Source organism: Myzus persicae, unplaced genomic scaffold (genome assembly GCF_001856785.1).
Source record: "Myzus persicae strain clone G006 unplaced genomic scaffold, MPER_G0061.0, whole genome shotgun sequence".
Lineage (NCBI taxonomy): Eukaryota > Metazoa > Arthropoda > Insecta > Hemiptera > Aphididae > Myzus > Myzus persicae.
The window spans coordinates 153,365-225,453 of record NW_019102947.1 but is presented as its reverse complement, the minus strand read 5'-3'; the positions used below and the strand labels follow the sequence as shown (position 1 = coordinate 225,453).

The 72,089-nt window shown below is 31.1% G+C and overlaps 2 protein-coding genes across 9 annotated transcripts in view; both read left to right on the top strand.

Annotated features, from left to right (window-relative positions):
• LOC111033476 overlaps window positions 1-583 on the top strand; it is a 6,355-nt gene extending 5,772 nt beyond the window's left edge. The window contains exon 6 of one of the 2 annotated variants that reach the window (XM_022314230.1): window positions 70-583. In XM_022314230.1, coding sequence (XP_022169922.1) covers window positions 70-161 — 92 coding nt within the window. In that variant the 3' untranslated portion in view covers window positions 162-583. The remainder of the gene's footprint in view (window positions 1-69) is intronic. The other variant, XM_022314229.1, reaches the window with a different exon arrangement.
• A 19,166-nt stretch (window positions 584-19,749) lies between these two features.
• On the top strand, window positions 19,750-67,106 carry LOC111033468 (elongation of very long chain fatty acids protein AAEL008004). 7 transcript variants are annotated; one of them, XM_022314211.1, is made up of 8 exons: window positions 19,750-20,095; window positions 58,919-59,008; window positions 60,026-60,216; window positions 62,812-62,895; window positions 63,138-63,194; window positions 63,289-63,394; window positions 64,031-64,329; window positions 65,766-67,106. In XM_022314211.1, exons 2-8 carry the CDS (start codon window positions 58,963-58,965, stop codon window positions 65,904-65,906), a joined length of 924 nt encoding a protein of 307 aa, XP_022169903.1. In that variant the 5' UTR covers window positions 19,750-20,095; window positions 58,919-58,962; the 3' UTR covers window positions 65,907-67,106. The 7 variants fall into 7 exon arrangements, with proteins under 7 accessions (XP_022169903.1, XP_022169900.1, XP_022169902.1 ...); XM_022314208.1 differs by lacking the exon at window positions 19,750-20,095 and adding an exon at window positions 45,034-45,683; XM_022314210.1 differs by lacking the exon at window positions 19,750-20,095 and adding an exon at window positions 53,315-53,432.
• The last annotated feature ends 4,983 nt before the right edge of the window (window positions 67,107-72,089 follow it).

Genomic DNA, 72,089 nt, shown 5'->3' with positions numbered 1-72,089 from the left:
ATTTAAATTTATTTTCCAAAGATGAATTTAAATCTAATGATGTTTTTCCTTAACTTAGCTAATAATCAGACCTTATTACAGCATCCAAGGATCGGACAGTGGGAGTGCTACGTCTGGGTGCTCCTAGTCATGGATGGACAGACTATGGTGAACTAACGTGATAATTTAAGCAATATTTAAACGAAATACAAAATAAATATAATTACGATATATATTATGTAAATTTGTATACTTAAGAATATGTTATAAGGGATTTTTAAAAAATGTAATGCCAACCGATGCACCAAATTAAAGTGTGATATTTAATGTAAAACAAAAATTATACCATTTTGGACAAATTTTATTAAAGAAAAAAAGAAAAAGTATATTTATAGTTAATTTTTTATTAACAATTATAATTATATTTTATTATTTTTTCAATTTAACTATTAAGTAGAATTTAAAATCAAGGTTTTCAATTACCTTAAACATCTTTTTAAACCCTTTGGATAAATATTTACCTACTGTTATTTTTATAAATTTTAATTTCTTTAGTCATTACTCATTTGAGAGTGCTTAATAAATTCTTTAATGTACTAACATATATTAATTTTTTTAACTTTTTAATTTTCATAAGTTATTCAACAATCATCTTCAGTGACATGTATTATAGGTACATAAGTTTTTATGTTCGCAATTTCACATGTTTAAAGGTGATAGTTACTTGACCTTCAATTCAATTATTTAAAAAAAATGATTGTATCATAAAATTAACAAACAGGCTTATAACAAACATTTATTCACATTTCGCATATTTCCATTAATTATAATATAATCGTGTGTTATTAATTATTGTTATTATTTTTTTATTTTTTACATTTAATGATTCATTTATTTTATACCAAACCTTAAAAACTAAATTTAATTTTTTATTATTGATCTCTGTTATAAATGTTTTTCTTTCTCTCAATTTTGCTTTCATTTATTGCTTTTAGTTATTATTTTTCGAAACTCCCTGGTCAATCACTTTTTTTTTCAAAGTTCAAGTTTGGTATTTTAAAAATGTAACATTTATATATTCCTACATCTGATTTAAATTTTAATTACCCAACTGTTAAATGGATTTTTGTATTAATTCGTATTTAATTCATTTAGTTCGGATTATTGTTAAAAGTTGCAAAAGCTTTTAACACCAAACTTTTTGTGAAACTTGTATAAATGCTTGTTTTTAAAAACTTATTAATTTATGTATCATAAAATACAACAACAACCTTTAACATATTGTACATAGGTATATTTTATAAAATTAAGACATGAGCAATAACACGAACATTTTTAAGTATAGGCAATGTATAATATGTGTATAACTAGTTACTGGCTAGGTTAAACAACTGTGGAAAACAAAAATTAAAAAAAAATGAGTGTTGGCCAATTGCCAGAACATTTTTTTAGACAGCCATTGTGTGTTTTCAGCACTTAAAAAAATGTTGCCCTGAAGCAAATGTACCAAATGCCATCATCATAAAATAACTTATTTCGTAAAGCGTGAAATTTTATACTCCCGAGTATTCGTTTTTTTATTTGACAAATTACAATGTGTGCCGTTTATTACCATTTAAAATATTGTATTTTATTCGTTCATTGTACGAATTTGTAAAAAAAGTTCATTATTTAATACTTTAGTAGTATAGCGTCAATAACGGTTGCGTCACATATTTACATCCCCTATTTAATATTTAACTTAATGTGTGGTATTGTGGTAGTGTATATAATATGTTGAGGGCAACTGGTGCATTTTGCTCTCGATACATTGGGAAGGGAAGAATTGGTATAAAAAAAAAGACAATATTGAGGTCGACTCGTATATCGGGTAGCCGTGGCCGGTAGGTATATGCTCAAAATATACATGACAATTTAAACATTATCTTCTTCCTATTTTAAGTGTATAGCAGTTTATACCCTTTAATTTAATGGGACGGCGTGGGCCAAAGGGCATAAGTGAAAATCACTACTTTGAGGGAAATTAAAAAAATGTCTAATTTCTGTACACTTTATTGACATTTAACCGTAAACGTAAAGAATTATATGGATTTTTAATTTTTCAGAGATAATATGAGATAAAAAAAATGGAGAAGTGGATACCGTAACTTGGCGGTCAGTAAGTTACATGTGAGTCACTATGATGACGGATGGCGTTAAATTTGAATTTAAATTAAACAGAATTACCGCAGAAGTGTTAATTAACGCAAGTCACAAAAACTAAATTTTGCAGGAGAGACAAAACAAAACAAAATAATATAATATAGTTTTCGTCTCGAATGGACTTACGATTGTTTACTTCAATAATATTATTTTGTATTAGTATTCTAACTAGGAAGAAAATTATAACGTTCTAGGTACATACGTTCCATTATACTTCCAATATAGTTTGGAACTTATGTCTGAATACCTCTCACTATCTATGCATTTTATGTCAGTAAGTTGGACTTAAGTATTAATACCTTTAAAAAGATCACAAAAAGGATATTCTGATTATAAAATTAACTCAATATTTAAAAAAATGGACTTGCATGATGGGACTTCTGTGACCCAGTAAAATTATATAATAATATCATTGTATACGAATAACAATTCTGAGCTGAGACAGCCTTTCAGTCTGCCTGTTTAATAATAATATGACACCGATAATGGTTATTACATAATTAATCGGCGGTCAATAGGATTAGTCCATGGTTGGATGGTCCATAGGTATTAGTTAGGTATAGTTTCTCCAACTGCAGTGCGGCTTGCGTAAATCGTCGAAAGTGCTTTAAGTAATGTTTAATATATATATGTTATAAATTTGTAACACTGCAGCTGCAATTCAATTTTAAGATACAATATACAAAGTTGAATTACAAATTACAATTATTGTATGGTTAAACAGCGACATGTGCCTACGTATATTCCTCCCAGGACGTTTTATACATGTATAATGAGTGTGAGTCGGAATGGAAATTGCCGTTATTGTTAGTATGTACCTAAAGGTAGGTAGAAGGTACCTGTTTAAAATTTGACCTATATAATATCCATTTAATGATAATACGAAATGTCTACATTATTCAATGTATATCTAAGATGTAAATTACTCGCCTCATGAACCTGCCTATATTCATATATAGGTATATATATATATATAATATTATGTACATTGAACTAAAGTTATTCGCCATACCGTTGACTCGTAAAGGCATACTGTATAGGAACTTGCTCAAGTATATTATTATTTATTATATATTACAGTATTAGATGATACAAATGTGAAAACGTAATAAAGTCCACTGGGTCCGCCGATTAAAACGCCCCAGCCCCCCGAGCTATGTATAGCTATATATTATCATCGACTTATAAAATTGATCTATTTTAGCGAATTGCGACAAGACGGAGAAAATTATAATAAATAGGAACATAGTTTAATATAATATAGCGAGCAACAGTTGAACAGTGCAACTGTTGTATACATATATCTATTATCTACCTAATAGGTTGTACGTAATGGTCATGAAGCTTTCGTAAGCATGCCACTTATACAGATTATAGGTATTAAATAATGACATGCTGTGGATAGAATTTTTTTTGAAATTAGAAGTCCATCATTTTGCATAGACAAATGATGGTTCTTTTTCATCGGTCGTGCTTTCAGTGGTTAAATTATGTAAGTACAATTTTTTTTCAACATAATTTATTCACGCCATACAACATGAACAATATAAGTTTAATTGATTAAGTAATAAGTATATGAGTTAATTTACCTACCCATAACCATAAATTATACGTCTGTGAAGTTGCCCCTTCAACTTCATTAAAACCTTTCGCAAATCATGTCTAGAACTAGACAGCTAATAATTTTCTATAATTTGCAAGTGCAAATTATGCCAGGTAGGTACATGATTTAATGCTGGCCCAAAAAATCTGTACAGGCCTCAAAACATTCCCTATATGATGTATAGTTGCAGCTAGAGTTTTGCGACTTACATGTCCAATCCCCGAATTCACAAGTGTGCAGTTGTATACCTAGGTATAACTTTATTGGAGGGCTTCATGGGTTATGGGTATAAAACGTTGAAAGATCGTCCGGATTATTAACACTTAGTAAATTCTGGGATTGGACTTGCAAATTATTGCCAATTATACCTATCGTCTATTGAGAATGTTGTGAGATTTGTTTGGACTTTCTAGGTAAACATATTGGAAGGCTGCTTGAATTTGTCCCTGGTATGCAAAAATCTTCAATATTTCGAGTCAAAATTTGTACTTTCAAATTCTAAATGTCAAATCTAAAAAATAGGGCTATTGGATAACGCTCTGTGCCTCTGTTGTACAGTCGGTGCCAAAAGGAGTCACTGTCATCCTATGTTAAATTTGAATTCAGTGATATAAAATTATTGTATACGAAAAACGATTCTGAGCAAAGACGGTGTGCTTATGGGGAATCTTGTATTAAATTTTCAAGTTTTTTAATCGAGCTAAAATTTTTTAACGACAATAATTTTAAAAAAACTAGTAAAAATAAAAATTTTCTTTTGCCCTTACGGATAGGTACCTAAAAAAAAATGGTATAATGAAAATGATTCATCGTCCTTCATCATGGTTATTTTATCGTTGGAAAATGCTATTATAAACATTCGGTGAAAATGTCATGTATTTATGATTATTTTTAGTAGAGCTACACCCAAAATCAAATTCGAATTAGTCAACAAATCCCCGTTTTTCTTAATTTATTGTTTATTTTACTTGACGCCTTTGAAAAGTATTGGAAACTTTTGAATTTGACCTCTTGGATGCACCCAACTAGAATCATTTGCTCACCAGAAAAGATACTGAAGTTGAAAATCGAAATCTTATTTGGATTTAATTGTTGTGAACACAGACAAAGAAACAGACTTCATTGCAAAATGATATTTATCGCTCTGCTCAGAATCTAAAATGTTTAATACCTATGTGCATATTGATGGAACTCATCAAGTCTTTTGTTGCATAACAGTTTTTTTTAGGGAAATACAAACTGTCAATTACTTTAAATGGAAGTCAAGGTACAAAAGTGTTTTGTTTAAGGAAAAAATATGAATCAAACAGGTGTGAAAACGTCAAGAAATCCAGAGTGCTATTTAAAGAATTTAAAACAAACCTTGAATTTGATCACACTGTTTATAGTCGGTTTTTATTAAAACATCAAATCGTTATAATATTTTATTATATATTATGGTTAAAACGATTGAATAATATACAAATTCAATAATAGTATACCTACTTGTCTTACCTTATTATAAATTAAAACCCTTAAAATGATTAGGTATTATTTTAGGCTCTGAGTGGAGCGATGTATATACATACAAATGTATTATAATATCATATAGGTACATTGTGCATAATTTTATGTCCGAGTGACTGAGTTAAACGTTCGGTATATAGTTCTAAATAATATAGTATACGCGTACCCACCTGTTATAATATTATGACAATATTAGTCACGAAATAAAAATATTGGCAATGGGTGTAATATTGACTTGTCCGTCAAAATTCCTGCAAAGTGTGTAATGTTTTCGTAATTTTTATGACAGTTATATTTTTCATGAAATACATTATAAGTGGTTTTTCTTTTAGGAAATCTTTCATTTGCGCGTAATTTTAGGTTCAGCTCCTCTGAGGTTGTGTATAGGTACGCCCATCGCCCATATCTATTACCTATAATGAGAATAATATTATTGTAATGCTAAGCTATGCAAGGTATATTTATCCCATAATCGAGTGTTGGCAGCTATTGCACATCGTACTTTCCGAATAATACCTACAATAATTTAATATTATACATTCTCGACCGATGCCCCTTTGGTTTAGGGGTGGAGGGGGCATACACATAATTATGTACAAAGAACTATGCAGAAATACACACAACAATATTTAGGTAATATTATTATGTTGATTCTTGTTTATTATAACTATATAAGTACATACATAACTTGACGTGTGCCGGCTGTTTATGTGTAAAAACGCGTATTATTATACGCCGGCCGAGTGATTTAAAATATACATTAAATTTACGTTGGGTAAGAAAAATGCAACCGCAGTATCCACTGCGAGAACCGCATAAATATGATAAAATTGTGCTATACATACTATTAGAACATTGTAACTCGTCGATAGACAACATATTTAGGTTATTCCGTGATACGCGTATGTATATGGCATTATATGAGTCGTATAATTACATACGTAACCTAATATTTAGAATAAGTAGACAATATACTATATGTGATCGATTGGTAAACCCAGTGACCCATATTGCTGAGGGTCTTTTATTAATAAAAAAAATATGTATGTAAGTACCACTTTTAGCTGATCAAGTGCAACTCGTTGCCCGTTAAAAACACCAACTCTATAATATGATTCAAAATGTGTATTCAATTTGTCATTTAATGTAGGTACCCGGAGTAGTGACGTTCAAGACTTTCAGTGAAAAATTCCAGTGGATTTAGAGGGAGATCTTAATCCGGTCAAATATCACTGCAATCAAATCAATTTTATATTATTTACTGGACAGTTGGCGGCACTATTGTATTCTTACAACCCCTTATTTTCCACTTTAGGGGTTGAATTTTGCAAGACCCATTCTCGGCGGATTTCTCTTAGATATACCTATCAAATTTCAATTTCGTTGGCCAAATAGTTTTAGAGATTTCGCGTTCAACAATCGAGAATACCACTCTCTTTTATAAATAGATCAGATATAGGTACGTGGCTGTTGTACAGTACGGACTATACAAAAATAAAACGTTGACCTAACTAGAGATCATAAATGCTTAACAATGCGTCTAAAAGGACTATTGTCTATTAGGGAGGAGATTTTTGCGAGGGGCGTAGGTTGCAGCAGATGATGCAACTCGTCGATGACCACGGATTCCGTGTCGATGCGATAATACTCGGCGACGGTGGAGTATTTAATTATATACAATGTGTGTGCAACTGCCCAAGCCAAATCCCACAATGACCAATCATACAACGGCGACGACTCTGATTTGCCGAAACAATATCTTAAGACTTAAAGTTCGTCAAATTCTGAGAGTGAGTGCGTGACCTTCATATATAGGTGACATCATTTAATGATAATATTATGTTACATTTTGATCTTATTAAATAGTACGGATACGGCGGATCTGACACAAAATACCTGTGGCGACGGGATGATTCACCGACATTTCGCTTTATAAAACTGCTGTGGTTCGTTAGGAGAGGGTGTGTGTGTGTTGCGTGATAAGATCTTTCGCAACCAGCTTCACCAGTTTATTATGTAACGCGAAATTTGGTCTATTCTGCACTATATATTTCTATATAGCTATTAAAAATGTATTTTATGATTATTTAAAAAAACTGAACTACATACGATATACGATATACCAAACACATGCCTACTAATACCTAAGTATAATAGGTATATGAGATAAACATGCACGGTCTTGATCTGGCTTTACCTTAGATCATAAACTATAGCATGATTTATGATCTAAGGGCTCTGCTAAAATTTTTTGTCCGCAAACATTTTATTAAAACCAAAATAAAGTATTTACTATTTACCTATATTATTTACCATGGCAAACAACGGAATCCACGTACCTGGTGTGCAATATGCAAGCACTCGGAGAAGTTGGAGCTGCAGAAATCGGTAGTGTACGATTGGTTAAAAGTTTTTATAAGTCTGCGCTCACTGCTCATAACTAGGTGCTGACTATGTAGACATGTATAATATAATAGATTTAACAGTTTATTATTTAGTCTATGGTAATATATACATTTTAATATTCCAAGTGACGAAGTCATAAAAACTGTCGAGTATATAGACACGCACCGTACCTACCTGTTGATGTGAATTTCTAGTACGGAACCGTGATTTGCGACAGATTTTTCGAGGGGACTGCCAGAAATCGCAAATTCTCAACACGCATTTGAGTAATATTCAAATCCGCACGATGACCCCCTCCCCCCATCCGACAAGCGTAAGTATACTAGTTTCGGACCGCATCAGTGTACAGTATACCCACGCGGTATATTATTATATACATCATGATATACTTGGTACATTTATACCTGTATAATAATATATACGGTTTTACCAGTTATCGCGAGCCCTGACCACGTAGTAAATAACGTCACAAAATATACGTCCAATACTTTACACATATATACGATAAGTTGATATACCGTTCAGGTCCGGTATCCGGGAAATCCCGAGTACACCGTTACATTTATTATGTATATTATTATAAGGAAAATAAATTGTGGTGTGTACAAGTTTGCACTTCACTAAATCACTTTTGTACAAAACTTAATAATAATAATAATTATTATTATTGTAATCATAATTATTATTATTTTGATAATGACGCTCTGCCAATATAATACAATATTCACGATCAGTCGGTATACGTTTGTGATTTGTATCTATGTACATTTTGTATACAATATATAATACATTATGATATACACTACTAAAAAGTGCGTAATAATTACTGTAATAATATTATTGATTACACGAGGCATTCGATGTTTAAGGAACGCATTAAGTCCCACATTAGCAGAGTTTCAGCGATTTAAATGTATTCGATATTTCATGCGAGAATATTAGTGACATCGATATTTTATTACATAGACATTTTTTAATTTAGACGGAATTGGTTCACAAATAAAACCACAATATCGTTTTATTCTTATTACAATTGTTTTTCAATTTGTGTGTGGATATATATTTGTAACTCGGAAATGTCAATTGTAGCTTCGTTTGAAAAATGTAACCCTATTTAATCATATTTTATTTTTCAGAATTTAGCACAATAGCACGTAATGCCAAGTATGTAATTCGTGTATTAATTATTACTTGAACAAATTTTTACCGGTTAAATATGTAGGTGTTACAATAAATTAAATGTTGCTGTAACTTAGTTAATTTTTGGACTTAATGAGTTGGTTAAATCCCTAAAATATATGTAAAAATAATTTATATTACTAATATGGGCGGGGGGTGGAGGAGTTTGCGATTTAAGAAAAAAGAGTAGTATTGCGGATGTGTATATTTGATAAACAGTAAAAAAAAATGGATTGAAATGTGTATTACTAAGTACAATTGTACTGCAGCCTTAACTAAAAAATTCAAATTCAAACTGTATAACTCTGCGTAAAAGTGTTGAGTACTTGAGTGCCTTCAAATTGTAATCGGAATTATACAGTCTAAAATTTAAGAAACGAATACCGATGTCACGACTTACTGGGGTTAGGTAAATTGGGTCTAAGATAATTTGTGTTCCTTCATTTTGAAAGCTGTAAGTTGAGTCCCAGGTATAGAAAGGTTCAAAGGTTATTGCTGGTAAGTTGGGTTCCGGCATAATATACTGTATGTTAATACGATGGCCAGATTTAAGTTTGTTATCATTTAAGTTTTTACTGAGAGTATAATGTTATAGAATTTACAGTTATTTTAATTGAATTATAATAATAGAAATTTAATTTATTTTTTAATTAATACAATTTATACCTAGAGGACGAGAACATAATATTTTTAATTTATTTAGATCATAGTATTATAAAAAACAAGTATTTTAATTTATACCATTTATAAAATTTATACCGAGAACATAATATTTTTAATTTATTTATAGCATATATTTATTTAGAACATAATATTATAAAAACATATTATATATTAATTTATTCCATAATAATACAATTTGACTTCTTATAAAGATGATTATTCACTAAAAAAATGTGATCAACTACTAACATTTATTTTCGGGACCCAATTTACCTATTGCCTTTATTTTCCATTATCCAATTTACCAAGTTAAGGTCATTTGGGACCAATCATATGGCCTATAATTCGTATCATAGAAAATTAGTTTTTTCGACGTCGTTGGTTTTAAACCAGGAAAAAAAAGGTACGTTATGGTATTTTACACATTTTTTAGATTCTAATTTCTTCACACAGTAAACCAAAATTTACAGGTATGGGCTGTACTGGCCCATGAGCGGGGCGAGTGGGGCCAAGTATACGGTCTATTACGAATTATAAATATCACTTATTTATTTATAGATAACCATAATATTGTCGCAATAGCACCTGTGTGGCCGTGTGATTTTCTGGGCGATTGTAAACTCTCCCGATGGTAAACTCTCCCGATGGTAAACTCTCCCGGGTCTACTCCAGTACTACCTGACGAAAACGTGTAAACTCTCCCGGGTCTAGTTTAGTACTACCTGTAGAGAACATGTAAACTCTCCCGGGTCTAGTAAAAATCATAAAATAAATTTAACATACATTTAAGTTGCGTTTAAAAATAGTCAATCATATATAATAATAATAATAATAATAATAATAATAATAACAATATAAATTAATGTCTTTAGCTGCTATGAACATGATATTATAGTCAAAATACAATAAAAAATAAAATTTCAAAAAATTTTCTTAGGAAACACGTTATAATAGATTTAAAATAAATAAATATATATGTATGGGGCCCCTCAAAATTCTGCACTTTGCCTCAAAATCTATTGAGGTACGACTGTATGAGCTAACGTTTTCTATAAACCTCGCTGTCGAATATCGATTTTTTATTTCATTTAATAACAATTATTATATAGGTAAGTTAAATATTATATTGTTCCCAAACTTTTTTGAACAACCTAAGTTATTGTTACAAGTAATTAAAATACCAAGAATATCAACTAAAATAAAAAAAAAATAATGAAAAATCGTGATGATCATAATTCATAACAATGCAAACAACAATGTGAAACGAGAATATGTCCACTGAGCCCTTATGTAGGATCATTGGAGTACAGTTTGAGAACCACTGGATTAGACCTTCACTCATATGTGTGTGGTATCAAATACGATATTTCATCCTCCATTGTCTTTATATGTATATAATACTATAAAATATAACCAATATTATCGATACATCATTCATGTACCATGTACAACGTGTAATGATACTCTAAATCGGCTCGGATTCGAAGGTAATTAATATTATAGTAGGTAACTAATTAAAACTGGTCTTGTAGCAATACTTAAATAACGTATCACCTACACACGGGCAGTGCCCAAATCTAAATTGTAAACTTATTTTATATTACGTATAGTTCTTATATACATTCAATCCTCTCTTGTCTTATTGTCTTATAATACATTTTTCTTTAATAGTAATACAAATATAATAGTATAATGTATAAGGTTAACTTACTTTTATTTCAATTTATTCTATGTAGTATACAACTTTATATTATCACCTTTNAAAATTATTCAAAACTAGTAGTTGTTTGCCTTTTTCACTCAACATGAATGATACATTCTCGCTCATTGTGAATTTGTATAACTGTATATGATTGGTATAAACGGATATGTACGGACACTCAGATGTTTCGAACAATACTAACAAAACTTTTAAGAGAAATAACTACATGTACATTTTACTGTGTATAGTTATAAGACTTATAACTAATTTTAAGATTATCAAATCAAAATCAAGTTCTGTATCATTTTTATCGATGATGAAAAGTCATAAATATTTTGTATGTCAAAAATATAGATAATAAGATATTTTATCTTTTTCCTTACGTCGAGTCGGTATAGGGGATAATATTATCAGCTTGTAGCTTGTCGTATTTTCCAGTGATTTCGTATATTATACATTTATAAGTATTATTTATAAGTATATTTGAATGTAGTTACCTATACTAAATAGCTAACCAGCGTATAAAGTTTCAATAAAAAATCTAATTATTATATGCTTATTTGTGAAAATGTGTTATGCGATTTGTATTATATAATATATAATCATCATATATTTATTCGTATATACATATTTACACATATATACACATATAGGTACACTTACATATGTACCTTTTTCCGCCGTGTAGGAACTAACATAGGTACCTGGTTTTTACCGTGTAGGAACTTACATACGTACCTTTTTCCGCCGTGTAGGAACTAACATAGGTACCTGGTTTTTACCCTGTAGGAACTTACATATGCCCGTGTAGGAACTAACATAATATGTAATTGTTTACCTGCTACTCTCGTGTAGGAACTTACTATTCCCCTTCTAGTCTTCTCCACATAAAGGTATAAAAAAATATATGCAAAATTAGTTAGTTAGTTAATTTAATTAAAATATAATAAGAACAATATTGACATGCCAAATTGTTTAATACTAAATACTGCATATTCGTCTCAAATTAAAGTCATTGTTAAGAAACCAAAATATGTAAACTCGATACAGATGAAAATATTATTAGCCTTGTCCTAGCGTTGCTATTATTTTAAAATTCGTTATATTGATGATTAAGACGTAGTTTAAAATGTTCTTTCAAGGAAATATGCTAAAAAAAAAATTTTAATACACAAAAAAGTATTAGAATATTGTCCTTTATATTATGATGTATAATTGTATATATGTATAATTAGCCCAATATCCAAGTCAAACGAATCGCCTTGTGTATAGATGTTTCAGAATCTACGAATATTACCGTGGGAATCGGGAATACGATAATTATATATTTATGTCAAAATTTAGTTTTGATAACTTGCACTGTATAGGTAGTTTCCTACATTATGTGTACGGGCCACAATTGGGATAGGTGAAAAGGTAAAAAGGTTACTTTGGGCCGCAATTGGGCGGCACTCTTCCAAATTGTATAAGACTGAATGGTGTGTATCGTTTCATATATTGCACAAGTTTGTTGAGTATACAACCTATAGATGGCGCGTATAAACCTTTCAGTTGCGTACATACAACGACGATCGAAACTTCTAGTCTATGAATCGCAACGTCGTTTCAACATCGATACTAAAATAAACGATTCAGGTTAAAATTTTAACTTTTGTACTATATGATGCCATTGGTACACAGGAAAACACTATTCAATTGTGAATGACTCGTCGGTTGTTATCCGCCTCCACACGTCACACACGAAAAGGCTTCTATATAGGTTTCTGTTTGACGTTTATGAGACATCGCTTCTCGGCCTAATGGCTAAGATCAAAAGTGTAGTATCTGTTCTTATCAGCTTAACATCTGATAAACCACTTATNTTGTATGTAACTTAATCGATGTATGTTTATAGTATTTATACCAAATCAATTATTAAGATAGTGGGCAATCAAACAAAGGGTAAGCAAACTAATATATGTTTTACTGTAGCCATTTTATTAATTGTTCATGAAAGTCATTATCCTGGAGTTGAGAACAACAACCACGTTAAAACACTTCAAATCAAAATCATGCAGTTTTGATCTCTTATATGATGTTTGATTGTGAGAGGAAACATAGGTACGACTACAAAAAAATAGATTTTCAAAATTTGGTGGTAATATTTTATTTTTAACCTCAAAAATCAATAAAATATAATTTACCGACCAAATTTATTATAATTTACCTATACATAATAGCTGGTGTAACGAACACGTCGGTTAGTGGTCGACTACTGGCGGGAACGTGTAGCTTATTGTAGATTCCAAAAAATATGATGGCCATCGACGATCTTTAATGCCATTAATCATCATTAATCATTATAGGGCCTATGCACAAAAGGCTATTTTGGGGTGAACTCAAAAAAGCGCCATAACTTTTATTTTGCAGAATTGTGTTGGACTCGTGGGCCAAAGAGCTCGTTTCTACGCAGACTGCTAGATTGCTGCCACGCGAGAGTGGTAAGAATATAGTCGCAAAACTATGTACAATATACCGCGGCGGACGCCTTGAAAACGATATTTTCGATCATCTATCATGGTGATATCATGATTATGTTGTAAAAGCACAATAACGCGCGACCGGGAAGCGTGTACATAGGTATATAGTGTGCCGTGTGCGGTACAGAGAAAAAAAGTAGGTAATCGTTCACACGTGATATAAATTATAATATACGCTAGTATAATAATGCTCCTAACCTGAGTGTGTATATAGTACATAATATAACATTCTAATAAAAAAATATCGGCTCTCACGGACGACCGCTATTTATTATTATTATTTTCCTCTCGAGACCTGCAGTTGCTATACGTATTATATATATTATACACTCCGAGTAAAAATAACGTAACGACCCAGGCAGAGCGCTTTGGAATAAAATTCGTGACTATATTATACATACCATCTAATATCAGTGAGCAGTATTACGCGGGTAGTAAATACTAAATTATATTACATTTTGTACATACCACACGTCATATTGTACGTGTGCACGTCATGAGGCATATACATATAATAATATTTAATATACATGTGACGGTGGACCAGGAGACGCACTTGCAAGGTAGATATACCTAAACCTAAGGGGTCAAGTGCACGCACTGCATAACATATTATAGTATAATATTCTGGTCGTCCGCCGGGACCAATTAAACGTCAATGCGTATTATGCCTATTGGCTATATTTATTTTATTATTATATTATACAGGGCGTTTCACCGAGATCTGCGGATAATAATTTTTTCGTTTTTTCGTTCCCGTCAGCTGAAAATGACTTTCGAGGTTCTGTGCGAACCTAAGAGCTTTGCACGTCACATTATATAATAAATTATGAGCGATCCGATTTCGAGCTCATTACCGGTAGTAATGTTGGATGAAAATAGTAGGTACCTACTTCGGCTGTTCAGTTTTTGATTTTCTCTCGCATTTATTTATTATAATAATGCTAGTGGAAAAACCAAGAGAAACGCTACAATGAACGACTCGCCCGTTTTTTTTCAACATTAATATATTTTTTGGCTGCATAAAGTTTTTTGTTTTCTAACCTATTTAAAATAAGGCTTTGTTTAGCACATAGAAATCTAAATCAACAATAAAAAACATAGCACTCTACCCGAAAATCTATGAATCATAAATATGATAATATATTATAATATGGTTTTGTTAATAAGTAACCATGATAACGAAAACCTTACAAAAAAAAGGTCAGAAATATTTTATCATGTATCTTACCCAAAAACATACGTATTTAAAAACATATCTATGACTCCTAAATTTACCTTGCATAGAAAAAATATCTAGTAGCATATACTGCGATTTTTTTTTTGTAATCGATGTTGCAGGTATATTTGTTATAATTTAAAAAAAAATTTTCCTTTTTTTGAATTTCACTCAAATTGGTTTTTGTGTATATTATGCCTATTGATTAGTAACTTTTTCTTTTTAATATTTTTGAAACATCACATCAAAAAATGATTGCTATTTGTTTGAGATTCGTAAATCGTAATTGTTACATAATAAAATATGTATAATACTGTTTAGCTAATTTGTCAAAATAATTTATGTAAACATATTTGAAGTCAGAGGACGTGATACCCGCATTTGTTGTCTCCGTCTTACAAGTGCGTAACATAGCAAATTGTACACTCGGCAGAACACGTGTAGCTCCGTTAATTTAAAAATTAAAGTGAATTGAACTCTTATAAAATCTAAAGGTAAGATTATTATCTAGGCAACCTCATCATAGGCTTTTTATTATATTTTTATTTTAACGCGAGTTATAAGTATTTTAAGATGTATAAAAAGTTTACAATTAAAATTTGCAATGTTACGCACTTGTAAGACAGAGACAACATATGCAGATATCACGGCCTCTTAATTTTATATTCCTACATAGGACACATTAAACTTGAATCCTCCAAGGGTTCCACTCTTAGTTAGAGTTGAAGTCTTTGTTCGAGTGTAGACCGTGACGTTTTTGAAGGCATATATTATTATACTAATTAGGCGTTTGGTGATGCAATTATATTTGAACTGTGTTACTGCGTGAGAAGTCAATTCATCGTCGTGTGAGAAATTCGTAAAATTTGTTATTGAGTATCGGTCACCGACGACTCATGGCACCCGTATAGATTTTATCAATAAATATACAACATGATCAAATGATAAAATGCCAAAAAGCTTGACAAAAATGAATGACTTGGATTTACGGATTTTAATTTTGAAAATAGATATTATTTAGTCATTGTGTTTTTGTGTTATAGTTATGGAAAGACCGAGGGTATTTTATTTATTCAAATTCTTCGATAAAATATCGACAATACAAAATAAGAATTTAGGTATTTTATTTATTTATATGCACCATTGACATTTATAATGATGATACATTTTTACTTCCATGCTTTAGTAGAGTTGTTGAAGGTTTCTAATTATTTTTCAAAATTAAAATTCGTGTAACCCAGTTTTGTCCTGTCTTACGTGATTATTTGTGTCATTCTTTTTTTATAACTGTCATCGCAATATTGGCTATGCTAAACCTATATTTGCATGCTGTGCATGGGTCTGCGGAAAGAGAAAATAAATATTGAGCATTGAGTTGATATTCGCTTTGGCCGAGTACGGCACTTTTTTAATTTCTACTTGAAAAATCGCATTCCGATTGCATACCCATTCCTTTTTACCTGATTTTAGCATAACTGGGTTGCACACCAAATACAATATTATGTCAGCTGCATACCCAAGAATTTTTCAAAGAAAGGTCCAAATTTTATATACATGTAAAAAGTATAAAAAAATTATAGGTAGTTAAAAACAATAAATTCTGTCAATTAATGGGAAGCTCCCAGACCTTAAAACCTACCCCTTGGATGGCTGGGAGATTGTAAACTCGGCCCGAGGAAAAAACATTTTCAAAAGGTCGATGGTAAACTCGGCCTGGGTTTTTTTCAGGTCAAAATTATTTAGATGTAAACTCGGCCCCGATTTTTTTCAGGTAAAAATAATTTAGGTGTAAAAACCATGATTTTTCTTATAATATTGGGGTGAGTGGAATTAAGACTTGAATTAAAATGCGCATGAAATGATTCGCATGTATTTGTTGTTAAATAAGTTTCAACTGATGCACTGGCCCACATTTCAGGCGGAAACATAGAATCTTCTCCTATGTATGTTTTCGGGCCGAGTTTACAATTGATTTATTTTACTACCTGAAATTTCCGGGCCGAGTTTACAATCTACCGATTTTATTACCTAAAATTCTCGGGCCGAGTTTACAACAAAAAAGGTAACTTCGGGCTCAGTTTACATTTGCCCGGATGGCTTCATAGTTTCATACTTTCATACTACTTGCGTCCCTAAAAAGGTTAATCGTAGGTAGTAAATTCAGCAGGTTACTTGCGTCTAGTTTTGGGGCTCAATTCAACCACATTATTGTTTATACCTGTCATTATAGTTATGATCGAATTGAGTCCATAAATATTTAGCGTTACAATTTAATATTGTTCATATTATGAGGTAAATTGTCTATTTTATGTCATAGACTAACAATAAAATATCAGCATTTACACACTTAATACAAATGTTAATATTATTATAGGGGGTTAGTGTTATTAAATTCATAACGCACCTTGTCACCATATCCCGATTTATCATTTGATATCTATTTATATCGTATATCGGATATTCTATATTATTATGATTGATCAAAATAACACAAGTTTATGTATGGTGCTGTACATCTCTCAGTACAAGTTCACTAGTTCAGTCGTCCAGTTATACAATGTCAGTTGATAAAATGAAAAAATGATTAGTTCCAAATTGTGAGCGAAAAAAGAATTTTTTATAGTTATTGTGATAATGTAATCTACTATAATAAAATGTAGTGGATCATATGCAATTAATCTACTCTGTAACTAATAGTTTGTCATACTTTATGTATGCTATGCTTATGCGTTATGCTTTAATTATGTTGGGACGCATTTAGGCTGGCAAAAAAGTATACCGGGACGCAAATAATCTATGATCCCTTTTGAACTTTTTTTTCGGGACACAACTTACCTACTGTGTATTATTTTGGAGGCAAGTAGTATGCACCACCTTGGATACGCCCTTATATTATTTATTATTTACAAATTCGACAATTATCTAATCAAATTGTCTTTACTCACAAGTTGGAAAGTTTCAGAAAATCCTGTCAGTCAATTATCAGACAAGAATTATGTCTATGTTGTTCAGTATTACCGCAGTACCTATGTTTTTACATTTAAATTCCTTTTTGAATTTTTCATTAAGTTTTTGTAATTTTTAACTGTAAATTGTGTTCGTTTTCATAGACGTTACTCTTGGCATATTGCTGTTAATTGTTATTCGTTATTTTATTATCAATATCATCTGGCTAAATCATCATAAATGCATACCATTATACGCCACGTGTAGGATTTTTATCCAATCGCTCACCGGCTCACCTATATTTTGTTAAGTATTAAATTGGTATACAATATATAAAGTATATATTATTATGCGCGACCTATTAGTTATAATTGATCGTTTTTATTCAAATAAAACGAGTTGTTTTACTTAATATTATTCATACAAATCGAATTTAATTATTCGCGCATACGCGTCGTTAAAATTTGGCATTATAGATACCACCACTCTTTTTCATTAAATACTCGCATATACTTTCGACCTACTACATATATCAATGCAGTATAGGACCTATAAAGCGACTGTCGGCGAGGATATTATTAAATAGGTAGACAATTTTTTAATTATATACTATTTTATATACATAAATATATAATGCATAAGTCTTGTTATGGTTACATAATTATAAGTTATTAGTATTTAATATTTTATAGGTACAGGAGTACAGGATGTCAGGATTATATAAAAAAAATAAACACTGATTAGGTACTTACTTATTTGCAAAGGTTTAAAATGTAAAGCTTAATATCCTACATTTTTTAAATAATTTTGTGACAACTATTTTGATGGGTTGATTTGAATAGACATTATTGTAGTTTTAATAATATTTGAATTTTAACGTAGTGTTTCGTTGTATAGGTATACTTCATCCATACGTAGGTATTTTGCTGCATAATATACTATACCTTATTACAAACGTTTTTATAACATGATATTTTAATGACCGCAGACAGAGGTACCTATACCTATATATGGAGTAATCTATTTTTATTTTATTGCTCATAGATTCACCTTAAAATAATTGACCTGAAACACAATATCTGTCTATAACCCGTTGACGAATGACATTAATAGCATATCAGTCGTCGTCACCACGTGTCGTTTAATGCTCGCCTGAACATATATATATATATATATATATATAGGTACACACTACACAGATTATAGGTACATAATATAATATTAATATAATATATACGTCTGTAACCTGTTGCCTGTAGGCTATCATATAACGATTTTAGATATACCTACCTATCAGGTATTACCTACTTATTGTCTTATTATAGTTATTGAAAAGAAAATACCAATTAGTTCAAAAATTAAAAAAAATATTATTCTTATGCTGGGTTGCATAAACAATCATTGAACATTTAATGAATCAATGTATAGTGTTGCTAATTATTGGCTATTGCCTTTTAAATACGATATATTAGCCCATGTAAATAAGTACATTAAATTTGAATGATCCATTAAATTAATCACTTTCTTACTCGGGTACACATTTATAATATATTATATAATTAATTGAAGCTTGATAACAAATAAAGACCATAGACCTACACGACAGCTGAGTGTTGACAGCCTGACAGGTGAACAGTGAACACTGTCATGCTGAACAATAATAATCGTTATCTCGAACCACGATACGCGACGTAATCGGCGCCTTAGCGACTCGCCGGTCGTTATCATACTCGGCTGCTAGGTCGGCGGCTTATCAGTAAGTTATCACTCCGTATCAGCCAACTGATCGTTTCAATCGGGCCGGGCCGGCCGTGTTGCGTTTTGTTTCGTTAGACGTTTTTTGTGCTTTTGTGCCAACGTCGAACGAGTGTTTTAAGTTTTTCAAGTGCGTCCATCGCCATTTGCCATTCTGGGGACTCTGTCTTCCGTTTTTCTAGTCGTCGGTATGGCGCCCGAAGCCGACCTCCATCGCCGCTGGACGAGTATTCTCGTTTCGATTTGCCGTCCGCACTCTTCCAGAACGGCCGTTATTACATCCAGTATCGCGTAGGAAGGCCGTTTGTCTTGTGGAGCACCTAAGTCAAACAGAGTGGGAGAGAAACCTATTGAAAGGCGTTTTTTCTTGGAAATGCAGTTTTGAAAAAGTTTACAAAAGCTGACAGAACTTTTGGGTAAGTGATACATTTAGATGCAAGGCCGTAGCCAGGGGGGGGGGGTTAGGGTTCAGACCGCCCCCGAAATTTTTTTTTGAAATAATATTGAATAGTTTTAAATGCCTATTATATTTGATACATGTCACTGTGATTACAACACATAAAAATAAAACGGTTTAACGGTATATCTTATATTTATATTGTGTTAGATAAGCGATAACTAATCTTAATGTACTTTTGTAAAACCTAATGTATAGCTCACATAATACCTTCAGTATCTAATCTTAATTAAGATTAAAAACCCCCCCGAAATATTTTTCTGGCTACGGCCTTGTTCAGATGCCCCTTATATTAATATTTTTTTTTATTGTGCTATTACAAAACTATTGTGGGGGCTGTATGAAGTAAGGCGAAAATGTCCCGTCATATATATATGCATATCTGGTATGGTTTTCCCACTAAAAACCTAAAAAGAATAAACTAGTGAAATGCAAAAATATGACTCAAATATAAATTACGTTAAATCATATGAAAAGAAAAGGGTTAGTAGGAACACACAGTTGAACAGTTTAAATATATATTTATAGGACTATGGTTTCAAACCAGAGTTTTGACTTTCAACATAAAAAAAACTGCTTTAATATAATTTCTTATTATCAGTCACCTTTATTTTGGACAATAGCATTTGACCGATAGAGTTTTAATGTACGCTTGTTTGTCTTATTACTCCTTGTCCTCTTTTAATAAATATTGTTTTATGTATGTGCATTGTACAGTAACTAGGTGGGAACGTAGGTATTGTTGTTTTGAAAAAATTTAAAATGTTAATTCTGTTATATTTTCATTTGTTTATTGATTTTTCTGTGGAATCTATATGTGTTTGTATCGTCTACTATCCAATATGCATGCGTAATTCTAATAGGTATGTGTTAAGTAGTACGGAAAAATACTCAATGCCGCCTAGAATAACAACCACTAGGTAGTGCATTATCACCTTATAAGTGTCAATAACTATGACCTTTGAAATAATTTATTTTAGCTGTAGTACTTATATAGCATATACATTTTGATGACTTTAAACATTGTTTTTCGTATTGATATCTATAAACTCATATAATGACATTCGGTAAATATGTTGATAAATCTAACAAAAATTATTACATTTACAAAATTACTAACACTTCTTAACTTCTGTTTGTCATTGTATTTACCCACCTACATAGTAAAAATAATCTGAACAAAATATTGTTCTGATAGTTGTGATAATATGATTATACTGATTATACAATGACGAATCATTTCTGTTATTAAATTATATGAGCTAAATATTTTGACCTAAACCTTAAAATCTTTTGTATTAGCCATTAGATTAATTTATCATATTGATTACAAGTAACATACTATAATAGCTTAAATATGGGAAACAGAATTCATTTGAGTCATCTGTATCTACAGTTAAATTTAATTATTTTAAACTTTTTTTTTGTTAATCACTTAACTATTAAATTGTGTATTTGTCAAAATACAGAGAAAAAACAAGTAATTTTTTATTAAAACTTCGGGTAGTATGATATCAATGTTTTCTTTTCAATTATTGGTATATTATTCATTACCTACTTTAATTAATTTAATAATAAGTCCTATTGCTACTAGTATTTATCTTTTAATTATACAAAAATGTGTTTTACCTAATTAACTTTAGTAATTGTATTATCTTAGTTTCAATATTTCATAGATCTAAACATTATATTTAAAAAATAATTAGACTGGTCCTAGTATTCATAGGCTTGCACAGACTTTCAATTCAAAGGTTGCATATTAATACTAATATAGATAGGTACATTTTCCAAGTTTCTCATATATTTTGATTTTCAAAGTAGGTACAACTCAAAGATGTAAAGAAAGAAAGAAAGAAATTTTGGAAAAAAAATATTTGCCATAGTATTATGTAACTTATTATTTTTTTGTATTTTGGTTAACAACATTTATCAATTATAATTCTTCTCAAATTCTTTTATCATACCATAATTAACACACCATACCATAATTTAAATTGTATGTTTATTCTTGCTCAGTAAATAATAATATTAACGATGTTAATTTGTTGTGGCCCGTAGATCTCAATTTACTTTTTACAATGTATGATTTTGAAAAATCTCTCCCACATGTATTATAATAACATCCTCTGAATGTGCGCAGAATGCACAATGCAGGTAATATAATACTATAATAGTGATTTTATTTATTATCTATTGCTCTCGCTTATGTTTTTGTTAGTGTATTTTATGGTAGGTATTGATTTATTTTAATCATAGACCATGTGGTTTCAATATCTAAATTACATTATTTTATAATGTATTTTATTTTATACTATTATTTTAATAATTAAACTAAATCATATTAAGTACTATTCGGGGAACAACAACACATTGTTAAAAATCGCAGGCAGTCACTTACCAAGAACCTAGAATCAATGTTTGTTGAGGTTTAATTTTGAAATGCAATACCTCTGAATAGTATCTCATTGGTTTAAGGTACATAATCAAATCAATTATTCAATGTATACAATACAGTTTTAAACTTTAACTATTGTGAAAAAAAAATGATAAGTAACAATGTCTTCTCTGATGTTTTCTTAAAAACACAATAGGCACACATTTTGTTATTACATATTCATCAATGGTATATATTTATTATTATACTGTGTTGAAAATCTAAATTTTCTCTATAAGGATTTCTCTTAATAATTAAAATATCTGTTAAAATACATTTTTACTGTATACACATTGAAAAATGTATAGTAAATTTCAACTGAACATTGTATGCTTATTTTAGTCTAAATATCTTCTTGTTATATTTCAGATGTTGAGTACTTATAATTTTTGGTTCTAATATTAAACACATTTCAATTTACAACATGGAGGGGATCCAATTTTTTATATGATTTTTACTTATGTTAATTGAATTGAACGAATTGAATTATTAATAAACAATAATCATTGTTTTTTTATTACTAACGATTTTCTTAGGTTTATAAACTAACAATTTTGATGCCTACCTAATATAGTGAGTAGTACCTTAGTAGTTAAGTACTTCCATAAACTTTTAATCTTATTAATAAATAAAATATAAATATAGTAATACGGCCATACAGATAACAACTCTGTATAATACATAAAAATAAAAATATATTTACTGTCGTATAGACTCGTCAGTCGTCTGCAGTAACGCGCCGTGTACTATTTCGTATTACCTTGACCACCTTTATTATACTGTCGTTGAAATATGAATACATTAAAATATTTCAATGAGATATACATATACTTTATACATACACACTCGATATTATTTCGTACAGCGGCGGACCGTCCGGTCTCTCTCGCCGTAACTACACAGTACATATAATTATTTCGATGTAGGTAGGTTATGACTTTATGAGAATCTTTCCTCGTGTGGTGTAGTTACTAGTTAAATTCGTACTCACTATGAAAAAAAAAATTGTAATGTGCAATATTGTGTTTGCGGACGTTTCCAAACATTGGAGCGTGTATAGTATTCGGTACTATAGGTCGTGTTGACTGAATGGCGAACAGTACGTCGCAGCAGCTTCGCATGATATAATATAATATTATTTGACTATTATTTTACTGGCCCGCCAGTATTTATCTACGGGAGTTTTTTTTTGGATGATATTTCTTGCGTTATTCGTTTTCCGTAGGTGTCGGTTATTATATATTGATTCGGGATTTTCGATATAATAATGATGCATTGCCAGCAGGACGTGTACTTATCTCATACAAAAAAAAAACAACAAACGGTTTTAGGTCAAGTTTCCGACTACACCTGTATGTATGCATGTATGACGTATGTATGTATTTATAGTGAATACACATTATACTATATTACGTCTGTGTCGTAACGGTCCTGTCGAGAATTCTTAATTGAATATCGGAAAACGAAAGTGTGCCTCTAGACGGAATATAATAATAATATTATTGTGTAGTAGAGGTAGTTCTGCCTAACAAAACCGCCGTGCCGTCGTAATGCTCATGTTTATACATACCATCCATTTATTTTTTGGTTTTTAATGTATTGTAATTAATATTATACTGTTTATCTTTCCACAATGATGATGTCGAATTGACTAGAAGTCGCGTTTCCTTCTTTACTTCACTTTATTATATATTATTTTGCCGCTGTATCTCTGGAGGGTCTTTGTGGTGTCGGCATTTCGACAAATGTGCTGAGAATGCTGTGATATCTATATCAGTTGTGATGTCAAGATTATTATCTTGAAGGGGTGATAATTTTTATGTAAGGGAGGTTCAACTAGGATCTCTCATAAGTTTAGTGCGTTGATGCCGTGGATATATAACATTTCAGACTTGCTGCAATTTGCATACAAATTACAATTTTAATACATGTTCACGTTTTACATAATACGTTCTGAACAAATTTTTCTAAATGTTGGGGTGAGTTTCAGCTTCTTGACCCCACTGGTCTATATGTTATCATACGATTGGCATTATAGCTGGTATACTGATTCCCTTGTTATATACTGTTGACAGGTGTGCCCTATTTGAATATTTTATCATTTTTTTCTAGGTTTTTGATCCACTTTTGGTTAAGTTGAAATACATTTAAGTGAACATTGTACATTATTTTTTGCATATGCTCTCGACATCAAAAAGGTACAATATACAATTAAATTTAACACCAACTATAATAAATTCATAATAATAATACCAAAAATAATATGACATAGACTAGGTATAGACTATAGAATATACCACATAACAAAAATATGGCCAATAACAGATAATAACGTTGTTTAATGCAAGATAAATAATTAATTATTTAAAATCTACGATCACATGTGATCTACCTAGTAAATTCAATGTAATATGCTAAGTGGTATTGTTATTATTGCAGCTCGTTATAATATTCTTATATTGCACAACATATGAAAAAATATTATATTTTGTATAGTATAAATTAGTTTGTTCGAAATTTTTGCTCAACATACCTCAGTAGTTGTTGGTGTTTTTCAATAGATTTTCTCGTTTTGTATCTGCAATCACGTACATTCTGTTTAGGTATTGACCTTTAATTTATGTAAATTCGCGATTCGTATCAGTGTATCATCATTAAAATTAATAATATAACATTTATTGTGTTTAACTGCATTTTTTTTTCAATAATCGAGTAAGAGCATCTACCTGGTTAGTGATTTTGAAACGCAGTGTATTTTATTCGTAACTTCAAACATGACTATTAAGTATTAAAATGTATTGATTGGTCGTCTTATTTTTTTTCAAATTAGATATATACCTAGTGATTTATAACGACCGTCCTGTTTATTAATCGAATAGTAAATAAGTCACTCATATCTCGTTGTATCATGTATTGTGATACTTGAAAATTATCAATTATTTGAGTATATACTTTTTAATTATTTGAGTGTACAAACTATGCACAATGAGTTACTTACTAAAATTTGAATTCTCATTATACAGTAATTAATGATTATTGTGAATAAAATAATAAATATGCGGTGATTTGCGCGCCTTGAGTAATGTTACTCTTTGGAGTGTTGTTAAAACATTTTATATTATTTTAAACGTTGCAAATTTGCAATGTCCATTAATTTATAAAAATTAATTGGATCGGTGTTATGTGTAAAGTTATAAGTTTTAAGTATACAGTTGAAGTACATTCAATATCGAAATGTTGACGTTAATTCGGTTTGTATCTACTATTTATTAATTTGTTACGACATTTATCCTTGTTTTCAAAATGTTTGGTATAATAAGGTAGGTACTGGGGTAGGTACATACCTAAAAATTGCCTCCCGTCATACCGATTAATTCTACCAAAGTACCAAATTGTGTCCACAGCGTATGTCTGTAGGCATAGTAAAATCAAAGTCTGTATTAACCGATTGTTTACTGTCGTACGCGTCTGTAATCATAAAAACACTGCAGCAGCCATGCATTATTGTCATTCAACTAATATTGCATAGAACTCAATACATAATATTCCTAATGTCTGTAATTCGAAAGTATTTTAGTATAATAAATTGGATGATTATTTTAACAACAAACACTAATTATCTTGAGAATTATTATGTAACATTTTTGAAAATATTTTTTTAAATAATTTGATTTCATTACTATACAATGTACCTACTACCTATATCTTTTTATTATTTATTGTAATCATTTTTTTAAGTTTTATGTTTTTTAAGACTTATTTGAAGGACAACATACTTTTAAATTCATATTTCTAAGTAAACAATTTTTCTGTGAATATCGTATACAAATTTATTTCGAATTAGTTGTTAATTAGGGAACAAATAAAAATTAATGATTTGTATTTAGTGCATAAGAATGAAGTACTTACATAACATGTCATTTATTTGACAAAAATTTATTTCCATAAGATGACCTCCATATTATCTTCTCTATGGACCATGCCGTTTAAGTTTGAAATAAACGCAATATATGAACTCTATAAGGCGCCGAGCAGCCTCATTGTTAATTTTTGCCAGAGCACTTGTTTATCACTACGACACTACAGCAGTGAGTAATAGATGTTTCCTAAATGGCGTATTATTTTTGAAAATCTGAACTTAAAACATTTAGTGAGCATTATGTAAGATGATAAGATAATCATCATCGAGAAATCCAATTTTTATAATCTGCCATTTCACTGCTCCACCTTGTACTTGTGAAAATAATGAAGATGATGTGCAGTTTAGTATCACTCTGTATTAAAGTGTATGTCGTAAATTATGATATATTAATCATATTTTACCATTCCATATTTTTACAGTTTATATATTTACTTATACGTGGTAAATAGGAACCTAACCGACCTATATCCAATGTTTATTATAGTAGATGATGGTTTAAAGATTTCTAAATTTTTTTCATTCTTAAAATCTGTTCAATGAGTTCATTCTAGAATTCCTCCTGAAATATGTCAGAAATACTCCCCCGGAAATATCTATGATGTTAATAATAGTAATAATGCTCGTCTTATGTTTTCATGTCATGTCAAAATATTTGTATTCGTGTATTTATCGTGCAATTAACGGCATCACAATATTCACAAAAAAAATTACGAGTATAAGTAATACGTTTTGGTTTTAAGAATTAGGTACCTACTTATTAGGTATTATATTAAATAATATACTACAATCGTAGAACTCACGATACCTATTAGTTAATTTATTATAACATAATATTTAATCTGTAAAAATATGTGATATATTATATCTATAGTTTTTATAAATTTATAATAAGATTTCTGATTTAGGAAGTATATTTATTTAATTGTGTTTACTGAAATAAAAACAAATAATTTCAAAGATTATTGTGCTTGGCTTATACTTTAATTATAGCCAGGGTCAACATAGCACACTCGACACGCCTAGGGCGTCAATATTTGGGAGGGCGGAGAATGATCAAAATTATGTATTTATATTATTAGTGACCGTGATATTATAGCTAAACTAGCTGCTTGTAATCTCATTAACTACTTAAATACATAGATTAATTAATAATTGTAATACCATTTTTTTTCAGTAGCGTGGAAACAAATGTATAAAGCATTAACACCAAGTCACCAAGTATACAGTACCTACACGTTTAGCTGTTTATAGACGGGAATTATAGAATTTGTCACGAGTTTACAGCTTTTGATGTGTTTTGAATTTTTAAATTAAAATTTTTAATAAATAATAATTACGAATGAAATTTTTTTAAACCATAACTGCAGTTTTTAATATACATACACCTAGTTGTAAAAAAAATATAATTTGAATAGAATTCCTCCTTTATTGTTTTTGATTTCAATTAGTACTGAAAATATATATTTACTTTCATTTAGAAAATAGTAAGTACTATTATTATGCAATTGGTGAGAAGGGTGAGAGTTGTGAGTCATATTTAGTGGTGTATTGTTGATGTATATATATATAGGTAAATGTAACAATTATTTATGAATTTACTAATTAGTAACCTTCGCATTGTTTTTATTTTATTTAAAAAAATTAACTAGCTTTGAATAAAATCTGCGTATACTTTAGTATTGCTCCGTAATTTATAATTATATACTTGTATTATTTTAATACACGTTTGTTATGTACAGTTTCTTCTGTACGGGTGTGTTTCCAAGCGTTAATATAATATATTTAATTATGCGTCCTTCAGGCATTGCGTTATGTGTATTCTTGTTATGTGTCGAATATGTATTTTGGGTAAATTAAAATCAACCGTTTTATTTTAAGTCTAATATTTTTTTGTAAATTCAAGGAATATATTTTTTTATTGTTCAACATTTCAATGTTTATCGTGTATATGTTTTGGGCAATGTAGATAATCGGGGAATTTTAAACATTGCCCGGGCACTGTATAGAATGACTCGCATTTGTGGGCAATTTGAAAATTATTCAAGAATTTTCTATGTTGTCCGGCCATTTTAATAGAAAGCCTGAGCGTGATACAGAATGGTCAATTTATCAAGGACAATATGAACTTAAAAAAATATTCCCATACTAATACTTATTACTAAAATAACCAATATGGAACTAAATTACTAATATATCTGCCTGACCGATTTATCAAGGTATAATAAAGATGAGATTCATGAGAAAGAAGAAATTCATTCGATAATAATTCTCATATTTTTGATTTACTATAAACTATAGGGTTAATAAAGAGAGTGAATTCACTAGATTATTTTCAAACTAAAGGTTGGTTCTTAGATACTTACTTAATCAGTCAGTAAGTATTGATATTATACTTTATACATGTATGGCATTTCATTGTGTACTAGTACACATAACTGCAAATGCAAAGCTTCAGGACGCCTTTGTACATCAAAATGCCGGTAGTAATTCATGTCGTAATAAATAATAATAAAATGTAAAATCTTTCTTTTTTTTAAATGTTTAATTAATAATTATATTTTCAGTTTATATAATAATTTTGTTTTTCTAGTTTCTAGTTGTCTTTATATAAGACACAAAATATTGCATGTTTCATATTGCCTGTTAGATTAGGGTCATTGTATATAGAATTCGCTGGCCAAGTGTGATAATTTCTACATTGGCCGACTATATTGGGCATTCCATACATTGCCCTAGCTAGCATTTTATAAAATACCTGATTTTTTACATTTCCCGTAACGTAAATATGAGATTCTTTTCGCTTACAATTTTTTTTAAGATGTGTAGCTCTTTTTATCAAAATTATGTTAATAATCTGTCATACTTGTTATTTTTAGACTATATTCTTATTGTATCAAATAATACAGATTGAATATTGTTTGTTAAAAAAAAAAATTATTGGATATGAAGAATATTGTCTTGAGTACCTCTCGAAATAGCGACGTATAGAGGTAAATGTTGCCGACAGGCGACAGCCGTGCCCCACCTTTCACGATAAGTACTATATAAAGAAGCGCATCTCTTTATAGTTTATAACGATCCGATGTCCGATTGGATTTGATGACTGATTATATCAGTTGTTGAATATATCACGCATTACGCCATATTATGCAGACCTTAGGATATCCGACCTTGTCCACAGTTTTCAACCAATGTTCCAGCGCACAATAATTATCATGTTCGTTATTGCTGTTCGTGTGTTGGTTCGATAATTTGATTTACGGCCATTGGTCATCGTTGAGGTTGATTTTTTTTCTTAAGGTTATTAATTATTATTATCATATTATTAATTGTTATTACTGTGTGTATGTAAACCACTCTTTCTCTATAAATAAATTCAATATATATATGTATAATATAATATACAACAGTCATTATTGTAATATTAATCATTGTTTTCGAGACCGCTCTATGATTTATTCACTATTTGTCACGGGGACCAATATAGGGCCCAGACAGTTTGCATCACCCAAACCAAACCCAAACCTAAACCCAAATGGAATATAAACTTTATAAAGCAGAAAAATGTGTTTTGTAAACTTTTATTTGACTTTTCTCCAGCGTCGTAATTCGTTCTTTTATTTTAGAAGGTCCCGATGGTAGCGTGATTTGTTAACAGCTTGTAATATAGTTATTTTACTTCTATATAGAACACATAATATGTAGCACGCACGATCGAAAAGCTGGTATTAGAAATAACTAATAAGTAATAACAATACGTAGTAAAAAATTTAATGATAGTAATAATAATAATAATAATAATTTTTTTCTTATAGTTGATAGTATTAATAAATATTAATTTATATTTAGAAATGATAAATGTACAGACACAATAGTGTTTTGAACGTGGTAATAATAATATTGTCGAGGAAAAACATTGCTCGTGTTTCAGTTTGTTCACCTCTATTTATTGGCGATTCGCCATTGTAGTAGGTAACTTTTTGGTATTCTCAAGTATTTTTCCTTGTGTTTGTCGTTGTATGATGCGTTAAGCTTACAAACGGCCATTATTATATTAGTTCATCTGTAATCAGCAGTCGACAAAAAAATGTCAAAACGAGATAAACATAGAACAGTGTATGCATACATATATTATTATATTATTATTATATATACGTATAATGTACATCTATGTATAAATATTACTTACAGTGATTTATTTCATTTATAAAAACTGAATAACTTAAAAGAAATCAAATTGTTTAGTTGTGTTTCATATAAAACCACCCTAGGTTCGATATATATATAATAACCTGATGTTGCCAAATTATTTTCATTACAGCATATAGGTGGGCGGCGGGCCAGTGCTCGTGTCTTATGATTTTTTGTTGGACATTATCAGCAAAAAATTATCGGTCTAACTATTTAATGTTTTATGTTCATTGCCTAGACCATTATTGTAATATTGTCACTGTCTATCTCGAATCGTTGTACAACACAATATTATTATACTATATAACGTTGTAGTTGGGTAGTTGGATTTCGGTTGGACGCTTGACGATTCGAATAATCGATCGCACATCGACGGACTGCAATGGTTACAAACTGTCGATGGCGTGCCCGGGACTAATACCAATAATATTATAGTAAGTACTAGGTATATAATAATAATACATATATCTACAATCGCGTGTCGTTGCGCCACGCTTGTAATAATATTTACGGTGCACGGTTTTGTATACAAAGGATCTATAGATAGGTATTATTTGTCGGGGAACTGCTTGATTCGAGAATATATTATTGTGTTTCATAATCCCATTAAAATACAGCTAAAACGTTTGTAAAAAAAACATTCTTGAACTACCTACATGATTAAAGTAACACCTGAATGAGCTTTTGTTCAATTTTCGGGTATGTCGAAGATTACAAATAAAATTGCTCGCTTTATGGATAATTTCAAAATTTTAAATTCTGCTCAAAAATGCAGTATAGATATTTGATGACAATTACGCCACGAATTCTTATGTAATATTTAAATAGATAACGTGTTACTACACACACAGATTCCATATGGTCATTGCCTTTCTATAGGCTATCTGGCTATAGAACACTTTTTACAATATACTATATAGGTAATACTGTATTGGTACTCTATTCTATGTATATGTTCGATTTTACAATCGGTTCACTGAGAACTTTTTTCAAGTATATGTTCCTCATCGAATAAGAATTTTATTCTGCTGACAATGTTTGTATAGTTGTATTAATAGGAACCCTATATTATATATATGTCTCAAGAGTTAGTGTCTTTTATTGCTTTATAAGCTTAACTATAGCTTATATCACAATGGGTACAGTAGTTCATTCAAGCTGTCCTGTCATTAGGCTGGTATTTTTTACCGTTATGTATAAGCCAAACTATATAGGTAATAACATAAACTGGCGATGGGTTTTTATTTATTTTCGTTGGGCACCGCGGATTGCTTATTGTTAGCGCGATGCTGTTGATACATATCCGGCTGAACGTTTGCCACAACAATAATTTATTCTCGCGACTAGGCTTACACCGCGGTGTGCGCGTATGTTTTTTCCTGTGTCGATGCCTCGATGGTGTGTCGTGCTCGGAAAGTGTACCTGTCTTGTGCCTACCGCAGTTGGACGATCCTGACCTTCGTCAGTAGTCTTTCATAACTCGCGCATCGCTGCTATCTATTTGGATTTTTTCTTTCTCGTCATTCTCGTTATTTTTGCTTTAACATTTCCAAGGGCGCTGTCTTAATCATCATCTTTGTCTAAATGTACTCTAAATCGTAATTTTTTTCTTTCCATTAATCACTTCCTCGACTTCCCGTAACTTCACATGCTTAATCGATTAATTTATATTCATAATAATATAGTATTGAAGCTTTTTTTATTCACTCGAATGAATAATACATTAAATCAATGTTTGTACCTAAATTAAGATATTTGCTTGTTTATTCATTTTATATTTATTTAATGTATAATAATTATATGCGGGTATACCTATATATTTTATGCGCATTTCAATATTTATTTATTTCGATAACGTTTATTTGACATTCGAGTTTTTAATATTCAATGATTTATATTTTATATTTATCTACTGATGGGTCCAATTTAAAATTATTATCAAAATTGGCTAATCATTTGCACCTAAAAGATAATTGTAACCGATAAGACATAAAAAAATGTATAAGTACTTATATATTCTTTATTTTGCGGCTGTTTTTAGGTCAGTGTAGGTATATAAATATCAATATTACCCTTTTAAATTATTTCTGTCGAAATAACAAACATCTGATACTTGGAAGGGAAGGTACCTATTTCGTTAGCCCAGCACCGCCGTTGTTCAAGTCCACCAAACAGAAAAAAAATAGTCCACTGCTTGTTGCAAGACACACCACTTATCGAAGTAGATTTCAGTCAAAATAATAATAGTTTTTTATTTATTATTGTTACAATATACTGTGTAATTTACCGGCATTGCTTAGTGGTAAACATCGGTATAATATGGCGAGACAGGTTTATTTTGTCTTACCTTGTCCTTAAATAACCTACCAAGTCCCTATACAATTTTGTAATTTAACCGCTAGGTAAGTTGCTACATTTTGTAACCGTAGTAAATATTGCAGCGTTTTTATATTAAGATATTATACGAATTTTCTATTGTATTTCATGATACTTATACGTATAACTTAAAAAAAATATATATGTACTAATGTTTTATGGTTTTGAACATATTATAGTAGTTATAACAAATAATATAACAAATTATAATATAATAATATAAATAATATTATATATTATCATCTGGTCGCAAGCCCTATATAAGATATCTTCACACAAATTCTGGCGTATTTTACGAACTTTACTGGTGCGTATATTAAAATTTAAAAGACCATGAAAAGAAACGTAGAAAACTAATTACACTGTTACTTGGATCGCATTACTGTGAACTATTTCTCAACAATATTATATTATAGCTATGGTTCGTTTAACATTATTCTCCTCGCCTTATTCGTTTTACTTAAATAAGAATAAAACTGTCAATTGGTATTTTGAATTTACAGTTTTACACTCTCATATATTTAGGGAGTATTATCAATATTGGGTATTACAAAATGTTATATAATATATAAATATATTGAAATACTTGGACAAATTGTTGTCGTTTTAAAGTTTGAAAGTATTTGCATTTAAAGTTTAATGTTTATGCGCAATAAAATCAAATGTCAATAAAATGTGTTATCTAAATTATTTCTTTAAAATAATGATTAAAAACACTTGTATATATTTGCACTTAGGCATTTACTAGTCAACTATAACAATAATTATTGTATTTCGAATTTCGTGTATACCTATTATACACTTATTTGTTGAATGTTCTGTCAACATAAGCATCTATTTTGTGTAGGTAATTGTGTAGGTAATATATACATATATATAATATGCTATGTCATCTGGTAAACAACGTTTTAAAAAGCTACTTTTTCTTTCACTATAATATACAAAGAAGTAATTATGTATTTATAAATTATTTTTATTATTTTAAATTAAAACGTACAAATTATATCTGCATAGTATAAGTTTTTAATGTGTTATTGTTATTTTTTTTAGCTAAGAATTAATGAAATATTTTTGAAACAAATTGTACTCCTTAATACTTAAGTTGTTATATTTCTTGATATTTTATGCCTTAGATATGTTACCCTAAAACATAAACCAGTATTTTTTGTACGAACCATTACTATTTTAGTCATAATTTAGGTACACTAACGTTTGTTAATTAGCTTTTGTTAATTTTAATATTATAGTATGATGTAATGATTATAAGTTTTTAAGATAAGTATTGTTGCATTTTGTACAATCATTCGGGCATATCGTCATTATTCTTTTTTAAGTACATTTTAATAAATAATATTTATTTTAAACTAGACTATTGAAGTACATTTTTTTATAAAACTTTAATGTTTTTTTTAAATATTTAAATAGTCAAACAGCGATAAAGGTTCACATACAGTTTTGCACTATAAGATTGCATTGTTCTACAAATAATATGGCACTTACTTTTAGATTACATATATTTGTATTTTATAATTGCAATTTTAATTGCTCTTCATCTACTATAAATTTTAATTTATCTACCTAATCACCAGGGCGGATCCAGAAATGTTTCACGGCGGTGGAGGGCTACATATTGTCTTTATACTTATAAATTGTATCATAATACGTAAAGCAACAAAAAATATGTTGGCCACTTGGCCTCCAGGAATACATTAAAGAAAAGATTGGTTCCAATATGTTATATAAAATACAAATCTTTATTAAGGCATTTGGGGGACCCCCCCCTCCCCTAGATTAGCGCCTGCATAATTATTTCATATTGTAAACGACGTAAAAACAAAATAGGAAGACATTATTTATTCAGTTTGTGTTGGAATTTATATTATTTTGTTATATTATTAACTATATAGTTTATATGTATAATATAATATTTTAATTATTTTAATCACAAGTTCATTAGGCATCTAATTATAATTAAAGTGGCAAATCCAATTTTATAATTTTAAATTATTAAGCGCTGCACACTATTAGAAACCTTGGATAAGTAACAAAAAATATTTAAATTTTTTCAAAAAAATTATTTCTCAAGCATAATACTGCCTAACGAACGCAATTTTTTAATAATAAATTAAAATTTAATAAGAATCTTTCGTATCAAGGTTTAGAATGTTAATTTTATATGTTAGCTTATTTTTCGTTTTTCAAGTCCATATGGTATAAAACTACAAAGTAATCATAATATTATCATTCATTTTTCCTTATTTGTAACTTTATAAAAACATAATTAGAAATATTACTTACGTTCAATATATTATGTATATTGTATATAATACATTATGTACGTTATTACTTACTAGACTTATCTATTTGTTATAAACTTAATACAACCACATACAATTCTGCATACTGTTCTATACAAAATGTTTCATTCATTTTTATACGTATAGGTATTTATGTATTATATTATTATGTTTGTTAAAGTATTATTGTGCGTTTTACTTTGATATAGGTAAAAAAAAATTGTTTATTTTGAAAATATTAATATTTTTATACATTGTCATTAAGTACCTCTAATTGACCTTGCCATTTGTTCTTAAGATGTGTTGTTCTATGCATTGCGTGTTATCGACCACCTACTTCTCGTATACATTGTTGTTACCTTTACCGTATATCAAACATATACCGTGTGATCACCGATCGGATCATATACCGTCTCTTAGGTAATCGATAACCTAATTCAATGAATGAGTTTTTTGACTTTCAAAGCCATTGTGCCAGGACAATAGTAAAATCGTCAAAATGATACCAAAAAATTGACGCTATGTCAAATAATCCCTATTTGAAGCCTCATTAGGCACCTGTTCTATAATATTTCTGATGAAATCGATAAATTCGCAAACTATCATAATTTATCGTGTATTCTTTATCATTGTAAGTTATTTGATTTTTCTGTTAATTTGTGTCCTTGCGAAGGCGGAAGTTTGTGTGCATGGGACAGATGATCATTGTCGCTATTTCGAGTTAAGACTTCTAGATCATTTTGTATAGCCACGATTGTAAACAATAATCATTTTCAACCTGCACGTATCTGCACTAACTGCAAACGATTTGATCGACCTTGTATAATGGGCCATTTCATGTTGCACGATTTCGTTCACGTTGGATTCAATTCACATATTGTATTAGTATTCTAATCATTGTAGAACTTATTTATAAACAATTTTTAACTGTAGTGTATTTCAGAGACTACCAAATATTATTATCTACGAAATAATACTTATTGTATACATAGTACTTACACATTTATCTATGTATACTAAATTGTCAAAAATAAAAACTAGTTCTCATTTGTCATGCTTTCGCTTGTTATTTTAATGATTTGGAACTGTAAGATGGAAATTGTCTCGATATTAGCTAATACGTTGTATAATAATAAATAATTTATCGGAACATATAAATTATTATCGGTATGCTATACTGTGGTTCAGTTGATTAAATATGTTTGTATTAATAAGAATTTATAATAAAAATTGAATTTCATTAATAACAAAATTATGTCATTCTATCTATATTAAAACTGCATAATACTCATTAAGGCATTTCACATAAATTCATAATTACATTTTTTGCTGTCAAATATAGTTTTTGTGTATATATATACTTACTCGTATAACTTTGAGATTTTAATTTTCGTTAATTTCAATAGCCTGTAGTTTTATTATAGAATGTATATGTCAAGTCTGTCATATCGCCAAGTATTTTGCAAACAATTTCAAATTTCTGGTGTTAAACATTTTTCTCGGCACTATTGTATTATAACAGTTCTCGGAAATATAACAAATCGATTATAATTAATAAGTATTGTATTTTTCCTAGTGTAGTTTAATAACTAATATGATATTTAACTATATTTATCTGCTTATTTGTATGTAAAAGTCTTGAACTAGGTACTAAGAGACAGGAGTAGTTGACTTCGTGCTTTGAAAAATAATGTTAAAGCTAATAATAAGAAGTTATTTTTGTATAGAATGTTAATAACTTAATACAAATAATGATTTATTATAATGTCCTGCAGACAAAATAATAATATGTATTTGTACAAGATTATAAAATAAAAAATATTATTTCAATGAACTTTTTTCGTCTAGTGGTCTTACCTTGTAATACATTTTAAATATTTTACTATTTTAACGTTCGTAAAAAAATATTTTTAAAACTAATTATTAAAATATAGTAATGACTATTATTACTTAATACAACTATTTATAAATTATGTATATAGCTTGGAATTGGTTTATTGTGAAAGTTTAACAACTGTACTTACCTATAGGTTGTTATTTTATGAATAAAATATATACAAACGTTTGAAAATATTTTACTCATATTCAGTGTTTTAAACTAACACTTAAACTTTATCTCGCTATTAATGACCTTTGATTTATTTATCGTTTACATATTTTTGTGTACCTACTTCATAAAATTATTATCAACATGATTATAGTTACATTTTATAGAATATTTATTATATATAATATATAATAAAATAAATATAAAATCATACTTCACTAATAAATAATAACGTGTAGGTATATATTAAAATAATTATACAGTATACACGTATCTATGACAAAAACGATTATTCATAATGAAGTAAATGTAAAACCCATGCATTTTGGAGACATTTATTATTTTAATCCATTATTTATAATCAATTGTATTCTGCTGTTGTTGGAAAAATTGTGAGTAAAATATCACTACGCATAAAAAAAATATCAGGATTTAAAATATATAAAATACAGTATTTAACTTATTTTGTTTTATCAAGATAATTTACAGTTAAATTGACCATCACTTGTTGAAATACATTGTTACTTTCAGGAATATTTATGTAACATATAGTATGTGTATTGTGTAGACTGTGTAGTAAATGATACTATAATAATAAGTCATGTGGGCTTTATAATTCCTGTGTCTAAAATATTCATTTATTCAAATATTTCTATGACATTTCTATAAAAATCAAAAAAAAAAACTACATTATTGTTTGTTCAATTTCCAACCTATATGTGATACAAAGTGCATGCTGCTTTTTGAAAAATAATATATACCTAGCCGCTCCCACGCTCCGCTCGGAATCTAAAATATATTTTGGCTCTTATCATCGTCAAGTAGTTATTATTTTTTTGCAAATATTTATACTTTGAAAAATCATGGTGTGCATATTAATTGTTCACACTTATGTGATTCCGACAAATTGTTCACGGCCGTCCATTAATTTGTTGATAATATAATAAATTTATAATAAAAATAATATTTCTAGGTTAAACCAATAATACACCATCTGTACGACTGTGCTACGTAACATATCGGTATCGTATCACATAGTAGTATTAGCGACTTGAAAAATCGTATTAAATTTTTAGCGAACTCGCTGCCGTTTGTCCTTAACACGAAATTCAGTGGTATCTTTTGTTTGTTTATATAGTCGTAGAAGGCAATAATGTGATATACGAAGTGTGATGGGGAAAAATGTGTACGTATATAATATATAATGTTGTATATGTGTGTTGAAACTGGTTTGAAGGTTGGAATCGAATTATGACGACACGTTATTATTATTGTTTTCTGTGTGCCATAAATATATATTGAAGTACGAAGACGTTCAACATAATGTAGAGAAATAAAAACCAACCGTTGCCAAAAAAAAAAACCGTAAGTATATAGTGAACTTCAAATTCAGTTGCGTGCTATCATACCTCTCATAGGTATATGAGCTCTCTCGTGAAGGGCTAATTCAAAGGCGTGTTGCACGCGTATGCGCTTCGAGAATTTTTGAACTCTGATAACCCGGCCCAAACATAAATTTAATGTAGGTAAGTACTTATGTAAAAATTTTATAATATATTCATAATCGTGTATTATGAAATATGTAGGTACCTATTATAGTCTATATATTTGTATAAAATAAAAACTCTTCATAGGACGAACGATCAACGTTCTTCAATAAATAAATAATATTATATATACACGTCCGCTCACGTTATATTATTGTCCCGAAATAAAATAAAATACTATTTAGGATCGGGAGACGCCTCCGGATTTCTTTTCGTGTAATTTTATAATATTATGATAGGTTAGGATCTTTTCTTCGTTGTCTTGTGCTCGCAAATTGTCCGGCCGCTGTAGCAACACCGCCTCCCTAATCATATTATATTATCACACGTGCCAGTTAACAGATTTGTGTACATTCGTATTATACTCGTCGTCGATGTCATGTCCGTCTTGTTTTAAGATTGTATACTACCGAAAACACAAAACGATGTAAGAACTTTTTTTTACATCGCTTATAAAGTAGACAGTTGTCAAAATTATGTCGAAACAATGACCGTCTTTTTACACGAACAACACATTATTGTCGTTACACTTATTTATTAAACGAATAAAGCCGTTTTGCACGTTCTTGCCGCGGTTACCCGATCACGATTTTTTGTTTTAATATACTACGAGTCGAAACCTTCGTTCAAGTATTTATCTTACATATTATTCAATATCTATCGGCATTATGTATATTTTTTAAGACACAACGAGGTGCTTTATTATTATTATTACTCAACGCTGTATACCTATATAATATTATATTGTTTGCGCTTCCCCGAACCTTGCATTATGCGCGCGTTATTGTTGTTATCTACTCTCTAACACATTTTAAACTTACCGATGGAGAGTATAAACCTAGAGAAGGATCTTTACGAAAGATCTACGAAATTTGTACACACAATGTGCGTCGTAATTACTATATAGAAATGGTTTTAAATATATACCTACGGTTTTTATTTTTATTTTTTTATTGAAATTTCTTTTTCAAGGTGATTCGGTGACATACTATGTATATATATATATAATAATTAATTTTCTAATATCTATGTAAAGGGGGTCAGGTTGACTTATTTGAAGGCTACTGCTGAGTGTGATATTTTAAATACGCAGATTTCTCTCTCTCCCTCACTTTAGATATTATGTTATGTTATTCATTCGTCAAACAAGCTATTATATCGGTATCTCGATAAAATCGATATATTATGACATTGCTAGATAAAGCTATTTGAAAATGTCATCCGATGGATGACATACTATGTGCCTATATAAAATATAAAAGCAATCGTTTTTGTCGCGGACTTCAATTTCGTCGATACCAAGCTTGTTCTATTTATCTTTATTGTTATACAACCTAGGTACTTACCTATTTTCTTCTGCTTATGGTTATTTGAAAACTTATACAAATCAATGTCAGCCTCACGACAATTTTTTGTCTTGGATTAATTAATAATTGATATATTTAAGAGAATCTAACGTCAAGTTCGAATTCATTTTTGCAAATCATGCAATTATTGTGAGTTCGCCAACAAACTATGTACTACACCGATGGGCGATGATATAACGAACTGTTACATTCATAGCCCATGGTTCAACACTCTCTGACCTTCATTTCGAGTGCTTACTGGTATCAACTATAAATTATTATACAGAGTTCAAAAGTTTCACACTTTGTTTGTATTCTTTTAATAAACTGTTAATATATTTTTTTCAAATATTATCATTAATAACAATTAGGCAAATTATATACCTTGATTGCATGATGTGAAAATAAGTGATTTATTAAATTGTTTAGTTTCGAAATAAAATCTATTAAAAACATAATCTTCGCAGGAATCAATTGTATTATGTAGGTAATCTATTTCCAGAAATTTTGTTTCACAATAGGCATAAACATGAATTACAGATTGAGAAAATTAGTTGTATGCACTTCCTAGCTGAGCACAACGAAAAGATAAATGTAATGTTTTGAATTAAATTGGGTTCCTACATATTATTATGAGCTATATAGCTTTTTTTCGTAGGATTAATTTTTCTTATCTTATTTTTGACAGTTAAATTATATTTGTCAAGACTTACCTAGTACCTATAGTATATTTTTCCATTAAAATAATACTTTAGATGTCGTATTATTCACATACCTAGCATAATTTTGTAATATTTTTGTTTGGTTGTTGGGCAATCAAATACCTACACACAAAAATATAGTCACCTACTTTGAGATTTTACAATATACATTATACGTTTAAACCAAAACACAATGTGTATAAGACGCATATTGTGTACACTGTCCAATTATATATTATAAAAATAAAATTGTTTTCGTAATGTCAATTGTTTTATTTTCAACGTAGTAATACGAATTCCTAAGTTTTACTTTATTGTATTATATAATATATGAATATATAATAATGTAAAATAGTAGTTTTAACCGTTTTTACCAATCATATTTTTTTGAAATCTGTTTTTTGTGGATGATTATTGTATTATCTATTGGATGCTCACATTTCGCAGAAAACATGTAGGCGCAGCCGTTGAATAAAGCAATTAATAATATATATTTGTTGAAAATTCTTAAGTTCATAATTCTATGAACACAATGAAATTAATCATGGACCATTTAAATTGTTCGGAAAAGTTGGGCACATAAATTAAAATTTGTTTAAATAAAACAATCGAAAACAAGCTAGTATTAAATAAAATTATAATTATGTTATTTGATAATAATTTTCAAATAAGTAATAAAAAGTTTTTTGACGAAGACAAATGAGGTAGGAAAATCTAAATAAAATGTATAAAAAATATATGCTACATTTATTTACTGAAAGTTTAGTGAGTTTTCAATTAGTTTAATATGATTTTAGTTTAAGATAAAATAAAATATACTCACTGTAACGTCTGACTCTATATTTTTACAACCACTTTAATATTATGTTTGTTATTCAGGTCAAAAAATAAAATTCAATAATAAGTTTTTGATTGAAAACATAAGTACCTAGATATAAGATGATTCCCACAACTATTCCAAAGAGTATTTGCTACCGTTGTTGTTTTAAAACCGTGACTTAACAAATTAACAATAAACCAATTTCTAAACTTAGTAGTAATAAGTTTTAAAAATAATGTAATATTTTTTAAATTTGTTGTTCTTGTGAAAACAATTTATCAACTGTTTGTCAAAAACCAACAAAGTTTGTAGGTAATAATTATATACTCTACATGCGGTTTCTATGTAACCCTTTCGAATGTTGTCTGTCTGGCTGACATCAATCAAGTTTTTAATATAAGGGTACCTAACATTATTTTCATTTATAAAAAATGTAGTGTTTGCGTTGTATCGTGTAGTGAATATCGTAATGGGATTAATATTTAAGCCTATGTAAAAAAAATATAAATGTTCATGGCTCGACAAGCGACGTGTGTATATAAGAATTTCCACGAAAAACAGTGAATATTATGTATTGTGTAACGAAAATTATAAAATAAAATAAACGAATAAATTGTAAATACTAAATTACAATAAAATGTTACGGTCTAAACTTTTTAAATTCATTAGTTTATTTCATATTTGTATGTTCTGCGGGCTATATTGGTTATTCAAGTTCTTCTGGTGCCTCAAATGGGTTAAAGTTTTATTACAAGAAAGAGGTATGGTTAGTGTTTTTGTAAATTTATTTCATGTTTTTTTAGTAGTAACCAAAAAAAAAAAGTATATTGTGTAGATATTTATACTATTCCATTTCAACCTATAAAATATAAATTGTTATGATAAATATTTAAATCTATCCGTAGCGTTCAAAGTATTTAGGAATGATAAAACAACCTATCATATAGATAAAATTTGGCTTGCACAATCGTTTGTCAATGACTAATAATTCAATGTGAAAGTAAAACGATCGAAAAGTCGTCGCGCGTCGCTCAAAAACTTATTCTCTCGTCACGTGTGCTCGGACCTATATAATTCAATGGCAAAAATAATAGTTGTGAGTCAATTTTTTTCTGTTGGTAAATCTGGGGACAATTCTATCATTTGACTAATTATTATTAATTATTAATCAGCAGAACCATTATAATAATATATTTCTGTGCTTTTTTTATTGAATTTTGTACCTATATCATAATTTATTACCTTACTTAAAATTATTTTAATTCGTATCATTATGCTATTGTTAATATATATTATATATTTCACTTTGTTTTGGGCTCAGGCAGTGGTCGAAATGGCTCAAGATAAGTGGAGGGATGCCTTACAATTCAGATTTAATCCGTGGCTCTAAATACGGGTATAGATAATCTGATTGCGAAACGGCCTATACGAAAAATAAAAAGTTTTCTTATACATAGGTATAAATATAAAAATCATAATAATTATTTCATTTTAAAACACAAGTCTTAGGAGGAATGCGTTATTCTAGACAAAATAAGTAGAGGGATGAAAAATGTGAATACAAAAAAGTAAAGGGATGTCATCCCTCAGTATCCCCCCAACTTCGACCACTGGGCTCAGGCCTGTATCTTATTAAAATAAAATAAAATAAAATAAAATATTGTAATTATTAATAAATGTCTCGGTAGTGAACTTATATTATGCGTTTGGATCTGTTATGTCTGTAAAATTGTAATTAATAATATATTTTATGGAGTATTTTGTGTGGATTATTATTTATTTATGATATTAAAACTATAAATAATAATAATAATGATAATGATTTACACTTATCATTATTTTTTAAAAGAAAAAAACATTTTAATGAATTATAGATATGGTAAAATATTTATAATTATTTATCTATGTTTCAGAAAACTCATTAACGGTCTTAGCGTTTGTGAGGTCTTTTGACCATCGAATTATCATCATATTTTTTATAGTGTGTCGTATATACTCGATATTATTACTGTTAAGGGCACATTTCCCTTACATGTGTTCAGTGTAAGGCCGTAGCCAGAAAATTCTGTCTAAGGCCTTGATTTTCATATTTTATTATATATATAACATGTTTATACTCAAAACCCCCCTAAATATTTTTCTGGCTACGGTCTTAGTTCAGTGGGATTCATAACATTTTTTTTTAATATGCATAGTTTATATTACGTAGTAAGCAGTTCATCTCTGTTGTAAATTCTCAGGAATTTTGAATGGGGCTTCGTTACAATGTATAAATAATATATTGTACAGTGTCTTCATTTCTCTAAAAAAAGCCTTTATTTTGGATCTTCAAATTTAATACATAATACACACTGGCTATAGGTATATTGACGTTGTATCAGTTAATAATCGTTATCTGTCGTTTTGCAACAAACTTAATATCTCCTACCGTTATTTAATATAACAATATTTAGATGTGTACTTAATCACATTATAAAACATTTTTTTTTAAATATGTAGACCGGTAAGGTGCAAGTTCCTACCTATATGTTCATTGTTCATTTGTTCCGGGCCAACCGACTTAAGAAAAGCGTGCCAAATTACTAAAATAATGGATTTTAAATACACGAATGTGTACCTTGAGCTGTCCAATTACTCCAATTCGTGTTTTGACTCCGTCTTATAAACGTATAACATATCACATATCTGTTAAGCGTAATCAATTTTGTGTCATCAGCTTTAGTATTAGAGCGAATTGGTTTTTTATCAAACTCAAAGGGAAAATAATTATGTGTGTTTTTACGACATTTTAGATTTTTAGCGTATTATAAGTGACAAGTAAGGTGTTGAGATTGAGAATTGCTGATAACTCACTTAAAAAATTGAAAAATCATGAAAAATTGACGTACAAACTCAGACGTTACGCATTGTACACGCGGGTATATGACGTGCTCTTAATAATAATGATAATATAATAATAATATAAGTAATGTTAACCTATCCTTATGTGCTGCCGCCGCGTGGGATGTGCAGGACGGCGGAAAACTCGGTCGTAGACAGCCGGGCGGCGGCGGCGGTGGAAATTCGCGCGCGCGTGCGAAAACCGCGGCGGCAAGGTACGCGCGCGCGTGCTGGTGTGTGCAATTGCCGATATTTAATACTTTCTCGGCGGCGGCGCCGTAGTGGGGCTGGTGGCCGTCGGGCCCGGCGGCGGCAACGACGGCCCGCCAGTCGTCGTAAACGAACAGCGCCAACGCCACTCACGCCGTCGCACTTACTATATACGCCGCACCGCTCGCCGCCGCAGTTTGTTTTTTCCGCGTATTTTCGTCGCCTAATCCGCCGCGCAACCGCGGTCCACCCCCGGCCGCCGCCCGCACACCCCGCCCCGAGAGTGCGCGACGGACCGCGCGGCTCGCACACACGTACGCGCAAGAAGAAGTCGTCGTTCCGCGGAAACTCCGAGGGCCGCGCACACCCGACCGACCGGAATCGGTAATTTTACGTCACCTAAGTCCGATCGAAAAATTGTCCTCCTTCGCGGGAGTAGTATTCAGTATCAGCAGTGTACATATCCAACGGCCCGTGGCCCGTCATCTGCAGTCGTATCCGTCACATCCCCCCCGCCTGGTATATACCTGGTATACCGCGCAGTGGCCGCCCCGCGTATATTATATGTTATAATATTATAATTATTGCCCTCGCGCATTATAATATATTATTGTTAACACGATAATTTTAAAATATAATACAATACTACTGTATTATTATCTGCACTACACAACAACAGCAGCCCGCCACCGCCGCCGCCGTCGCCACTGTCGCGGCGAGCCCGCGAACCGCTGCCGCATCCGCCGACAAGTCCGTTTTCCCGCCGCTCCGCAAAGGTAATGCAATTCACCTCCATCATCGCACGCCGAGCTTATTGTGTATATTATTATTATTGTTATTATTATAAGTTGATATTATTGAACGGTCCATCGCCGATTCTCCTTGTCCTCCGCACGTCGCTGTAGTTCTGTCGGCACCCGCAGTACGATGACAATATTGCGATAGGCGTTATGTTGCTCGGAGTTAACGATTTTCAAATCGGCCGCACATTATCTCATACATCGCTCTCGCGCCGCGGTGTCGTCCCGTCCGACCGTTGTACTTGCGTGCGCTGCAAACGTCCTCTCGCGGACAACAGCACAACTATGACCGCGGTGCGGCCGTACTTATAATTGTACACAATATTATTATGTATATCATTTTTTTTACCGTTTACTACTCCGTTCGTGTACACGACTGCGTACGAATGATGTATAGACGCCGGACGATAAATTATTTCGACGAACTGTGTTACACGATACCAATTAAACGCGATACGCCGTGAAATCGGATCTCGGAGTCTGTGGTTTTGTGACGAGCCCGCGCGGCCCGTCGAATCGTCCGTTTCATCTTCGTATTATTATTATTATTACATCGGTCTGCGCCGTGCACGATACCGGTGCGCGCCACCGCGCGACGATAAATCGATCTGGCGCGTGGTACGCATTTCATAGGCGTAGGTATTGGATACGATATTATTGATATCGTCATTGCTCATATTACGCGGGTAGTTGATAATCGCAATAATATCATCCCGCTGGACGATGTGATCCTTCCCGCTCCCGGATAGCGGCGGTGACAATAAAAATAAATAAATATATTTTTCGGCTACAAATCGACGACGGCGCTTACAGTGATAATATATCATTGCATATGTAATACGCGCCGTGTAGCTCGCACTCGCGCGAAATATATTTGGCTAAAATACGTTTACATATTATAATATACATTAGGTATGTATAGTATAATATGCAGTATACTACAAGCGCGCACACACAAACGCAGTACTCATATGCGCACGCAGTGACGAAACACGTCTGGAAATCCTTCACGGCGTTCCAATTTGAAACTCGTATACATAGTGTGTGTGTGTGTGTGTGTGTGTATCTACCTACAATTTTTTTTTCATCCCGGTATATCATTACGCTTACCTAGGCACGGCGGCCGTGTTATTAAATTATTTTTCTGTGGTATATATACCAGTTTTGAAAACGAGTTCCGTTTCCACGCACTTTGACGGTCGACCGATATATTATAGTGACGGAGTCGCAATTTTTTCTTCGGGCCGCGAAATAAACGGTCCTCTCGTTTTTTTTTTTTTTTTTGTTCGATTCCAATTTTTTTCACGTCCCCTCCCCTTGCACTCTGCAGCGGTCTCTTGTAACCTCGCGCGATATCACACACACACACGTCATATTCGTGCGACGGACGTTGGCAAGTGCACGTGAGCACACCTCGCGTTATCGCATCTATACTTTATCGCAATATTATTAACTATATAGCTCGGTAGGTTTGATACGATTGTAAATTGTTGTCATCGCCAAATTCATTCTCGCCACCGCGTTCCGGGGACTCTGCACCGGGTTGTACACCTTGCGAAATAGTGTTCTTCAGCGGTTTTTTCGATCGAGACGTATTATATACCTATATGTATCATGTATAGTATCGCATAATATGCTGAGACCCGCAGTTCATAATATTATAATGACTATACGGTGTAACTCTATATATCGTATATCTATTAAGGTCGGTGAATGAAAAAATAAACATGTATCTATTTTGTATTTGTAATATATAGTTATTATTATACACACACCGCGTACGGTCAAATTGCTATTGTCCAATTTCCGTTCGAATTGTGCAAAACACGCGAAAACGATTTGTTAAATAAATCGAAATAGGTCAAAAAATTTAGCCGCAGACCAACGACGCCGACCGTGTTGTAAATATAATATATATAAAATTATAACGTGTATGGATGTATATAATATATATAGATGTGTGCAATATGTAATACTCTTATATCTATGTGTGTGTTCGCGCATACGCGAATGACATATAGAGGGAAAGGCATTATACATATATTACAAATATAATATATATATATACATGGCCGTATATCGATGCGTTCGGAGTTCTGTTTACACTTTTTTTTATGCACAGGTTGTTGCCGTTTTCAGCGTTTATATATTTTCATATACCGTGTTTTATATGCCACGCTAACATTAGCACGAAAACAAAAATTAAATTACGTGTTTTCGAAAAAAAATACTCAACAGCGAACGGTAATAATATAGCGACACTGCAGATCTACACTGTTATCCACGAGCATATTACAACAATAATATGTGTGACCTAGACCCAAACTGCACACAGTTGATACGTATTATGCGTGTACGTGTCTGCGCGTTGTCTTTCGAAATAAATATTATACCTCGTTTATATAAAAAATATTGTCCGGCCGCGCATATTTAAAGGTTAAAAACCAAAGTGCAAAACGCCGTAATGGAAACTTAAGATTTTTCAGAATTTTTTTCATAATGCTTTTACTAAAAGCAATAAAAACACTAAGTCACAGATAAAATAATTCCCTCCTGTAATATATATATTGTGTAAAAATTTAAAATATCGAGTAAAATGATTAACATTCCGCGAGCACTTCAATAATCAAAATTATAATATAAAATAGAATCACCTATGTCTTTCTTGATATTTCGCTTTTTTCCATTAATGTTATAACATCACTTCGCTGTCGTGTACAATATATACGATTAGTCTATATATTCCGTGGGGGTGTACAGAAATTTTCCATGGGTGAAGGAGGGGTGGAGGGCTTTATTCATAAAAAATAAAAATTTATAGTATATACTTATTTATAAAAAACATTTTCACTCTTTTACAAAAAAAGTTAAAAAGGTAGGGACTGAACCTTCTCTCCCCTTGTGTACGCTATTGGAGTTACACAACGTATACAAGTTGGGTCCCAGGGGTTATATAGGGACCTATAGTTTACTGTATGGTTGGATCCCACAAATAATTCTAGGGTATACTCTATAGTTGGGAATATTTTTGGGTAGTTAGTAAATATTTTATCATGTCGCATTAGTTGGACGCTGTCGGTTCGACGAAATGTCAACTCATCTTTTTGTTTTTAAGCGGATCTTATCAATTTTATTGATTGCCAATGTAAAAGTAATATTGGAAAATTTGGATTTTATTACGTTTACCTACCTATCATTATTGCTGTTGTCCTTTCGTATCGTTAATCTTTTATCACGAACATCATTATATTATGTATATTGGTAATATATACAATATTTGATGCATGTTAAAATTACGTAAAGCATAAAATATCAGGGGTCTAACTAATTATGTACCTAGTACCTACAATAATTCTGGACCCAACACTCATCAAATCAGTGGTCTCGGCTTTCAACAATTGTATGTTGGCTCTGTGGATATACAAAATTTAAATATTATTTTTAAAATAAAATATTATATTTTCGTGTCGTCGTTATTATTGTTATTACTACTACTTGACACGTCGTCGTCGTACTATGTTACGTTGTTTGCCCCGAGGGATTCAATTGACATTTCAGGGACCTGTAGTTGAATGGTTTACGAATTTTGTGCATACCGTGATATAATATTATGGTAACCGGACTCGACCGAATGTTCTCCAAATGACTTGTATACGGTGGCACTATTGTGGTTAAGATCGTATAGAAGAACCGAACACCACGCGCGACATGTGTCAGTTTCGTTTTCATTTATTTTTTTACAATTACGAACTCATTCCTAGACGGCTAGACGTATTTACAACAATAGAGTTTTATAGTGAAGCTTAAAATTAATGTTTCCGCAAAAACGTTAGAAATTATTTCGGTATTCCGTTATTTAAATTAAAGACAAAATGTACTCATAATCAGCGAAAAAATTAAACTTGCTTATTTGACTCGATAATTAATTGTTTCAAATTTTGAATTTTCGACTTTAATAGGAAAAATACGAAAGAAATTAGTTTCAAAAACAAAAGCAAAACGAGTTATAGATTTCTGATTTGCCCTTGGTAATGGATGTAAATATTTCAAAAATTATGCAATACTTACTACTTTGGTACGTACATAAAAAGTTTCTTTTTATATACTTACAAGTGTTGGTATTAATTGTTATTTGTACATATTTTATACATGCAGATTTCGTTTCTGACTTTTTAAGCGCGTATGATGAATTCAATATGTTGCAGTTGAAAATTTAATTAAAATTTCAATAAATCTTTATGGCACACCTCCATTTGGTTTAAAAATGTATTTATGCCATCATTGTATCGTTGTATTTTGGCCTTTGGTTTGACGACAAATGTATATGATTTTAATAAAAAAATATCTTTTTGTGTCTACTTGTACGTTAGTTTTCAAGTTTGAACATTAAACTTGAAAATTTTTTTCGTATTAAAAATCATAATATATATGTGTTTGAGATTTCCATAATATTCATACTATTGATTACATTAAAATAGAAATTAATGTATTTTTAGAACTAAAATACCGTGTTAACTTCTTAATTGTTGACTATGTCGTTTATAGAATATATTATTTTTCTCAAACTGATACATTTTTCAGTTTTATAAATTATAATTATTATTTATTCATTTATTTTGACACCATATGGTGTTTTTATAAAAAACAATTCATATATAGGTAATGTAGCAAGATAATATTATGTAATTTAGGTCTTATGCACCAAACGTATAAAAATAGTTTTTAAGGTCTGCAAATTATTAAACAACTTTTAGTAAGAAATTTAAATCATTAAAATACAATATGGTAAAGCAAATTATTAAACAAAATAAGTTCACCTAGATATATGGTGTAGTCCACCTTCAATCTTAATATTTTTACCAGAATATCATCGTTAATTAATTTACCTACTGGAACATATAAATATTAACTATGTAGAAACATTTTATTTATTTTTAAATTATCTAAAATACAATTTTATTTTATGCCTCATCTAATAATATTTATCTTATATTTTCAAAGCGGAAATATTAGTAAGTAGGTATATACAGCTATGAACATATAATTTATAGTGATTTTTTTTAAATACCGGTAGCTACATGTGTTTAATATTCCTTAATTAAGAACATATAGTTACTTCTAAATAATATCATGTCTAAAAATTGTTCATAGATTTTATAATGTTATTCAAGTGTGTATTGCAACAATGACTATTCGAATGATGTTTTCAGAAATTTAATACCACATGTATTTTGGTATTTAATGCACAAACAATTCTTCTTGAAGTATATGTGTAAAATGGTTTTAATTTTGTTTACGAGTACAACACTGGTATTCGTGTTCACTGTGATTTTTTTTTCAAATGATGTTAATCATAATTCATTTTATTTGAGCAAAATGTCATCAATACATCTTTTATTATTGCGTTGGCCATTATATTTATGTTTATGGGAAATATGAACTTTGGGTATTTAGTATTTATGAGTACTTTAACTGATCATTCTATAAAATTACTAATAACTATAATATAGTAGGTACCAAATAAATAGCGTGCCTAAATTATAAAACAGGTATAATATAGCAATAAGTGTAATGTAACATAATATTACTGGTAACGTGGTGAATTTAGATTGTTCGAGTTTTTAAATTCTTTCATTATAAAACGTTGATTGTTAAAATAATTTTGAGTTGAAAAAATATTTATTTGATTAACTGTGGAATGTTCTAAGACCGCATGAGGAATACTTTTGTACCCATTATCAACACGTCAATTAATTTCAGTTTATATTTAAAAAATATTATTAATATTATAACCGCATAGATATTTTCATCATTTCATATAGTATTATATTGTAGCACCCTGGATACAATATAGTACGTATATATTATTTATAAGGTTATACATTATAATTATTCTATACGATTAACAACACTTACATTTAAACAAAGTCTTTTATATAGTTGTAGAAAATATTTATTATTTTATTTATAATTTTTATCACATAAAAATGAAATTCCAAACATAGTTATCTAACTAATCTTTTAAATCGTATGCAGGAACGTAGCTTATTCTCTCATAAACCCAATCATAAAAAATTGTTATTTAGGAAACATATTTCATTAGTATTGTATTAGAAGTATTAGAATATTATGATAGTGGTTCGTTGGACTGTTCCTGTAAATTATATTTTCAAATGCGATATGCGATATAATAGGTGTCAGTTGGTTCCTATAAATGGAAATATGGAATGTACCTACTATAACATATTAGAATACAGAAATACTTTTAATAATTCAGTACATTCAATTGTATATTATTAGCTTAAAGATTAGTTTAACATTGTTCATACTATTATATTATCTCGTTTAGTGAATTATTTTAAAATACATTTTTATTCATTTTTTTAGAAAATTACTCGAAACCGTTGCATTCAAAAACTGTTAAAATAGGAATTGTAACATATCTATTTTAAATCCATACAAGCGATTTCATAAAATGTGATGTAACGTAATCCTTACCAAATTATTGTTTGTTGTAGCCTGTAGGTATACCTACTATAAATTATAACCGAAACAATTTTTTGATCCTGGAATCGATTTATGTACAATGTACCTATAAGAAAATATAGTGTACATAATCTTATTATGACACTTTGTTAATTTAAAAAAATATTAATAGGTACCCAGGGGTTTAGTACTTATATCGTTTAAGATATTGTGAAAGAAATAATGTTATGAAGTTTTTAACTAATAATTTTAATTTATAAATTATTGAGTATTACGTATTATATATGATTGATTACTATCACATTTTCACGATGATGAAAATAATTCATGCTGTATACTAGTTAGTAGTAGTTACCTATCTATTATTCATTTAATCATTATATTTGTGTATTATCTTAATTTACTGTACACTACTTACTGCAAGTGTACACTCTACACATCAGAAATGCATTGGTTATTATTATTTAGTGACTAATCACAAATTACTATGATTTTCATTTTTTTCTTTTTATTCTATTTCTCTTGGATGAAGTAATATTAGTACTCAGTTATCCTCTTTTATTACTTCATAAACTTATTTTTTAATTCGAATCGAATTGAATTTAAAATCTTGAAGTTTAATCGTATACGACGTTAGGTACAGATTTTATGTTTAATGTTATACAAAATAATATAGTGAGTTGATTAGTCTAATATGTCGTTTTCGTGAAGCGGATCTAAAAATTTAAATTTAATTTTTTTTATTTCCGTCTTGCTAAATAGGCAACGAATTAAGACACCTCATAGGCAGACCTTGAATTTGTACATATTTGCGAGTTTCTTAAATTTTTCGAGTCGTTGACATGTTATAATAATATATAATGATTATCTGCTAACAATTATTTTATAAGATAGTCAATTTGCGTTGTTTATGTATAACTGGAATTCCCTTTTCTAATGGTTTTGCATAGCATACATTATGATCTTGAATCTGAAACGTGTTTAAGAAACTTGCTATATAAACAACTTGTTTTTTTTTGAAAATGTTACATTTTTATCATAGGTATGATTAAATAGGAAGAATTGTCTTATACATACAGGGTGTTCCGGTGCATGCTAAAAACCGGACCAACCCGATTGGTCTGAAGGTCATCCCCTTAAGTCCAACATCCCAGACAATGATAAAACGACAATATAATATAACTTAGTTTTGACTAAGCTATCACTATAGTGTGTTTACCAGTGTCCAGCGGTCCACAGGTGAGATCTTTATAATAACATATCATTTAAAATAAGCTTCTGTGTTTTGTATTAGATATTTACTTGTCGATTCTTTTCGTATTTATCACAGTCTTAAACTCTTATTTCTTATTATAATATATAGTGTTTCGTAAATCAAATAAAAATTTTTATAAATGTCGTTTCGTTTAATATTTGCTTAAAGTTTTTGTTTTTATTGCGTGTATCTGAAAACGAATTTTTTTGAAAAACAGACCTAATAAAAAAAATCGTTCAGCATAAATCAATAAAACTCCGTATTCAGACGTAACTTGTATTAAAATCAGGTACGTCGAGATAAATTATTTTACTAATTACATTAAAAAAAGTCATTAGATCAATAACTGATTATAGTAATAACTTTTATTTATTGCATTATTTCATTTAAACTATAATATGTTTTGGATTTTTGGGAGAAGATCTTAAAAGTAAATTATAACTGTGTTCATATAAAACGATATCAAGACCCTGTCTATTTTAAAGATATATATTTTCTGTTGTATTTTTATTATTGTCTTAAAAATCTCAGGAGACATATAGGTATTGGTTTTCTACATCATCTTTTAAGCATATTTTTTTAAGACAATCTTTAAACGGGCTCATAAATACTAGATAGTCATTCGCTAAATAATTTAATTTCGTTTACTGTATTCGTCAATAATATTTTGTTTATTGAATATAATTTTTAATATATATTCTGTGTACTCCAAACACTAATAGGTACATGCTCTGCAGTACTGTAACACTGTAACTTAATGCATGGCCGTCAAACGTGACATTGTAAGCGTATGTATGGTATTTTTCTGTTTAATGTGACGCGTGCACTATATATTATATGATATATTAAAATAATATTTTTTATATGTCTAAGTACATAATGTTCACAAATGAATTTCATTACGAGTTTACAGATGTTTGACATGTTCTCCTGAGCAGTGTTCTTACGTTTATTTAATCATGCAATGTTGTGCCGTAATACTAGAGCAGGGTAAAAAAATAAACATGATATAAAATATGCTTCGAGTCTATCGAATCTCGTGTTTTCTTCTCGACCTTAAAATCGTTAAACTTTTTGGTCTGTGTTAATTTTTTTTTTTTGCAAAAGCAGGTTCCATTGAATTCTAATAAAATATTGTCTTATTATTTTTTGACACTCGTGGCGGTGTTCTGGTTTTTGTAAATATTGCGTGGGCACATCGTGTGATGTGTAATTACATAATTCTTAATCTTGTTCCGATGGATTCCTAATGTTCCGGTGTCCTTCCTCTTGGAGGTCAACAGGAAGAGTTCCGTCGGCGCGGCGTTCACAAATCTATCCCAGTCTAATTTTCGGATTGTATAACCTCATTAAAGATTATATAAAACCGGTCCGAACATCAGCTATCGAGTATATCAATATTAATGATTCTGTAGGTAGTTATCTAATTTTTAAAAATTTTATTGTGATTTTGAGTACAGCAATTATAGAGCATTTGGTCCGCCAAACGTCATTATATTTATTTATTTTTATATAGTCGTAATATATTGAGTCATTGTGCGGAGTGTTAATAAAAAGTTGTGTTCTTCAAATAATATTAGCAGATGACCTCTCCAATGTAATGTAAATTGTTATACCGATAAATGTCGTTTAGTTATTTATTATATTTCATCTTCTAATATTTCTCTATTAAAATATCGTCTTTTTGTTTCATTTTTGATCTTCCATCAAAACTCACTCACCCACCCAACTTTAAGATGTGGCCTGAATAACTGCACTTGAACCCTATTGTTACATGTCACTGTATCAAGTTATGACACGTGGTAGTTAACGGACAATTCATGATGTTCGCGGTGTCTTACAATAACATAATTACAGTTATCAAACTCCATGTAATTAATATTTTAAATGTTTCGTGTCCTAGGTGGGCGAGGAGAGAACCCAAAAAACATGTAAAACGAGTTGCCTATAGCTGTGGCGCGTGAGCGTCTCATAGATCCGGAATTATATTTTGCAATTATTATATTATTGCAAAACGAGAGTTTTATAAAACAATAAAATCCGATATTTTCATTCCATGGGTACTTGAAAACTTAAACGAGAAATACCGGTATTCTGGGCATATCGCAGCCAGCCATGACGGCGTACGTTAGTAATGATAATATAATAATATTATGATGTTTATTCTGTGCGTATAGTGTATACGATATGATAATGCAGTCCTCGTTCATGGTGACGATTCATTTTCGGATTTACCCCATAAAATATACAACACCTCAGCTGTGATGTTATTTCGGCCTTGTGTCGTACCGACGACTTATCAGTGATTTTTGTATTTTGTCATCTGTTTCCCGTCTTTTTGCGGTAGGTCAAATATTATTTTGAATTGTCGGGGTCTTAATGTTATTTTTTAACATTTATATGATTTTTAGAAATAAATAGAAATTCAAAATATTGAAGTTAAATGGAATTCTATAATATATATTTAACTATCAACGCAAACAATTAAAAATAAAAATTTGTCGTATCTAAAATTTAAAATACCATACAATTCAAAAAATCGATGCTAACTGTCAGAAAATAATGTATATCTACCTGGGTACCTATAACCTATACACTCTTATGATCACTGAACACAAACTGTCTTGGAGATTACCAAATACTTGTTGTACGCTATTACTGTATATTGTTGTTAGGCGGAATTATTATTATTATTATAAATTCAATATAATATCGCTAAATTACCAAATTATCATTCTAAATAATTAAAATAATATATTTATTATGTATAATTCATGTTGAGTTTTAAAGAATTTGAGCAACTAATATTTTTTTAGTAAATTTTATAATTTTGTTATTGTAAAATGAATATTAATTTTTTAAATTACATTTTCTCATTTTTTGTAGTTTATCACATTCATATTAGGTATTATACATACTTATACTGACTGTTTTACCTTATCACGTTACTATCTTATTCTGTAGGTATGTTTCTTCTTCTCTTTCGTATTGTACTCGTAATATTTTATCAGATCAATGGGCGGCTATTTTTGGCATTTAATTTCATATTTCTTCATAATGTACCTACATAAAATGTTTCATATTATCGGATTATCATAGGTGCGATACACCTCTATAAAAATATAAAAGCATTATGTCATATCGATATAATTACGTCAAACACGTTTTTTTTGTTCCTTATTTTTCGCTCTCTTTCCGACGTCTTCACGCGTCGTTTCCTCGGAAAATCACGCACGCCATACACGTAACGACTGTAACTAAACGTTGGGCTAGCGGACAGCATAATATTATGAATTATGATATATATATATATCGATCGACTGGCAATGACGATAATAATACGATACTTAGATAACGATTTTTTTGTTTCTTTTTCGGCAATGGCATGAGTAGGTTAGGTCACACGTAATTTTACACAGATATTACATAGGCGCGCTAATTCTGTTTACTGCGTATATTATATGTATTATATAGTATTGTACGCAACGGCGTTTTGGCGTGTCGGCGGAGATCGATTGGCGAAATCGTATTCGTGACACAATACTATAAGTAGACATGGGTATACGTTTTATACTCGTACAATATGTATATTTATTATTGAACACTTTCGTCGTTTTTTGCTGCTTTTTTCAAATCACTTTTTTACGTTTTATACGGAAGAGTATATAAACGAAATTTAATTGTACCCGATTTCCTGAATCATATATACTAAGTAACAGCTATCGTTTGGTTTTATATATAAAAAAAAAATATCCCTTTGTATCAATTGGACGCCCACTCATAATTTATTAAACATTCATACCTGCGTGCAGTAAACTTGATCAATAATTAAATACCACTTATTATAATATAATGTACACACTATTCATATAAAGTGGAATCGCGGAATAGTCGTTGGACGATTTATTCGTTTATTATTCCGTTTATTATTATTATTATTTTAGTATAACATGTCTCTTATAACCTACTTTGCAGTCGTCGTACTTGCCGTTTCCGCGTGCGCGCAACCAGTTTTTCTTGATCGGTACATGTTACAGGGTAACCGGGAAAACGAAACAGAAAAAAACCGATTGTAATAATAATAATAATAATATTCCCGATCTCATATAAATGTGACAATGTGTGCTCGCACAGTACACACGTACGTATCGAGCGCGAAGCACACAGGTCGTTGGCGAATCACTATTTTTTCGCCCCGTCAACCATATACATAATATATTTACAGACCATTCGCACGCACAGACAATTCGGACTATTTACAAACGAGGTGATGTATCCCATTTATACATAACTATATTACAACCGCTTTCGAGCGTATATACCTAATCAGATTCAGATAAATAAAAACAAATGTGATTGTAATCCGTTCGCAACAGGTATACACGAACTAAAAAAAAATTGATCGTTGTTTCAAAAGACTGTTTGTATTTTATATCCTTTAATGTAACATCGCATTACTACTAGGTAGTTTTAAACTTATATATAAAATATCTCGACTTTTTGGCCCATTATAGGTGAGGCGATGCCGCCTATTTTCGCATTCATATTTTAAACCATCCATTATATTATCTCGGTTTTAATTCAACCGTGGTTTCCTTACAAATCATCTATCAGAAATACTCGTATGATATAAAACGTCTGATTTAATTTGGCAGCGGCGTTTTTCGCTACTGTCGGTCGCGATTTTAATTATCAGTCGCCGTAAGTTCATAAGTTATTAAAGTCGATGGCGGATGACGCGTGATAAACGGTATAAAGATTCGTATGAAATAAAATATCTCAGACGACGACGACGACGACGACGACGACTACAATTAATATTATATTATGACAATCTGCAAAATGACTTATTTATAGGCGTGAAAACCGCGGCGGCGGTGATGAGACGTACGCGCGGAACGGGTTTGAGCGGCGGCGCCGACCTTGCATCCCTCGGCCGGTCTTGACCCTGTGCGCAGAAACGCGACCAACCTGCTCCGGCGGCGGTCCGGTTCGGCGGAGAGCGAATAATAATAATAATAATAATAATAATAATAATGAATGACCTGCTGCACGAGCTCGTCAGTCGTCAGTCGCCGCTCAGCCGTCCGCCGCTTCAGTAGTCGCTGCCGCCGCCGCCGCCGCCGCCGTCGTCGTCGTCGTCGTAGCCGCAGCCGTAGCCGTCGTTGCGTTGCTAGTGTGTTGTTGACCAAAGACTAATAAGTTGTGATATTAATTTCAAATTTGCAGTAGTCGCGATCTGGCCATCGATAAAGACGCACGTTTGCGTGTGTGCACCCGTCATATTCGTGTACGCTTTTCGTCGACACTCGTGGCACATAATATAACATTATACCTATATATACAGTAATGATATTTTTAAGTTTAATTCGGTATTGCCGTCGTTTACATTGACTATGGTTCCGATTTTTTGCATAGTTTGAAATTATCGTTTTCTAAATTTTTTTTTTTTGTTTTATCCGCACGACAGGTGAATTCAAACGATATTGTCATCCGCACTCCGGCTTAACCACCATGGCTGTATTGAACGCAGTTCAAGGATTTTTCGACAACTATGGAGGTGAGTTAATTTTATTAAATTCAAAATTTTTTCTTTTATCGACTAGGTAGGCAGTACCTACCGTCTGCAATGATTGGCAGATAATAATAACAAATATATATTTTTTTGGGACAATTTTCTCATTTGTTTGAGAATTTTCACATTTTTGCCCAAAAGTCGATTTTATTAAACAATTTAACGAGGAATTAATCTCGTTAGACATGTTTTATGTTGGTGAAGAACAAAAAAATTACCTTTTTCACTATAAATTATTCCATCACAAAAAATGTTGAAAACGTTTTAATTTATCCCACTGCAACTATTATATTATAACTATTGCTATTTTTTTAAATGTACCTACATAAGTACCAATATGTTTATTTAGAAACTTCAAACTTATATAATACAGTAGACACCTATATTTCAGTATATTTTATAGTCATTTATTATTACTTGCAAAAGATTATGGATGGAAATAAAATTCGATAAACATGTTTAAGTAGAATAAACATAAAATATCACATTATGTCCAAGGCTAATGTCTACGATTTTTTTATGTGGTTTAATTTAAAACGTGAATTAAAAAAATACCTTAACGTAAATACAATCAATATATATTATTAATTATTAATATACATATAGTTATTCTATATAAGTCGGTAGTTTAAAGGTAATTTTTTATCGATTCCAATGTTGCGCTATTATTAGTTTTAACGAGTCGTCAATCGATTTCATAATATACTCGGTGTTCGTAACGACAATCTAGTAACCTATTGCAGAAGGGAGTCGATGAAACCATATCATATTATACGATAAATTGACGTTCTAATTTCGATTTTTGTTTTATACGATAAATTTACGTTCTAATTTCGATTTTTGTTGTACACGAAAATGTTCGCATATGAAAGAAAAACTGCCAGTTAATACGTCATGTGATAATAATACAAACTATACAACAGTGCATATCGTGGCAATAACTGCTACAAACTGTTATCAACCGGAAATAATTTATAATTATACCTCGTATATTCTCTGTAGACCCTCGTACCAAGGATTGGTTTTTGATGAGCAATCCTCTACCAACGGCACTGATATGCGCTACGTACGTGTTCACCGTCAAAATTGCGGGGCCGCGAATTATGGCCAACCGCAAACCAATGGAGCTGAGGAACATACTCATCGCATATAATCTTTTCCAAGTCATATTCAGCTCTTGGTTGTTTTATGAGGTAAGCGTGGGTATTATTGCAATATAGGAACAACAAATAATAAAAACAACGACTGCACTTACGTCAAGATTGTTCGAACCACTTTTAAGGCGATCGTTCAATCTATTATATTATACTTTAAAACCATGATTTTCCTCGTACAACGATTTTTGGATAATATACCCGGGGGAATTTGCATAACCGTTGCACGTATATATGGGTGAGGAAGACGTTAGATGATCGCCGCTCGAAATGGCATAAAATAGCGTCAGAAAAAAATAGTGAATATAATCAGGTAAATAGTAATTGGTGTTAAAACCATGGGTTAGTAAAAATGTTAGAAAAAAATTGGATATCGTTAAATAATAAATAAAGAATTGGCAAAGAAGTGAGTCGGAGCAGTTTTATACTGAAGTATACAAGTTCGATTGTGTTGATTTGATGTGTAGAGTTTTACAAGTTTATGGTGTGAAAATGTGAAATACGGAAAGGAAAATAATAGGTAACTAGTTATAATAATATATTTTGAAGGTATAATCAAAGAAGTGTTTAGCTTTAGTATGGTATCATTTTTTATTTTTTGAAGTTTTGTACAAAAACATTACACTTCATATTTATTGTTTTTAAAACTTAGTCACTTACGTTAATATGGTGAAAAGTTTATGGCTGGGAATTTTACTTGAATATTCTATCTTTTAATACTACGTAGTATGTAATGAGTCGATAAATAACAACGATGATTTTTTCTTTTAGGTCTAGGTATATTATATTATTATATAAAATTCATCCTCACGAACATAACATTTGCTTTATATGTGATCGACGAGTGGTCTAGCGTCTTTTGTTCATTCACTGATTAACTATAAACACACACACATACACATACATACACACATGTCACATACATATATATACACATATTTATAATATACACGGATTTATGTAATATTTATTTTATAGACGCAACACCACTTGTTTACTTATAATTATTTCATAAGTCTCTCATAATACTTACTGTCTTGACTTTGTAAGTTAATGTTCATTAATTGTTTTCTATACATTTACTTGATGGGCATTGCAGTGTATGATGGGCGGCTGGTGGGGTGAATATAGTCTCAGTTGCCAACCGGTAGATTATTCGGATAAACCGTCCACAGTAAGAGTAAGTTGACAAAACTGAAATGCGTCAATAATTTCAGAATTTAATAAAAAGTCAGCCTCGTGTACTTGACACAAATTTTTACAGGCTGTGTTGTGATACGCCGACAATAATGTAATTACTATAATAAGTAATAATGTTTTTAAAAAAATCTGTACAATGAATTTCAAATTAATAGATACAATTAGACACACAATTCTATATATAAATTAAACAAATGAAAAACGATTATTTGGTAAGTAAAAAGCATACAATAAGCTTAGGAAAATGCATGGTTTCCATTCAAAATTAATTTTGGATGTGAAATTTTAAGAAAAATGGTTATTTTACACTTTAATACTAACATAATATTATAATATATATCTTTTGGCTATTAACATCATTTACTCATCATAACAATAACATATTATAATAACATATATTTTGTCATATAACAATACCTAGACCAAATTTAGTTTACGACTAAGTTTAGTTTAGATTTATTTGGGACTTAATTTAAGTTGTATTATATGCGAATAATACATGACGAGAACATATTATATTGTGTGAATGTTGAGGTGTTTTAGTGTTTATAATTTTACTTTATTTTTTAAATAACATAAATTGCATAAACTATGTGCGTTATAGGAGGTTGTGAATGTATTTCCTGACACACTTGTAAAATGCAATCTATTGAATGCTGCTGGGTTTTGGTATATATATTTATATTATACATAAGCATATAGAAACTATTATTGGTAAATGCATGTTACGAGCAGAATTAATCTGATTATTTATTTTGATGTATGTTTGTTGTATTGTAAAGGACCATAAACTTGATGTTGGGGAATACAGGCAAAATTAATATTGATTTATGATTGGTGTTGTATGTAGTTAATTATATTAAGTTTGATTGAATATCCTAAATGTTTAAATGTAAATATAATAAGAGAAAATGTATCACAACCCATATGTTAGTTAAAATAGTTAAATTGAATATGCATGAAATGTTTATAAAAATTCTAATATTATATCTTCCTATTTTTTTGTTGTTTCAAAATATTATTGGTTTTAAACTCAAGTGTGAAACCAGTGATGATTAGTTATTCGATAGTGGTTAACAATCTGTTAACTCGTTAACAATCAACGTTATTAATATTCGATAAAATACATTATTCTAATGATTCGGATTAAGTAAAAATAATTTGACCAAAAATCTGCAACATAAAGATTTATTAGATATCACACGGACGGGATATATCCGTTATTTTGAACCAGTATAGAGAAAGAACTAAACATATAAATCCTAACCATTTTTTTTTTGGGAATAACTTAAATTGTGCTTTACTTGACCGTGAAACTGATTATACTATAAGCACAAACTTTAATAATATAATATGTATGATTAATATATTTAATAATTTATAGTTGTAAAAATTGTACATTGTATTTTATGATGGCGGTGGTGGTTTTTACAGCTTGGCATATCAGGTTGGCTGACTGGCAGGTATAATTTCCGGTGTGAGCCGGTAGATTACTCGAATCATCCAATGACCCTGCGGGTGAGTTATCATGGCATACATTGCGTCGTTTTTCAAATTTTTCTTTATTTTTTTTTTAACTTAGATTCATGTGACAGGTTTTCACCGTCATTGTAATATTTTTCTTGTAGATTTTTTTATAGTTATTATACATTTTTTTTGTGTCAAGTTTGCGTGGTTTTTTTAAATTCAAAAGCAAAAATGTACGCTCAACTTTTATGTGTTTTACTAATACTTTTTTCTATTCTCGGATGACTGTATAGATGGTCAACGTATGTTGGTGGTATTATTTCTCAAAATTCACAGAATTCATGGACACGGTAATTAACCTTTTTTTATACTCTAATTACACATGCGTGTAATTATTATATGAATCGATTAATAACACTCCGAAATGTATGTGTATGTGCGCAGATATTCTTTGTTCTCCGCAAAAAGGATAGGCACATTTCGACCCTGCACGTGATTCATCACGGAGTGATGCCATTGAGCGTGTGGTTTGGAGTGAAGTTCACACCAGGTAATGAAAACAAATAAAGTTGAAATAATATTTTATGACTACAACGATAGATTATGAAATAATTTATGATTTTAATACTTTTACTGCCGAATAAATTAGCAGACGCGTCCCGACCTCCGATGACTACGACGTCGGTGGTGAACCGGCTGTATCCGATTACTATAATTATTAATATAATTGTGTGATAATAAGGTTGACAAGGATTAGCAGTGACCTTTACCGAGACCTTATGCCGTGAAACTTCCTGTTGCCTACGTTCGCGTTACTATCGCTGTATAGTACTTAGGTTGTTTTTAGAATTTTAGAAAATATCTTTAAAGACTGCTGTATAATATTACTCTAAAACCACCGTATTATATATAAACACAACTGAATATATACTCTCGTATATCTTTATTCCGTTTTATTATTATGAGGTTTATCCGGAAAACCGACCAAGGGCGTTTTCCACTAGAGAGTAAACATAACCACTGTATTATCACATCGAATAAACCTAGATAATATCTTCTCGGGAGCAATGATCTCTAAATATCATTTATCTGTAGAAGATTTTTTGATGTCAGACGGGAGGACACTAAAAAAACTACTTCTCAATATGACTTAAACATCATTTTTTTCTCGGCTCTTTTCCAACAGGCGGTCACAGCACGTTCTTTGGACTGCTGAACACGTTCGTCCACATAATCATGTACTCGTACTACCTGTTGGCTGCCTTGGGCCCCAACGTACAGAAATACTTGTGGTGGAAGAAGTACTTGACCACCCTGCAGATGCTGCAATTCTTGGCCATCATGCTGCATGCGTTCCAACTCCTCTTCATCGACTGCAACTACCCCAAAGCTTTCGTCTGGTGGATCGGCATGCACGCCGTAATGTTCTTCTTCTTGTTCAAGGAGTTCTACAAGCAACAGTACACGAAACCGTCGAAACAAACGGTAAGCGTACACTTTCTCACTATACCTATCATATTAAAAATTTTATAATGCTCACGGGAAAGCCCGCCGCTGCAACTTTTATTTTTAAGCAATATTTAAACCATATTTTATAGCGAAATTACGTGTCTGTCTCCATTGTACGGCGGGAATACGAACTGGCTGATCGCTAGATCGCTAGATTGCTAGATCGCGTAACCTGCGCCATTATTACATTTAAACGTTTATTCATTATTATTTATAAGTATGTCGTTGATTTCGCGTTATGTGAAAATCACAATTGCTTGGGTATGATGTGCGTGTGGAGGAATCGTCTTTTGTTTAAAACCATACGATCTTTTGTACGCTCGCTGTTGACTTCGCTCGGTTGTATACGACGAAGACTGTGTAGAAGATATGTCATAATCGAAGATAATCACCTCCTCGCGATTATCGTTAGTAAAAAAATTGTAAGACGATAAAAAAAAGCTGTTGCGTAATTTATTCGAAACGACGACAGGGCCATGTCTGAAGATCGGTGATAGCGCATGGCATTCTTTTTTGTTTCGAGACCTTCTGAATACGACTTGGATGCGTCTAATCCATACCAATGCGCATGATTTAAACTCGGCATATACACACATGTCGTTTTATAGTTGCGTTATTTTTTTTATCGCCAAATCGCTAATTATTGTCGTTTTTTCGATTATCCGATTGCCGTATCGATTTGAATACGCGAATCTTTTAAATATAGATAAAAAAACACAAGTTATGAGCAAAATCCAACATGCCGTCACTTATATGTGTTAAGACCTGATTTTCATCAGGGGTATTTGTCTCGATTTTGGTGATAACAGATCGTACGAATTCGAAGCTCTTGTCGAGTGATCCGTATGGACGGTATCGATTTAATATACATTAATTTTATATAATCACTTGACGTGTGGTGTGTGTGTGTGTGTGTGTGAGAGCTGATAATAATAGCCAATAGGTATTATAAATATATCGTTACGACTCAAAACATGTAGTAGAAGTAGTAAAAAATGGCATTCCGCCGACGTGTCCGTCTGGTGTGTGGAGCCGGCCAAGGCGGTCGCCGATGGACGCGACGTGACATTGGAAAAACCCGATGCGAATTCTTAAACTAGTTCGTCAGCCGACTTACGTCTCTCTCTCTCTCTCTCTCTCTCTCTCTCTCTCTCTCTCTCTCTCTCTCTCTTTCTCTCTCTCTCTTTCTCTCCATCTATTGACACGCGCACATAATAATATAATATTTCTATGTACCTATATCGATGTATGTGCACGATCGATACAGTTATCGGGCAATTTTTTTTTTAAATTATAATCCGGTAGTGAATTGCAATATTGTGAAGTCGTTTACGCGCCTATCTATCATCCATCGTGTAATATTCGTATCGTGATTAACACTATCGTTTTTTTTTCACCTTGCTTTATTTTAGGTCGGCGCCCAATCCAAACCCTCGGCCAACGGCTCGTCCAAGTCGTCGAACGGCTACAGCAAACAGTCGGACTACTACATAAACAGCAACGGACTGTCTAGGCCCGACCTGGTGCACAGGGCTACGACCGGAGCGAACTGACCGCTGCCGCAGCCGCTGACGACGGCAAGCCACAGCAGCCGCCGACATCGCCGCCGACGCTGCTAGACGGTCGCTGCTGCTGCCGCTGCCGCCGCCAACAATATTGCTCAACACGCCCAAATTAATAATATTATTTGACCTACGGATGCGTCTGTGTTCCGAGCAGACGTTTTTTTTTTTTTAGTGGACAAATTTCTCTATCCACTCACCCTCTCCCCAAACTCTCTATCTCTATCTCTCTACATCTCTTTTCCCCCTTTTTATTATTAGATATAATTATTTTTAATATTATTATATCGTATATACATATTATGCATAATATGTATATTATATATATGTATTATTATTATTTAGTATAATAATGTGGTCTGTTTTTTGGTTTTGTTTGTATTGCCCCTCTGTCGCTGTTAAGTCGGTACGCCCGGTCGTTGTGGCGATCGCTTCTGTGCATACGAAAGAAAAATCCATAAAAAAAAAAGAAATCGAGTGAGATTATTATTTTTTTTCTTCATTATAATATATTTTTATTTTGAGAACCCGGGGCTACATACATTACGATATAAAAAATACCACATAATGTGTATGTACGATATGCAATATATATATATATATATTAATTTATAAGTCTGTCTATTATCGTACGTTATAGTAATAATTATTGTATACTATCGTGTTAGGTGTTGGAAATTAACAGTCCGCATATTATCGTGTGTATAAACGTTTTACGCATTTCTTTGCGTTTTGTACAAATATTTTTTTCGTTTTAAATTTGTGTAAGACACGTGAACAGATTAAAAAAAATATTTTTTTCAGACGAAACCATTTCGATATAAAATCCAGTCGTGTTTTTCAAAATATTTTGATGTGATACCTATGTAACGTTTGTTTTATATATTTTGTGTAATAATTTAAACCATATGTGATTATTATTATTAATATTTTTATTATTATTATTATTATTATTATTATTATTATTATTATTATTTTGTACGAAACACGGCCTCACGTGCCTTAGTATTACGGGACCAGTGTAATTACTAATAATAATTAAGAGATTATATTATACACTTTCGTGTATAATAATATTATCATGTTTACGTTACAAAGAAATTGTATACTGTTTAGTATTGTATAATATATTATTATAATAATGAAAATAAAGGTTCCCGGTATTTTTATGTGCCAGCAAATACGAACGAATCATATTATTATTATTATTTTAACGCCTCACTGTGTGATGTATGGGTACGTACAATATTATTCCGAAAGAAGACACGAGTCGTGTGTTATGATAAAATATAATGCACATCGTAAAATAATATATTATATTCAGCACACAAATAAAACATTGTGACGAACGCGTCTCTTGCGTCTAACGAAAACAATAACCATAGTTAACTGAGCTACTCTAGTACTCTGCCTACATATTTTTTTTAAGACTATTTTGTGTGCATGTGATATTATATTATTCAACCTTGCATTATTTAAAAAAAAACTTTTTTTTAAATTTTTGTCTCTCCCTTTCTCTCTCTTTCACTCTTCCTCTCTCTTTAAAAATAGAAATGTTAACGTTCCGCCAATATATTTTATTATTCGTCATTTATTATTTTTCCCGTCTACTTGTGACATTTCTTCTTGATATATTTATTAAGACACCGCTAGCAGATCTGTTTTTTCTTTGTTGATAAGCAAAATTTTCCGTTGTGTAATATATATGGCAGCGGTTCCCAAACCGACCGACCACTTACTGCAGTTATTTTTTCGAACATGTTTGTGGTTGGGCACCGGTATTCAACTACCAATTCAATGACAATATTTTTTTGGATCTCATCATTTAAAATTGTACAATATTGCTATTATTTTCTCGTATTACCTATATACGTAACTATAATCTATTCATCATTATTCACAAAAAATGAATTATAAAATCGACAAAGTAGTTAATACGCACAGGCCTTCTTTGTTTTATATTATGCATATGCAAACGAGGGGAGAAGGTGAGAAATTTCCCATTTTTATAGATTCAATCGACTGTCAAAAAAAATTTGGGAACTGCTGCCTCGTAGTTATCTATATGTAACACGAGTCAACCTATCTATACCTACAGGCGTTATCTTCGAAGCATGAAAATATGTTATAATGTACCTACGTCATGGAAACGATACATAAATTATGCGTGTCGCGGTAATGATAATAATGATATGTGCATATTAAACTATAATAACTTATAGTTTCGCGTGTAAGATTACCAATTTCGCGTGATTATTTGTTATTTTTTAATACACGGCCATAATTCGTATACTATGCCTACCTGTCTGCCTACCGTCGTAATGTCGTGTATGTATATATATATATAGGCTATATGTATACCAGTAACATTATTATCGTTGTTATATATTATTATGATTATGTATATTGTTATGCCATTACGGTTATTATTATTATTATTATTATTATTGTTGTTATCATTATCATTACGATTATACTGTTGTGTTGTGTAGTCATGCGGAATGTCGAATAATAATATAATGTATTGTCCGATTGATAAATAAAAAAGAACAACGTGCGTAAAATCAAGTGTACGTTTGTGGATTTCGAATCGGTTTTTTTTCACAATCCGCACGCGGTCGCCTGGCCAAGGCGAATCGCCTCGCACATGCCATTGCAGGTACCTACCAATATTTAATAACGTGCACATAACGTATATTATGACATAAGCCGTATGGCTACAGTTATAGGTCATAAATACACATATTCAATATTGTATATATATATATATATATGTATTATATATACACATCATATACGATATTAGTGTGGCTGCGTGCGCCTATGAATTATAACGACCGACTTGGCCTTGAATTTCCGCTGGCTAATTAACTTCCGGAAATGAAGTAGTAGCGCGCGCGACGCGTTTACCTTATGCCATACTTATACTCTATATTACTATGTGCTGGCTGAGCGTGGGCGATCGTTCCGCGACGACGTTTCTTTTCGTGATGGGGAGTCTCCGATATTGTGTATGGCCGGATTCACAGCTTCGTCGTGTGTCGTGTCTTGTCGATCAAATCGTATTTGTGTAGGCGGGGAGGGGGGTAGCAATGTGGATTGGGGGTTCGAGTGGTTCTACTTTCCCGAAATGCAGAAAAGTGTTCTCGTCGATGCGCTTTTTCACACTTGTTTTTATTTCTTTAGTTCGATTACCTATCTACCTACTAATAACATAAAATTGAATAAACGACCTCTGAAAATGTGTACAGTCTACGTCCTTACCACGACACCTCTGATATAGCTAGAGTAATTAGTACCTCATATCAAGAGCAACAATATTAAGTCAATAAATGTTTTTTGTGGACTATACTTACAGTGATATGAAATAAACCTGTAGTTGTTGTTGTCTGTTGACAGGCGATAATTGTTAAATTATTTAAATTTAAAGTTTTTCGTTTACCGCTCACTATATGGGCCACGGCAGGTGTTGCATACATCGCCACCGAAAATAAATTGATAACGAAATTCTGAGTGGAAAATATTTCGTAAAAAAAATGACAAACTTCAGGTATGATCTTAGATTAGACACTTAGTGATAAAATATGGTTTCAGTTGATACGTATGTAAAATCCGTTCAACAAATATATAATTCCAACAATATTAAGACATTTAGTTATCACTTACATCTCAAAGCAGCATACATATATCACCCACGAGTGGGGCCTTTTAGCCAGATAATCTACACGAAACGTATCTACATGAAAGTGGTGTGACATGATGGAATCAATTATTCAGTAGCCAAATCGATACGCGAAATTGGATATTTCACTTGGTAAGCTGAATGGTTGGTACTCGATCAAATTTGAGATGGCAACACACATAGACGCTCGATAATCGAGTTCCTACACACATTACCATTCACATTTTTACCACGAACTTGGTCGTCGTGGTTCTTAAAAACCCCGCGATCCACGAGCACGAGGATCTGTAATGCGCCTGCTGGGGTCACCAATTAACATCCTCGGAGGCCCGGTAGGAATTCATGATGTTTTCGGGAAAAACCCAATGAAAACCTTATTTAACTCACTATAAAAAAATAATTTCTCACCTGCGAGCCAGATTATTAATTGGGGAAGTTTGATGACCCCCCGATCTATGCGATACGAAGTGGTTATTCCGGGTGATGGGACAGGGGAGCGGAGAAGATTGCCGTTTCCAGTTTTCGCGTCCGGGTCAGGATAGTGGTTTTGTGTTGTTGTTGTTGTTGTTGTTGTTGCGGATTTTCGCACGTTTTTTTTACCTGCGCTCTGCGTCTACGTCATTATACGTCCGGCTCGCGGCATCCGATTATCATTGTTTTTTTGGTCTTAGGTACCTATTAGTTGTCCGTCGCGGTCGCCATCGACTCGGTCAAGTCAACTATACACATCATGGTATCAATTATTATTATTATTATTATTATTATTATTATTATCATTATCATACGAGTTTTTATTGCGGAAAGTCCTTCGCATTAGGTACATCATAATATGTGGACCTACCTCTATAAAATATATGCGTAGTTCTGACGTCACAGCGCAGAGAGTCGTAAACACAAACGAAAAATCCACTCTGCCGACGATTATAATCATATTATTATTAATTATCTATAAAATTGTGCAGAAACACACACACACACACACACACACACACACACACACACAACTATTCATACTCGTGTGGGCGGCAATGCGGTCGACTGAGAGAGGAATGTGTTTATAAATATATGCTCGCCGGTTCCGTTTTCGGCGGCTCTCGCGGTATAAATTTGTTAAAATTTTCTCATTATCTTCATCGGCGATATATGGGTAGGTACGTTTCGTGATTTACATAACAAATTATACTTCGTTAGCGCTGCACAGTCCGCACTAGGCGTACGTCTGAGTGTATAGTTATCAATAAAAATAATTTATGTGCACTCACATTTATGCTTCTCGACCGATGTCTAGTACGATGTCGATAATGCGTTTTTACAGCCGATCGACCGCGACGGATATTGTGTCTAAATGGTATACGCGTAGTATGTGTGTGTGCGTCGGAGTTTAACGACGTATATTCGTATATACTCGTGTTGTATACCTTAATGATATAATTATGCGTGTACATGGGTAGGTGCGTCGGGCGTGCGAAATTGTAGTAAAATGTACTGACGTTTTGCTGGTGATCTGCCCACGCGAGTCTTAAAAATGCTATAATATACGACCGTAAGAGACTTCGAACCGTATACAGTACGTTTGTTAAATATTCCATGTATTTGTTAAGATGATTCAGGTACCTACACTACACCTAGGCTACATACAGGCGTGTCAAGTTTTTAGAAAGATTTTTTATTTTTTCAACTCTTCCCTGGGCAACATAGAGTACATATATATGCACTATCGGGATACATTTGCGTAGTATCCGTTAACCGTTTATTAGTTTGTATAATTTGTATAGGTAATCTCATAGACGACAACGAATAGACGGTTCGAAATGACGACAGTATTAGGTACCTGTATGAACGGTTTAGAGATATTATATGTGGTTGAGTAGATTAATAATGGCTGGGAAGACGAATCTTATAATGATCTGAGATAGAGGCTGGGTCCTTATTGAGCAAATGATTCCTGAAGTTTAGAATTTTATCTTTTCTTTGGTCGTATAGGTATGTTGCGGTATTCTGTTTAAAAGATGTCTAAATATACTGATGATCCAGAAGGGCAACTAATTCATTTTTAACCGGATAGCCTATAGAGACTTATTCAACATTTAACGAACTAAAAAACAATCACAACTTCATAATTCATGTTTAAGTGGAGGCCCCCAAACTGTGGGTCCCTTTTTTTTCTAACTTTTATGTCAATTTTAAATACTGGGTAAAATTGACACGAATAAGGTATAAATTGTGAATACAATTATAAACGAAAATTACAAAAGTTACTTCAAATTGTTTGGATAGTTTGGGAAGAAAAGATAAAGAAAGATTCAAAATATGAAATGATAAGCATGCATTAAGTAAAAGTATGAAACCTAAGAACAATTCACAACAATATTGACCATACTAGTATGGTCAACATTTGATTTATCTGTTTGCAAATATTTGGTGCTGTATAAGTTCTTCAAATACTATTACACAAATATGACATACAAATGAGACAAATGTTTACCGTATCT

What these genes read in the sequence shown, in the direction of transcription:
- LOC111033468 (XM_022314211.1), top strand. Translation starts at nt 58,963, where the DNA reads ATGGCTGTATTGAACGCAGTTCAAGGATTTTTCGACAACTATGGAG. An exon ending in ATCATCCAATGACCCTGCGG is followed by an intron (nt 62,896 to 63,137) that starts GTGAGTTATCAT and finishes ATGACTGTATAG; the next exon opens with ATGGTCAACGTATGTTGGTG. An exon ending in TCACAGAATTCATGGACACG is followed by an intron (nt 63,195 to 63,288) that starts GTAATTAACCTT and finishes GTATGTGCGCAG; the next exon opens with ATATTCTTTGTTCTCCGCAA.